At 43.9% G+C, this 68361-nt stretch overlaps 1 protein-coding gene across 1 annotated transcript; it reads left to right on the top strand.

Annotated features, from left to right (window-relative positions):
* Window positions 1-11732: 11732 nt before the first annotated feature.
* On the top strand, window positions 11733-60280 carry LOC132581050 (inactive dipeptidyl peptidase 10-like). Its single transcript, XM_060252087.1, has 24 exons — window positions 11733-11901; window positions 13711-13805; window positions 15452-15526; window positions 17562-17614; window positions 19304-19385; window positions 20766-20886; window positions 21417-21571; window positions 23085-23182; window positions 26908-27031; window positions 31207-31245; window positions 33007-33114; window positions 35006-35097; window positions 36332-36379; window positions 38318-38436; window positions 41061-41108; window positions 42054-42152; window positions 42710-42776; window positions 45735-45929; window positions 48839-48893; window positions 49948-50047; window positions 52598-52656; window positions 55734-55806; window positions 58804-58877; window positions 60117-60280. The coding sequence occupies exons 1-24, from the start codon at window positions 11733-11735 to the stop codon at window positions 60252-60254; spliced, it is 2286 nt and encodes a 761-aa protein (XP_060108070.1). The 3' UTR covers window positions 60255-60280.
* Window positions 60281-68361: the final 8081 nt, after the last annotated feature.

A 68361-nucleotide genomic window follows, 5' to 3' on the forward strand; every position in this document is an offset into this window, starting at 1 on the left:
AACTTAGGAAAATTCTATGAGTTGCTCTCCTGCTTCATTTTGTGCTTCTAGCCCAAACCTTCCAACAATATTTGATTCTGTTTTGTTTTCTATCTTTCATTCCTGAACATCTTGTTTAGGTGTGTGATCACACCTAAACTGCATGAAAACTTTCAGTTTCTTCCTAATCAGCTTCTGTAGTTGGGAACTAAACTTGTATGATGGTTATGTTCAGAGCTTTTTTCCTAGAAAAAAAGGTGCCAGAACTCTCAAGAGGGAAATAAAGGAGAAACACATGAGTGCCCCTCATGAACTTTTAAACATTTTTTTTTTAGGATTTTGTTTCCATGATAAAGTTTTGGAACTCTGTTCCACCACATTCCCCCAGAAATGCCATGTTCCCCTCTGGTTATGTTGATAGGCTTTCCATGAAGTCTGACTGATACTATTCAGACTGATATTATTCAGTCAGACTTTGCATTATAGCCCCTGCTTGCTTGTGCAACGTCTCTTTTCCCATTAGAGCAACTCCTTTTCTTCTGTGTTGTTTCCAGAGTAAAACACTTTTTTAAAATTTTCTAACAGAAAATGTCCTAGTCCAGTCCACTTCAGTTCACTAACTCTCAGGATTGCAATGTTTAATGGTTTCATTTCTCATTTTACAATTTCTTGCTGACCTTTGTTAATTCTTTTCATGTTCCATCTTCCTATTATATGCATCAAACAGCTTTAGACTTTCCTTTTGCATCCATTCATGTCGTCATCTGACCATCCTTTAGGCTTTAGTCCAGTTGCGTCATTAAGAATTGCGTCACTATTCATATTTGTCCTCTGCGATTCTCTGCAGTTATCCAGCTTGGGGGTTCCTCTTCCAATACTATATCTTTTTTTGTTTTGGTTGCTTTCTTTAAGTATTTGAAGGACTAGATGGGCCTGCATGACTCCTTCCAACTCTGTGATTCAATGATTCTATGACATGTTAGTCTGGTGTCTCTGATGTAACCATTCCTCCTTAAGTGACTATATGCTAGGAGTTTAGCCCCTTCATAGATTCTAAATTTCTTAAAGTATTTTTCTTGGCTTTACTGACATTCACAAACTCCCTCACCATGTTAAGATGCGCATCCAGGAGGAGAAACATAGAATGTCACATATTTCAGATTCTGGAGCACTTCAGCTTTCTTTCCAACTTTCATGGTTGTAAATGTGTGAGCTATTCCCAGTGGTAACCTTAAAAGCTAAAGGGACCTTGGAAGGGTTTTTAGGGGGATTGGAAGTAGCTTTGCTTGTTTCCCTTCACTTGACCCACTCCCTCATTATATCTGCAGAGACCTTCCTGTATGGCAGGGGTGGCCAACGGTAGCTCTCCAGATGTTTTTTTCCCTACAGCTCCCATAAGCCCCAGCCAACATGGCCAATGGCTGGGCTGATGGGAGTTGTAGGCAAAAAATATCTGGAGAGCTACCGTTGGCCACCCCTGACATAGGCTGATAGATAGTGTCAGATATTGTAACTGCATGCAAGAGGCTCTAGGAGGGAAAGAATTAAAAAAATGCTCTAACTCAGGAACACTTGGCAGTGGGCTCCACTCTCTCATTGGTTGGATGTTGAGCCTTTTTGGCCTTTTGCTTGCCTTCTTTTCTTCTTGCCTCTTTTCTTCTCTCTCTTTATCAGGACTTGGAGCTGTAGCAAGTTAACTTTTTTGAAGTTAATCTGTTAACAGTAAGTTAAATGTGCCTACATGAATATGTCATGTAAGACACGCTTCTATTTTTGAAAGTGAAATTTCTCTTGTTACAATGGAAGTCAGAACATCTTTGTAATTTGTATGAACACTGTTTTCCCTTTAACTGGGAAACATTGAGGATACTGTGAAAAGGCTACCATGCTTCCAAGACAAATGATATTTTTTTACATAACCCAACAGACAGAAAAGTAGACACATCTGTTTTTGAGTCAGGCACTGGATTTGAGGGCCTTTTGGTCCTTTCCAGGTCTCTAAAAGTTCCAGGGATTTCATGCTGCTGAACTTAGTGCTCTTCAATTTCCCCATTCCTGTACCCTAAACAGTTAAGTTACCTTCTGGGTTCTTGCCTGAATGTATTCTCTCTCTCTCTCTTTTTTTTTTCCTTCCATCCATTTAATTTTAATTGGCTATGCTCCCTGCCAAGCCATTGGCAGGATTTTTCTTTTTTGGCTGAGGGAGCCTGAATTGTGCCTGTCATCTTGATTGATCCCCCTTTCCTCTGCTTTGGTCAGTATATTAGACGTTGGTGAGAGGCTATTCTGCAAGGAGCGTTAGTGGCCTAGGGATGCTCAATGCAACACCTGCGATCCAGAGGAGCTGAAAATTGTCACCAAGGACGAACGCAGTGACACCCACAGTTGGTTTTTCTACAATTTGGGCTTCTCCACAAGAACCTCAGCATGATCGCTACCCATCAGAACATGACAACTGCTCTGGTGAGTCTCACCTTAGCCTGGAGCCCCTGCTAACCCCACTTTAAAGCAGATCTTTAAAGAGAAGGAAACTGGATCAGGGGGCCCCAAGACAGCTGCTTGCATAGGGTTTAACCTCATGGGTAGCAGCTGATTCCCAACCTGCTTTCCATAGGGCACTTTCAGGATGAGATCAAGATTACAGAGTATACATTTACTGCTAATGAGCAAAGACTGAGTTGAAGAAAGCACAAACCAAGGGATTCTTATGGTCTGAGGCTTGAAAGTTTCCATCTGTGAGCACATCCGATCAGGGGTTTATTTCATAGTCTTTTAAATTGTGCTACCATACCTCTCTTGAGAATAGATCCAAGTTCTTTGGGTTAATTTTTGATATAGTTGCTGCTTCAGAATTAGACCTTTCTATTTAGTGACAAACAAAAGTACCTCCTGTAAATATAGTAGCTAATATTTGGGATGAGATACAAAACTAAAATCTTTTGATTTGGGGGTGTTTCATTTATTATTAATCTTTTTTCAGTTGTGCCAGTTGCATCAGAATTAATTCAAGTTTTCATGCTACAGCCAGAGGCTAATTCAATTGAAAAATTGAATGGAGATTTGAAAACTGTATTGTTAATTTATTAGGATTGATGAGACATTCTACAAAATTTCTGTGTTTTCCCTTGCCTATCTCTGTTTCTGTTTTCTATCCCCAGTTAAATGGCTGGGACCTTTCAAACCATGGCCACACTTTCTGTCTGTCATGCTTGCTCTTTGTTGTGGGATGGTTGAGTACCTGGTTTCAAGCAGCAAGGCCAATTTTATATTTTCAGTTACCAGTCTATTCCCATCTGTAAAAACAAGGCAATAGCAAGCTACCTCACAGGGCTGGTATGAAGACTGCCAAGGGGAAGACCAGTTTACAAACTGATCATACCATGTAACTGGAAAATTATATATATTGGGTGGGTAGCACCAATCACAAAAACAAAACAATTTATAGAGTTTCTGCACATCCAGGGAACTCCTCACATATGGCATAGAAAAGGCCCTATGGTGCTGTAAATTAACACACGAAGGTAGCTTAGGGAGTGAGTATGTCAAGGAAGGATGGAAAATTGAGTGCAGCTGGGAGTCACTTGTAGACTTCCTGAAGGAATCTGAATGGCTGCTGTAATGTACTAATGTCGGAGACATTCAGATGGCAACATGTTTTATTAGCGAATACATCACAAAGACAACATGACCCGGCCGAGTCCCCTGTTATATACATTTCCCAGAACAACCTTCTTCCTGGTCAGGTCCAATCCTGGCCAGTTAAACTTCCTGCCACTGATCATCATAGGCAGGCTGCGTTCATCCTTTCCAGGCACCACCCACAGGTACGCTGTGCTGTACTTTCCAGGACGAACGCCAGACACAACACTCCTCCCCCTCTAGTTCAAGCGGGTGGCCGCTGCTCTCGGAGCAACCGCCAAGGTTCGATCTAGGGAGCTGGGGCTGCTGCCTGGGGTTCTGTAACCGCTGGTTCCTCGCTTTGGGCTGCGGTCAGCAGAGCATTGTCTTGATCCTGCAGAGGTATCTCCCCCGTCCTGTAAGGCTGCTCCACCAGCAACCCCGGCGAGCTCAGCAGCGTTGCTTCTTGTGGTGGCCCCGTGCTCTCCCCGTTCCCCACTCCCCCTGGCCCTGCCGGTTCCTCAGGCAGGGTGTGGTGGCAGAGTTGGTCTATGTGTCTGCGGAGGAGCTTCCTCCCTTCTGACGAGACTTCGTAAGAGCGGGATCTGGTGAGCTGCAGCACCCGAGCTGGTATCCACTCCGGCCCACTTGCAAAGTTCTTGGCATAGACCGGATCCCCCGGAAAGAACCCCCTAGTGGCCTCCCTGGTCTTGGGGGAGCTGCGGAGGTCCAGGGCCCAGTCGGGGTGTAACCTATCTAGCCAGGTGGTTAACCACCTGCCCATGAGTAACTCGGCAGGGCTTACGCCCATAGCTGGATTGGGGTTGATCCTGTTCCCAGACAGGAAGGCGGACAGTTGGTGGTCCCAATCCCCTTGGACTATGCGACCCAGGGCCTCCTTGGTGGTGCACACCATGCGCTCCGCTTGGCTGTTAGTGGCTGGGTGAAAGGGAACGGACTGTCTGTGGTGGATGAGGTACCTATTCAGGAATTCCCGGAACTCCTGGGAGGTAAACGCGGTGCTGTTGTCTGTCACTACGGTGTCAGGGATTCCGTGGGTGCAAAAATCCCTCCGTAAGGCTCTGACTGCGGCCGCGGTGGAGGTGGAAGCGACTGGGATGACCTCCAGCCACTACGTGTAAGCATCTACCAAGATAAAGAATATTTGCCCCTGGTATGGCCCGCAAAGTCTAAGTGTAGCCGGGACCACGGCACCCGATTGGATTCCCAGTGGTGAGTGGGGACACTGGGCAGATTCAGCCAGGGCTCTTGGCAAGGCGGGCACCTCCTAACCCACCCCTCAATCTCTTCATCCATTCCTGGCCACCGTACATAGCTCCATGCCAGAGCTTTCATACGCACTATCCTTGGGTATGTCTCGTGCAAGGCTTTGAACACTTGCTTCCGGAGTGGGGGAGGGACCACCACTCTGCTGCCCCAAAGAGTACACCCTTCGTTTAAGGAGAGTTCTTTCCAGCGGGAAACAAACAGTCTGAATGCAGCATCCAATTTGCCCATGGGCCAATCCCTCCCCACCCCAGTCCGAAACGCGTGCAAGGATGCGGTCTCTGCTCGTGGACCTGGCTACCTCCGCTGCATGGAGGGGCCACTCCGGCAGAGACTCCAAAAGCATCATGTGGTGGGCTGGGGCTGGATCTGGGTCCATCTGCGGCAGTGGAAGGCGTCTGAGGGTGTCTGCGTGGCCCATTGCCTTGCCGGGGTGGTAGACGAGCTTGTAGGTGTATGAGTTGAGGAATTCGTTCCACCGCAGGACCCGCTGCGACAGGATCTGTGGTGTCTGGCAGTCTGGGGCAAGTAGGCCGAGGAATGGCTTGTGGTCTGTGGCAATCGTGAAGCGCCTACCATACAGGTAGTTATTGAATTTGTATACACCCACCACGATTGCCAGTGCCTCCTTATGTATTTGGGCATAGTTGCACTCAGTCTAGGTCAAAGGCCACGGGGACCTCTCTCCCATCCAGGAGTTGGTGGCCCAGGACAGCGACCACTCCGTAAGGGGAAGCATCGCATGCTAAAATCACGGGGAGGGACTCGTCAAAATAGTGGAGTATCTCATTTGAAACCAAAATGTCCTTGACCGCCTGGAAGGCCGCGGCCTGCTTTTTTCCCCAGACCCATGGGGCGCCCTTATCTAGGAATCTGTGTAGGGCTGCTTTGTGAGGCAAGAATGAGTGGTAAAAGTTCAGGAGCCCCAAAAATCTTTGTAGCTCCGCCCTGCAAGTGGGGGCCGGGGCCTGTACTATTGCACTAGTCTTGTCAGCCGTTGGGTGAATTCCCGCGGCATCCACTGCAAACCCCAGGAACTGCCCCCAAGTGAGCACTTATTCTGCTTCACCTTGAGACCCGCATTCTGGAAACGGCGGAGCAGCTCTCAAAGGCAGTGGCAGAACTCGTCGGCGTCGGGTACCACTATCAAAACGTCATCGGAAAAAGGTTGTACTCCAGGAATCCCTTTAGGAAGAGAGTCCATTAAGCTTTGGAAAATTCTCAGAGCCACGCTGACCCCAAATTTTAGCCTATGCATCTTGAAAGCCCCCCGGTGCCTAATGATAGTCTGAGCCTCAGCCATTTGCTCATCCACCGGAAGTTGTTGGTATGCTTGGGCCAAATCCAACTTCTCGAAAATCTTGGAACCGGCCAGGGAGGCAAGGACATGGCTGACCACCAGGACGGGGTATGGGTGGTCCTGTAGTGCTTTATTAATTGTGTATTTGTAGTCTGCACAGATGCGCACGTCCCCGTTCGGCTTGACTGAGGTGACTATGGGGGTTTCCCAAGTGGCGTGGGAGATGGGCTGCAGCACCCCCTGGGCCATGAGGCGGTCTAGTTCAGCTTCAATTTTTGGCTTAAGTGTAAACGGAACCCACCGAGCCTTCAGCCTTAAGGGCCTAACCGTGGGTTCCAGCTGCAACGCGATAGGTGGCCCCTTGTACATTCCCAGAGCCCCATCAAATACTTCCGGGAACTCCCAGACGCTTGGTTGAAATTGTGGGCCAGTATGTGGTCCACCCCTATAATTTTGATGCCCAGGGGCTTAAACCAAGCCAATCCCAATAGGGTGGTGAGCCGGCGCTTCACCACAGGAATGTCCAGGGCCCCTTTAAAATTTTTGAACTCCACCCTAACTCTGGCCCACCCCATGATCTGCACTGGATTCTTTTGAAAGTCCTGCAATATGAACTCTGTGGGCCACAGGGCCGGCCAGTTGTGGGGGCAGTTTACTGAGGGTCTTCTGGTTCGCGGAAGGGCTGGTGTGCATCTGTTTGAAGGCAGTTGCCTGTCGGAGCGCTTTCGCGAGGTCATTGTCTTTGTCCTCGTATGCTAGCAACTTTCGGCGCATTTTCTCCTCCTGGACGCCAACCACAAATCGGTGCAGCAGGATCTCTTCCAGGTCCTCCGTGAAATCGCATCTCAGGGCTAATCCATGGAGCTCTGCAAGGTACTCGGCAGTGGACTCAGCTTGTCTCTGCTGTCTTGTGTAGAACGCGTGCCTGCATGTGAGACGGGACGGCTGTGGCTCCATGTGGTTCGTCATCACCATGACCAGCTGGTCGTAGGTTGCCCTTGCGAGGGTGATTGGCACGATGAGTCGCTTCATCAGCTGGATGGTCTCCATCCCACACGAACTCAGGAGAAGCACCTTCTTCTCTGCCGCTGCCTCCATTTTGTGCAGTTCTATGTAGTAGTTGATCTGGTCCACCCATGATTCCCATAAGGCAGGTTGGGTGACATCGAATGCCGGTAGCGTTTGTCCGGGAACAGTAGCCATGTCCTCAGCCGCAGGAGCACTAGAGCTTGGATCGCAGGGCTTGCGGGTGGCTGGAGGCAGCTCTCTACTCACCGGTATCCCACCTTCGTTGCCAATGTAATGTACTAATGTTGGAGACATTCAGATGGCAACATGTTTTGTTAGCGAGTACATCACAAAGACATGGCGGGGTCGGGTCCATTGTTATATACATTTCCCGGAACAACCTTCTTCCTGGTCAGGTCCAATCCTGGCCAGTTAAACTTCCCCTCACTGATCGTCATAGGCGGGCTGCGTCCGTCCCTTCCAGGCACCGCCCACAGGCGCGCTGTGCTGTGCTTTCCAGGATGAATGCCAGACACAACAGCTGATATTGGAAACAGGATGCTAAACAAGATGGATCACTAGTATGATCCAGCAGAACTCTTTCTGGTATTCTTGTGTTTCCTTGTCTGCAGGTATCAATCAATCAATTTATTCCGCCAACAACCAGTACAAGTCAAAAGCAAGAACTATTCAATAAAACATTTAAGAATAGAATTGGTCTAAAAATAACAGAAATATCTCTAAGATTTAACATTTAAAATCCATACGTAAGAACTTAAGATCTACACTAGTTAGATATCTCTAAAATTTAGAATCTATGCATAAAATTTCATGCCGAATTCTATAGGCTGCTAAGAAAAATTTGGCACAACTAATAGCGACCTATGGGTATGCAGCCATCAAAAGCTTCCGTAAAATATGGACATCAGAGCAACCTAGGTAATTTTTAAGCAGAGGGGAAATTACATTAGCCCAAACTTCCTGATTGAAACGACAACAAAACAGTACATGTTCTACAGATTCTACCTTTTCAGTGCCACATGGGCAGGTTCTCTCCTTCATGGGAATTTTTTAAAATCTCCCTTCTAAAACTGCATATGGAAGGGCTCGCCATCTTGCCAAGGTGAAAGAGGAAGGTCCAAGTATTGTCCCATGTATTCATTGGGGCAATATTTTTGCCAAAAATAACTGTAAAGCTGCTGGTATACACATGCCTCCTTTGTTACGAGAATGAAGAGGACAATCTTGTGAAGTACGTTAAACTGAGAGTGACTGGCATGGGTCCCCCAGATCCTAGTTCAAAACTAATGCTTCATCATGCTGGCTTTCCAATAATTGGATGTGGGAATATTTTGCATATGCTCAGACCCTTCATTGTTCTTCTTTCTCCCTAGCTGTTGTGGTGTGTGTTTGAGGGGCAGGGTTGTCATAATGATGTTACATTCCTGCTCCCTCGTACATAACGTGAAATTCACCCTGCGTAGCTATCTGATTCTCTAAAGGAGGAGGAGGACACTGGATTTATACCCTGCCCTTCCCTTCCCTAAGGAGTCTCAGAGAAGCTTACATTCTCATTTCCTTTCCCCTCTCTGCATCAGACACCCTGTGAGGTAGGTGGGGCTGAGAGGTCTGACAGAAACTGCTCTTTCCAGAACAGTCTCTGACAGAGTTATGACTGACCCAAGGTCACTCCAGCAGTTGCATGTGAAGGGGTAGGGAATCAAACTCAGATAAGAATCCGTGCTCCTCACCACTACACCAAACTGGCTCTGGTTATGATACCACCTGACACTCCTCCCCCCCACGCTGGAATTGCTATTCTAGGGTTATTATTTGTAGAGAAAACCCATTATTTGGTTGTCCCTAAAGGAATTTCCCTTTCCGTCTAAAGATGAAGATCAGACTTTTTCTGGGGGTTGAGTGTAGGAAGTTTTATGGAGGTAAGCTGCTATAAAGTCTCAATGCTCACACCAATTATTGTTCGAACCAATCACAGCTCTGAGAGAGTGAAGCTGCTGCTGTGTGAGGAGTCAAATGGTGAATTTTGAGTCCAAAGCTTTCAAAAGCAAAGATGTGTCTAGTGGCCAACCATGAACCCATCCTGGGCTCTCATCCAAGCTGCTCTGGAGGCTCTCTGGAGTGATCTCTTAATTAAGACTGAAAATACCAGTGAGGCAGAAAGACAGATCGGATGCCAGGCAATTAGTTTAAAAGCTCTGTGGGTATTATAGATCAATGAAGAAACTACCGGTTTTACTGAGGGTTTTTTTAAAATTAGTAACTCCTGGCTTTTCCCAAAGAAGGGACTTTCGGGAATGAACAAAAAAGAATTAGCATCATATAGAGTCCTATCCCAACCTAAGGTTGTCTTCATTTGACAGAGGAGTGAATTGTGGGGAAAGTTGGCTGTCTGGGGGAGCATTTGTTTATCTCCCATAGTAATTTGGTAGTGAGGACAGGAATTCAATCTAGTCTAGATTGCTTTTAAAAATTCAGACTAGAATGCCCCAAACCTTTCTGCAACATGGAATTTAAATAGATGACACATCCAGGCAAACCAAACAGGTCTCATGAGTAACACATGTATTTTCCTTGTTGCTGTTCATGATCAGCAGAAGCTCTTGCTTCTCTCAGAAGTAATCCTGAGATCTCTAAGGCAAGAAAAAGGGCAACAGAGATAAAATGATAGCTGGGGAAGAGGGAGTTTCCTGGACAATTGTTCATAAATCATGGTTGACTTGAAAATGCTTCAAGATCTATAATGTACAAGTGAGAATGCAAAGAACTGGAGGACAGTGGAAATCCCATTTCCTTCCCTTCTTGCTCCTCCTGCTCTCCTTCATCTCCCTCCTCATCCTGTTTGTCCTGAGGCTCCAAGATTAATGGCAAAATGGATGCCACCATGGACATCAGCAACACATGAATTTTAACTTTTTTTTTTTACTTAAAAGAATTGTACATGTGCAAACATTGCTAGAGAACTGAGACAGGCTTCCCCACCACCACCCAAAACTGGTGTTTTTAAACCAAATTTAGGGTGAATCTGCTTTTATTTTACTATCCATATTTGTATCAGGACAAATTAGAAAAACAGCCCAATTAACACTATTGACATCTTCTTCACAGAGAAGCCATGTTGGATCAGGCCAGTGGCCCATCCAGTCCCACACTCTGTGTCACACAGTGGCCGATATATGTTTGTGTATGTATATATATATACACACACATACACACATATATACTGTGGCTAATAGCCACTGATGGACCTCTGCTCCATATTTTTATCTAACCCCCTCTTAAAGCTGGCTATGCTTGTAGCTGCCACCACCTCCTGTGGCAGTGAATTCCACATGTTCATCACCCTTTGGGTGAAGAAGTACTTCCTTTTATCCTCAGCAATTTCATTGAATGGCCATGAGTTCTTGTATTGTGAAAAAGGGAGAAAAGTACTTCTTTCTCTACTTTCTCCATCCCATGCATAATCTTGTAAACCTCTATCATGTCACCCCACAGTCAACGTTTCTCCAAGCTAAAGAGCCCCAAGCATTTTAACCTTTCTTCATGGGGAAAGTGTTCCAAACCTTTAATCATTCTAGTTGCCCTTTTCTGCACTTTTCCCAATGCTATAATATCCTTTTTGAGGTGTGGTGACCAGAATTGTACACAGTATTCCAAATGAGACTGCACCATCGATTTATACAGGGGCATTATGATACTGGCTGATTTGTTTTCAATTCCCTTCCTAATAATTCCCAGCATGCCTGGAATTATTGGATATGCCTGGAGCTAAGTAGACTCATTTGTACTAACTGAGAATTCTCTTTCTTTACTCCTGCTCAGAGCTTGGGGGCCTCCAGCTCTCCACCTCGCAACTGGAAAGGAATTGGGATAGCTATGCTGGTAGTCGCCATGCTCGCATCTGTGATCATTGTGGCTATCTTGATGGTCACTCCAGGTGAGAGCAGACGTCAGCAAGGGAAAGTAGTGCTTTCCTTGTTGGTAGATTTAAAGAGCCTTTGTTCTCTGGTGATTAAAAGCAATAGATTTTTTTTTAAGTTTAGATATCTTCTTCACAAAATTCTTCCACCACTCTCTCTGATGTAGCAATGTAAGCAGACAGTTATTTTGCATTCAGTATTAAGTGATGAAGATCAGAGATCTCAGTCTGCAAAGGGTAAATTGTGTGGGTGTGCATGCAGACAAACAAATAGCTGTAGTTTGGATTGTGGACAAACAGGAAAGAGAAATAAATTTAACCCTTCAGCCCACCCCCACTCATTTTACCAATTAAAACTGGACTCTCTATATTGTTATTGATGAAAAAATGTTTAATTTTTAATTTTGTTATTAAAGGAAGAAAAGACAAGTATTAGAAGCACATGTCTTTTTATCTCTTTGGAACTGCTAATGAGTGCAGGGAGCATGGTTTTGATTACCAGAACTGAGTGGAACTTGAAAGATTAAATCCTTTCCTGATTCCAGTTGTTGTTGTTGTGAGCACCTGCTTTTCGCAGACTGGCAGAGATCTGTGATCTCAATCATGCCTGTTTTAGCTCATGGTATTAGAGACGACACAGCTAGTCAAATGCTAACTCCTCTCCTTCTCCATCTAGACGACACCCCACTAGGCTTCCACACCCCACTGACTCTTGCTGACCTGGACAGTGATGAATTCCAAACTCATCATCCCCAGCTACACTGGGTGACAGGTGAGTAGCTTTGTTTCTCCTGGTGATATGCCTCAATTCACAATGCAGTCCTGCAAGAAAGGACAAGGTAGTTGAACCCTTCAACCCCCACCCAGTTTTGTCAATCAAAGCCAAGCTTCCCACTTTGCTGTCAAGCATTATAAGGGGTGGGGAATGTGTTATGAAAGGATATGTGTTTTTATTTCTTTAAAATACTAATAACAAAGAGGGGCTGATGAGCAAAACTAAGCAGAGATTAAAAAGTTAAACCTCTTTTTCTTTCTTTCATGAGCCTGATGTAAACTGAGACAGCATGACCCTGTAGCTTGCAATGCAATTTGGATGGAGATATATAGTCTTCTGGGTTTTTGCAGTATTCTTCATTATGGTGACAGCAAGCTGACTTGAAGCACAACTGATTTCAAAGTGCTGATTTTCAAACTATCTTCAGAGAATCTCTGTCTTGTGTGAGCTGAAAGTGTGGCCAAGAAAATGCCCAGATACTCTTCTGTATATGCATTTGCAGAAGAAAATCAAGATCATTGTGAAGGGCAAGTCGGGAAGAGTTGTGGTCAGCAATTGTCTTTTAGTCATGCCTAACTGCCATTACAGATCTTTTCAATGAGGGTCATATGATAAGATTCCCAAGAAACCCAGAGAGTCCTTTTCAACATATTTGAGTTCTGTGCATGACCACCTGTACTGGACAGAAAAAAAAATAGATTGCGTGAGGATGGGTAGATTGGCTATCTGGATACACTCTGAACCCTAGTTCAACACAGACAGATCTAGGTAATACTTATCTCAGATTGTAATCAATTTAACTAACTGAAAAATCCAGGGGAAAAACTTACTTTTGGGGGATTTAATTTCATAAAAAGAAATAACTGTCAGTTTCTGCTTGCACTCTCATAAAATATATCAGACATCCATTATTTACATTACATGAGAGGGTCTTTTATTGTTGTTTGATTGACATTTAAAGTCCTAATGTCAACAGCAAGCTTTGTTAAAGGACTGGCGTCAAGAAACTGGTCTCTAAGCAGTTTCATGTCCAAATTTCAAAAAAATGGTTCAGGTCGAGGCTTAGTAAAAGATGGAAGTTTCTTTCTTTGAAACACAGCAACCTGCTTGTAGCTTCAAAGACACAGACAGGGGAGATGGAAGGTAACCCAGTTGCCAGTCACACTATCAGGCCTAGTACGTAAGTAATCTAGGAGGATGAATTCCATCTTGTTAGCCCCTGAGTTTATGGATGTGGGAAGTCTTTCTTGATCCATCCCCTTCCAAGAGAATCCTGGGTTGGGGTCTCATGACAACTGTTACCTAGTAGGTAAATCAAAGATGAATGGTAGAAGCGATTAGGAAATTGAAAATAAGTTTTATGTAGAACTCAATTAGACCTGAGAGGAAATTCTTAGGTTCTTAGCGCACCTAGTTCTGAAACTGACTACATGGCAGGAGCCATTACATTTAATCTTTCCCAAACAGTTGGTAGTAGAAGCCAAATTTAGGGAGGGGTGTATAACATTTGATTTAACAAATCTCTCTCTCTAATCTTTCTGTTTAATACATTTTTATCCTTTCTCCAAGGATTTCAGGGCGGCATGCATGGTTCTCCCTTCCCCTTTTTATCCTCACAACAACCCTGCAAGGTAGGTAATATTGAGAGAGTGACTGGCCCAAAATCACACAGTGAGATTCATGGCAGAATGGGAATTTGAACCCAAGTCTTCCAGTTCTGGTCCAATGTGCCAACTACAGCATTACATCTGATAAAAGGATTCATTTGGGGTGCTTGGCTTAGCTTATTTTCTTTTATTTGTGCAGATGATGAGCTAGTAGTGCTAAGTAAAGCAGGGACCATAAAGAAGTGGCACATGCCCCAGAAGAACTACACCTTGTTAGCAGAGGACAGAGATTTGGTAAGAGCACTTGCTTTCACTCCGCTTGTGTTTCATTGATATTAACAAGCTCTTGGGAGGAACATCTGTTTGGAGTTAAAAGTGTGCATCCCAACATCCAGAGCTAGATTTCTTTCTACCAATTTTTCACCTGGAGTGTGAAACCAATGGTTCTCATCCTTCCTCAGTGGGAAAGGAACAAGAAAGAAGTACAGAACTGAGATCAGGATCTATGAGAAAAAAGCTCTCAGGAGTATTCTAGTTGCTGGAAGTACTCCAGTTGCTTCCTAAAATGGAAATGCATTGGGCAACTGCTGTTGAAAAGGAGAAGTTTGGCAACCATCACACAATCCCAGAAGCTATGGGGGTAAGGGGCAAAAGGCCCAAAGAACCCTGGGCTGGGCCTGTATGTGTAAGCAGCATTACGGACTTGCAGGAAGACCTAGGTAAAGGAGGGTGAACCATGAACCACATCAGTGGTAGAAGAGAATAAGATGTATACCCTGCCCTTCAGTTTCCAAAGGAGTCTCAGAACAGCTTACAAACTCCTTTGCCTTCTCCTCCCAACAACAGACACCCTGAGAAGTAGGTGGGGCTGAGAGAGTTCTGACAGAAACTGCTCTTGAGAGAACAGCTCTGACAGAGTTATGACCGACCTAAGGTCACTCCAGCAGTTGCATGTGGAGGAGTGGGGAATCAAACCCCGTTCTCCCAGATAAGACTCCACACACTTAACCGCAACACCAAACTGGCTTTCTAGTAGTAATAATACTACTAGTCTAGTAGTAGTAATACTACTGATTATATTACCATGGACTTATACAGTGCTTTCAGTATTCAAAGCACTCCACATATTTTATAAGGTTATAACTCTCACAACAGCTCTGTAAGGTAGGCCAATATTGTCATCGTGCCTATATTTCAGGTGTGGCTGACAAAGAAACTGGCATACTAAAGCCACTTGGTGAGTTAGACTGAATTGTGAGAATTGTTCAGCTCTCCCCTTTGCTAGCCATTGCACTAGACCAGATTCTCAGACAGCATCTGGCTAGTAGAGCTGTGGGAACAAGAGAGCAAAGCAAATTGTGTTATAGGCAAACTATCATCCACAGCAGGGGGAAACTCACAAACCCAGGATCCTCAAAATCAGGGATTTTTTTTAGCAGGAACACACAGGAGCATGGTTTCGGCTGGCTTGGTGTCAGGGGTGTGTGACCTAATATGCAAATGAGTTCCTGCTGGGCTTTTTCTACAAAGAAAAGGCCTGCTCAAAATCAAATTCAGACAGGCATCTGGAAGGGTATATATGTGGCCTGGCAGAGCAGCCCCTGGCACCTTGCCCCTAGTGCCACTAGGCAGTTTCAACTGAGATATGTAAAAAAGGCTAGAAGTCCTTGGCACAGGGAGTCACGCGACACCCATAAGCCAATCCAGTATGGTACAAAACTCTCATACCTGCTGCTATCCTTCAGACTGAGCGTCCTTACTGAGAAAGGCCATTATGGAAGACCAACAGATAGTGGATGGATGGGTGGACTTATCTGTCCTTGGGTTTGAGTACCTGTTTGTCTGGATCATCCAAATATTTAAGGTTAGCCTCACTAAAGGGTCCAGTTGCCTCATCCTGTGTGTAACAAATCTCTCACTCTTTCCTTGTCCTTCCATAGCATTTCTTGAAAGCCAAGAGGTTCCAAGTGTCCCCTGATCTCCAGTTCCTGCTTTTGGCTTCTGATGTACAGCCGGTAAGCTATAAAGAGATTAGGTTCAGTTACAAGCTGTCTCATTTTCCCATCCAGTAGGTAAAATGGGACCATTAGAATTAACTGAGGTTAATTAGAATTCGCTGAGGCCATGAGATTTTTTTTTTTCAGGAGAGGGTCAAGATTTATCACCAATAAAAGCTTGAAGAAGGTGGTTGGGACTGAAATTGGCTGCCTTTCTTTGTTCCTGTCTCAGAGATTTATAAAACATTTCAACATGCAGAAATGCTGAGTCACCGCTCTATGGTACTTCTTCATGCCAGCTTCAGAGGATCGATTTTGTTTTTCTTGCTTCTCCCAACTATTCTTGCAAATGTCTGGGTTTCCTGCATCTTCCTTCAAACACCATCACCACCTCCTCATGTCAATGGAATTTCAGACACTGGTTGATTCCACATGGAGGTTTTTCTCCACTTTGGCTTCCAAACTGTAGTGCTTTATTTTTGGAGGATTCACACAACTTTTTGCTCAGGCTGTGCTCCAGTTGTCCTTTCCATATCCTCCATGCAGTCTTTCCCAAACTGACTTTCCCCCCTGTTCTTTTTGGTAAAAACACAGTCCAAGAGTGTTATCATCTGGAGAGAAAGAGGCATATTTATAAAGTTCCTCCCTACATCAATGTCTTCTTTCTTCTGTCAGCCCTTCGCAGCTGCCATTTTCACCACTGTGCCTGCCATCAGAGGGCTTTTTGATTTTTTAACCTCAATAATTGCTAAAATCCTATGCTATTACAGTGCTGTAGCAATTACATTTTTTTTTAAAAAAAAAGGCTGCTGGTGGCATAGTATGGGGGGAAATGCAGGTCAAAGGGCAGCTGATGGAGGAAAGTGCACTGAAAACTCCCATGTGGAAGCTCCATTGGCAAAGAAGATGCCTCTACAAAGACAGCAGCAATAAATCCAATACAGAGAATCTTTCCCATGCGGATATTTGTGGGCTAGAGATTCATAGTAGGCTTTAGTTTATCTTAAAATAAAAACTTGTTAAAATTTTAACATATTATTATTATTATTATTTGTTTATTTATATTCTGCCCATTCCCCCTTAGGGGCTCAGATCAGAGAACATCATAAATAATAAAATCACAACATCAGAATAAAAACCAATTACAATATTCAGTACAACAGGTACAGTACAGCAAATCAGTGCAGTAGGATAGTACAGTAGGAGAGGCCAACCAATCTAATGGATAGATCCCCATTGCCTCACCCAAAAACCTGGCGGAACAGCTCCGTTTTACAGGCCCTGTGGAAGGCTAACAAGCCAGGTAGGACCTGAATTTCCATAGGGAGCTGATTCCACCAGGTTGGGGCCAGGCCCAAAAAGGACCTGGCCCTGGTAGAGGCAAGACGGGCATCTCTTGGGCTGGGGATGGTCAACCTATCTTGGGAGGCTGAATGAAGTGACCTCCAGGGTATATACAGGAAGAGAAGGTCCCGCAGGTATGTTGGTCCCAGGCCACATAAGGCTTTAAAAGTCAAAACTAACGGATCAGAAATGGATCAGATACTCTACAGGCAGCCAGTGCAGGCTGCGGAGCACCGGCCGTATGCTCATCCATATAGGTGATGCTGTCAGCAGGCAACTACCACATTCTGCACCCGCTGCAGTTTCTGGATCAGTTTCAAGGGCAAGCCAGCATAGAGCAAGTTACAGTAATCTAGCCTGGAAGTGATCATTGCATGGGTCACTGTGGCCAGGTCTTGGGGGGATAGATATGGTGCTAGCTATCTGATCTGCTATTGGTGGTAAAAGGCAGACCCGACAGCCGCTGTAACCTGGGCCTCCATAGAGAGTGAGGCATCCAGGATCACTCCCAAACTCTTCACCTATTGGGTCGGCACTAAAACTGCACCAACTATTCTGAAGGGAAATCCAATGGGGAAGGGGGGGTAGAGACCATGCAACCACTTCCCAGTTGCGTCATTAGTAAGGCAGCCTCAGAAAAAGGGAGGGGGGAATGGGTGCCCCCAAATCCATCATACTAATATCAATTTTTTCTCCCTGCTCTTTGAAGGTTTTTCGCTACTCTTTCACTGCTCAGTACTTGATCTATAACTTTGGTACCAGGTGAGAGCTACATGACTATCATCATCCTTAGATGTATTCTTCAAGGGAAAACTAACATGTCCAAATACTTGCAAAGTGGTTGTCCAATAGTTTTTACTTCAGTTCTAAAGAGTTTCTATATTCAAGAGCATATACATCCATAGTAATTAAGAGACCAAATGGAATAGGGTATGTATTTTGTTCTAAATCACCTTTGTCATCAAGCCTTTTCCCATTACCATTCCAGCCCACAGTGGCCATGGATCCTAGACTGCTGCATCCCATCATGTCAAGCTGGATGTATTCAGGCACTTGGCTGCCAGGTGCTGAAAAGATAACTAAACTTTCTCTGTGCTACAAGGACATAACTTTCTTATCCTGTGGCTTTAGAATCCCCCTCCAACATACATCCATATAGAAAATCTTTTTTTTCTTAATAGCCTTTCAAAATTTATAACATTTTCCATATCTAATGTCCTCATATGATGTTTTACCAGTGTTATGCCTGGAGAAGAAAATGGGAATTTTAAAAATATATATTTTTTTGGTAATCTTTAAGTTTTCTTCCTAATTTTCACTAGGTTAGTGGCTGATTTGCACTTTACAAAATTTCTCACTCAAAGGCACTGTTCCACAAAATCCATTCATAGTCTGTAGAATTCACACTGAAGGGTTTTTCATCCAGTAAAAAATGCTGTTTCAGACAGTGGTCAATCAGTTGTCCTGGAGGACCAACAAAGGGTCACAGCCTTTCCCTGATGCTACTTCCTGGTGTTGCAGTAGTGTGCAGTGGTTTGTTACCTATGTATATAGACCTATCCCCTTTTGAAACCATTACTGTGTACACAGTCCATTAATTCCACTATTTAATTACTGAGTAAATATTTCCTATTTTTACTCAACAAATAATTAAATTGTGCAATTGACTACAAGAGGACATAGCGAAGGCTTTAAAAGGGGGTGCAAAGTAGGTTTGTGGAAGATATGAAATCATCACATGACAATCTGTGCTGAGTTTTCACATTAATTTTGTCAGCACTTTAGGCTTACATTTTATAACACAGATGTTATAAAATAGATACATGACCTGGTTTCTTGACGCCTTCCTTCAGATCTTTGGATAAATGTCATTTTGCCAAATATGGATTTGGTACCTATGCTGCAGTTCCAGTTCATTCCATTCTGCCCCAAATTCTGACATATGCTTAACAGAAACTCTTCTAGTATGGATTAATATTCATAGACTTAAGTGATCTGATCATCTTGTTGTATTAGTGACGTATAGTCAAAGCAATGGGTCCTCTAGGCCCCAATTCAAATTCTTCCCAACAAAACTCAAATTCTGTATTCAAGTATAATCCATGCAGAACACATAGATCTATTTATTGTTGCGCTTAACTAATTGTTTTATACAAATAATTGATCAAAATTCAGCATAAAAAGTTGGCGTTGCATCTGGTATAAGTTATGCAAATTAAGTAAGCTGCAATATCTTTGCTTAATTTGAAAAATTCTTGTTACCATGAATAGGAACAAAAACATAACCAAGGCACTGGAGCATCATTCCTTGTTTAGCTTCTCATATATCTGAACTGGAAGACTGACAGCCCCTATTTTAGAGAACATAAAAATACAAATTATGCTCCATGAACCTGCGCTCTCCCAGGTTACCTTATTGCAAGGGGAAAGACATAATATTTTCCTTTCTAGAGAAACCAGCCATCTAGATGTACCCAGGGCAGACACTACATATGTGCAATACGCAGCTTGGGGAGCTCAAAATAGTCAGCTGGTAAGTCTCACTCTATTTTAATACAAACAAGGGGGTTCTTAGCTTTGATGATGTGCTGCTGGTGTGCTTTCAGTATGCAGCTGACAAACTACAAGCATTAATTGCTTGAATCAACTGACTAATCATCTGAAACGTTAAGGACATTCTTTTATTAGATATTTGAGGCTAATTTGATTTTGGTATACTGCTCTAAAAAGAAAATATTAAAGATGTTCTTAAAGAGCCAGTTTGGTGTAGTGGTTAAGTGTGCGGACTCTTATCTAGGAGAACCGAGTTTTATTCCCCACCCTTCCACTTACAGCTGCTGGAATGGCCTTGGGTTAGCCATAGCTATCACAGGAATTGTCCTTGAAAGGGCATCTGCTGTGAGAGCCCTCTCAGCCCCACTCACCTCACAGGGTGTCTGTTGTGGGGGGAGAAGATATAGGAGATTGTAAGCCGCTCTGAGTCTCTAATTCAGAGAGAAGGGTGGGGTATAAATCTGCAGTCTTATTCTTCTTTCCTTCTGTCAATGAAAGTTAGCTTTCATTCATTGAATTTCAAGCCTGCAAACCTATGCATGCTTACTTGCAGATAAGCCCTACTGAATACTGAGCACAATATTAATAGAGTGGCATACTTACAGTACAATCCTAAGGAGCATTAAAAAGGTAAAGGGTAGTCCCCTGTGCAAGAACCAGTCGTTTCCAACTCTGGGGTGACGTTGCTTTCACAACGTTTTCACAGCAGACCTTTTACGGGGTGGTTTGCCATTGCCTTCCCCAGTTATCTAAACTTTCCCCCCAGCAAGCTGGGTACTCATTTTACCGACCTTGGAAGGGTGGAAGGCTGAGTCAACCTGAGCCGGCTACCTGAACCCAGGTTCCACCGGAATCGAACTCAGGTCGTGAGCAGAGAGTTCAGACTGCAGTACTGCAGCTTTACCACTCTGCGCCACGGGGCTCATTATACCCTTCTAAATCAATTGGGATATCTTTTACCAGATGATGTTATTTACCCCCATGCCACAGAAGGCTTCAGTTATCCATTTCTACACATTAAGCCTCATTTATTTATTTAAAATATTTTAATGCAACTTTTCCACATCATTCAGTGTCTTCAAGCTGGCAAACATTAAAACATTTCAAATATTAAAATAGCATTAAAATACAAACACACACATACAAATAATTTAAACAAGTAAAACACATACTCTAAGAATGCTCTTGTTCCTGAGTACAAGATCCTGAAGGGGGTAATGGCCAGTAATTGCAGCTAGAAAAAGCTGGTTATTTTGTCTATCACGTTGCTCTTTAGATCACTTCCCAGTTCCCAGCCTCTGGTTTTTGAAACAAAGAGATGGGCTGATCCATTCAGTTTACTGATTTCTTCCCTTCACAGGTGTTTATCTTAGAGAATGACATTTACTATCAAGCTGATGTCTCCAGCCAGGCCAAGCGTATCACCTCATCTGGACACCAAGGAGATATTTTCAATGGGATCTCTGACTGGCTGTATGAAGGTGAAAAAAACTGGAGAGAGCAGAGCAGTAGTAAAGTTGCTGGAGGCCCTGAGGCAACTACAATTTCACTGGAGTTCTTACATGGAATGGGAATGGCATCCCATTTCATTTTACAGGCACTTATAGTGGAAGGCTTTCGCACTGAGCATTGGAACTTTATCTTGGTTCTTATAGTTTTCCCCTTCACACTGTAGTACCTGTGTATGAGTCCATTCCTTTACCAACCATTTATATCTTCTCTGGAGCTTAAGAACTCATCAATATATCATTCAAGGTTTTCTTCCATTTCAGAGGTAGGAGCAGAAGAAATGGTTGATGGTTGATAAACAATATGGAGAGGCTAGATATTTTTCTTGATGCACTCTATAATTAACCTAGTTCTGGGTGAGAGTCTGAGAGATGCACAGCTTTTCTGAGAAATGGCGGTGTCCTCTATGTGAGTTCTGAGAAACTAGCTCAGATTTGTGGGGGGACTTGACCAGCCAGGGCTTTATGTTTGGTACTCAAGTCTGGTGTCTCTTGCTCCCAAGAGGAGATTCTGCAGACAAGCAGTGCACACTGGTGTTCACCTGATGGTTTGCAGCTAGCCTATCTTACCATCAACAATTCCCTGGTGCCCAGAATGGAACTTCCACAGTATCTAGGAGGAAACTACCCACCCAGCCGGCTGTATCCCTACCCAAAGGTGAGTCCCACTTCCATTCTCCCATGCAAAGAGAAGGAAAGAGTAATCATAAGGACATTCATGTGCAGTTCTTAGAGCATCCAAAGTACCTGGCCTAATATTTTCTATGTCTCAGTCTTACATCTTTGACCAGAGACAGGGTTTTTTCCGTGGTGGCATCTAATCTTTCAAAGGCCCTCCTCTCTTATGAAGCTCATACGTTCTGGCTTAAACATTCCTTTTCCCCGGGCTATTAACACAGGGTTTTATCTCATGGAGATTATTTCACCTACAGTTTTAGACTCCTCAGTGTGTGTTTTATGCAGGTTAGGGCCTGGATGTTTTAATGACAATGGCTTTGTTTTTTGTAATGGTTTTATTTTTTGTCTTAATTTTAATCCTTTTTGAGAGCCAAGTTGCTGGAGAGGTGGTATATTTTTTTTCTAGAAAATTAAATAAACAATATTTGTAGAGCCAGCTATTAGATAGAATGTTCAGGGGTGTCGAACTAATTTGCTGAGGGATGGATCTTGACCTTGTCATAACCATGTGTGTCATAAAATGTAATGCTAGGTCAGAGAGATATAAAGAACACAGACAAATATACACACTCAGCCTAATCCACCTCACTGGCTTGCTGAGCCTCAGCCAACAGAAGGAAGAGAGGCTTGGCTCAGTAGCTCTGCTGCGCAATTGAGAGAGCCTGGCAAAGCTAGCTGTCCTTCCCCCACTTCCTCCCAAAGGGAGGAGCTTTGCTCTGGTGCTCCTGTACGATTGAGCATGCCTGGTAAAGCAAGTTGTGATGCAGAAGAAAGCAAGAGAGGGAGAAAGAAGCAGACAACAGTGAGTTGCTTGCAAGCCTGATAGGAACCCTCCAGGGGGCCTAATTTGGCCCCTGGGCCTCATGTTTGACACCCCTGCTTTAGAGTTTGTCCCTTCTCATTGCCTGATCTTGGAACTCTATTACCTGGTCATACCAGTCCAAAGCAGAATCTATGCAGGCCTCAGTTCAAGAATTTCTGAGTATCCTTATGCTGCTTCTCCCAAACCTCTTTTTGCAGCATCCAGTGCAGCAGTACCAAAACCAGAGCCTTTCTGACTCTGGAAAGAGAACAGTCTCTTCAGTAATCCTTGTTTCTGTCTGCTGTAATAACTTATGTTTCTCCTACTCTGCAGTAGAACCCGCAAGGAATATATAGTGACGAAATTTGCAATTTAGAGACATTCTTTAATATGTTATACTGTTAAGGTATTTATGATTTGTGGACTGGCCCTAAGATCCCAACACTTTAGTTCAGAGACCCATGAAAGATGTTTTAATTGCTCTTCTTAGTAAAGTTGAGTTAAACCATTCCTCATTCTGGTCATCATATCTGGGAACTCAGAAACATTACACAGTGTGGATTGCCCACAACATCCCAACACCTTTCTCACAGCTTGTGTTCACACTGATATTGTGTATACAGCCTTGCTCCCTTAGCACATTCTGATGTGTCCTTAATTTCCCTTGTCTCATTTTTCTTCTTCCTCTTAGGCTGGCCAGCGCATTCCATCAGTTCAACTTTTTGTGGTGAATCTGTCTGGACCACTTGGCATGCTGGAGCTGCTTCCTCCTGAATCCTTCCAGGGCAAGTGAGTGGTGGTGGGGAGGTTTTAGTGTTGACCAGGGGTTGTTTTATAGAAAAAAAGGTGGTGGAGCTTATTAGCATAACTCATTAGCATATGCTGCTGCCCCCTACCAGCCAAAAGCAACCCAACGCAGGAAAAGAGAGCCTCAGGTGAGTGAGACCTGCTTGGACTGGCTAGAGATCCAGCCAGCCCAAGCAGGCCTCGCTCATCTGGGGCTCTCCTTAGCTGCCGCCCCCCCAGTCAAAAGGCCAGCAAGCCATCCGCCACCCATAATCACATAAGAAGTGAAGAAAGGGTGACGTGGGCTTCTCCAGGGGTTAATGAGGACTGCTGGGTGTAGCAAAGCTCCTGGTGGCTGGCAGCCTGCTCTCCTAATCCAGGGGTTGTTATGCAGCTGCACCTACCGTTCAATGGACATTGGTAGGTGGGGAGGAAGAGGGAGAACCCTCAGAAAGGTTCAGGAGCTGTGCTTCTGTGAGCTCCTGCTGAATCTGAGGCCTGGTGTTGACCAACGATTGTGAAGTGAGTTCAGCCAGCTCTGAATCAACCAAGAACACTTTATTGCAAGAAGAAACAGTCACACACAGACCAGGCACTTCACTCATTATATACACTTTGGCCATGGTTAACCACACACCCCTAGCAGGCAGCAGTTACTCCTGTTGGCTCACTCCAGAATCCTTCATTGCATCTTTTTGTTGCGGGTTGTTACATGCCTAGCATCCTGGTTGACTTACTCCAGAATCTTTTATTTGCATCTCTTTGTTACAAGTCGTTACATGCCTAGCATCCTGATTGGTCAGTTCTTCTAGGCTTCAGGATCCTGGTTTGCAAGGAGTGCCTGTCTCAAGCTCAGGCAACAAGACCCCAACACAATACATAACACCAACTGTGATGTTTTGCTGCTCTGCATCTAAGAAGCAGTACAGTGGTCCAGAGAACTCATGAAAACTTGGTGCTCTTGAAAATATGTGATTTTTAAAATGTACAGTTTAAGAAGGAATAAGGAACAGGGATTTGGCAGCACCCTCATGCATAATCTGTGCAGGATCCAGAAAGTGCCCAGTAAGATCTTGCCTTTCCCCATCTCTCCCTATATTTTAATGTATTTTGTTCTGTCTGTGTAAATGACCAAAATGAATAACAGAAACATGAAACACAACTTTAAAATGGGGGTGGGGGGTGGGTGATCACCAAACAGTAGAATATGAAGCATGCAATTAAATTTATCACAAAAATCCATTGACAGCTATCAATCTCTAAGGATTTACCTGAATAATTTTTTTAAAGTCTTGCATAATTTCATAAATGCCTGCAGGCTGATATACTGACACCAGGAGGGAGGAGGGAGTTTGAAATACTAAGACTACAACTAAGAAAACTGAGCTAGGATCTCCCAACAGCCCTTCATAATCAGAGGTGGCCCTGAGTTGCCTGAAGGCTGAATTTATATGTGCCCTTGAAAATGCTTTTCAGCACATCTCCTGTGGCTGAGGTACATATGTGGAAAGCAGAAAAGAAATTCTAAACGTGCATGTATCCCATTTCTAATTGTGAGAAACAGATTGATTTACAAACCTGGTACAAACAATTAACTGGCTGTACAAAAAGGCTAATTTAGACCATTAGCACAGTATGGGCTTTCTTCTTTTTACAGGCAAGTTGAATTCCCATCTGATGATTTTGCTTTGTGACACTCCTTTCACAATGGGGTTTTTAATTCATAGGATTGCAGGATCAAACCTGCCTTACGTATTCCCCATTTATTTCAAAAGGGGGCCATGCCACCTCCCATCATACACTTTGTCATTAATGGAGCACTTTTTAAAAAATTGTGCATGTGCAGTAACGTTACGACGTCATTACATTGTCAAAAAAGGCCATTTCGGAATGAGGGAAGGCTCTGTAGTGAGTTGCCATTTTGATTCCTGCCTCCAGGTGTGCCTTCAAGCATCCATTTATAGGTCCACTCAAACTCTGAAACAGCAGCTTGTCTCCATTTTGACTCATGAACTTGGTTTGTTTGCCCTCACCCATACAAGAGAAAAATGTTAAAACTTTAACAGCATGACAAGGGTGTTGAACAAATATGCAGCATTAAGATCTAAATATGCAGTAGTAATTGCTAAATGTTTCAATCCGCCTTGCTAAATATTTCATTAAAGAATTCCTTTGGGGGGGGGGTTAAAAAGGAAAAGTAGGTTTATGGGGCGTCCAGATTTGAACAGGGGACCACTTGATTTGCAGTCAAATTCTCTACCACTAAACTATGTCCCTTCTGCTGGGCTAAGAGCTTTCTGAAGATCCTTTTAGATTACCAATTACATCATTCCAGCCTTGGGCACCTTCACAATTGTTTTTAAACTGCAAGCAAAGGCAAACTGAGGATTTTGAAGGGTGTAGGATCTTTTGGCTGGAAGGTCTAATCAGGCATGAGATATAACTTGTTAACTAAAAAAGGAACTCTCTGCAGGGAACAGAGAGACCATTACATTATAACACAATAATGTTGTTGTTGTTGTTTTTTAATGGTGGATATCTCCGAGACAACCTGCGGGGGGTGGGGGGTGGCAGGCAGGGTGGACATGCATCACTGACAACACAAAATGGTGGTGCAGTGGGATAATAAATTTGAATATGAGAATTCCTCATTGGAAAACTGCGAGTTACAATCCGAAAGAAAAAATCACTGAAAAAATGGTTTCGGAAAAGAAGGGGTAAGGGGCTGCAACATTTGAAACAACTCCTGGAGAGGCAAAATTTCATGCAAATTCTTGTGCATAGCCCAATTATTGAAGAATGCTGATGTAGGTTTGCTCTTTTGCAGAAATAGTCCTACAATTGCATTCCAACCTTTCTACACATCATGTTACCATGTGATTTAAGTCATAGGTCATGAAAAGAAAGAGACATGCTGGGCTCAGATGATACACAGAACTTCAGCAGTCAGGACCTTAAATCTAGTTCAAGTACTGGAAACCTGGACAGCCTACGTCAGACTGGCTGCATCTTAATGTCTAACATTTTTGGTAAAAATCCTTTGCTTTCCACATGCCTTGGTGAACAAAAGAAGCTGGAAGCACTCATTGCTTAATTCAGTGACTGCTTAATGAGCTGCTTCTGTCGAGCACTGAGACCCACTGTGGGCACAAGCCCACTGATAAAGAAAGAAGTTGCAGGTCTAAATCAACTCTTACATTGGTTCTTCCTGAAATATGCTGGTGCAGTTTGGAAGGGAGGGGTCAGCATCTCACAAGGCAAGCTGCCTAGGGGCTAAATTCCTTGCCCAGTGACATCAATATGATGGGGCCCAGAACCCAGGATGAATAACCTGGCAGTGCAAGATGAAATAATGCCATAGAAGCTTTCTTTAGAGCCCATTTATAATTTAATGCCAGGAGGGACACACTAGCCAGGTTCAAAGCTTATTTGATGTACCTCTGGCCCTCAACCCTCCTGTAGCTTGGCTGGGAAGAGTCCTGTGCAGTGACTCTTAAGGTATGTGAGGGTGTTATTTCATTTTGTTCCAGGAGAGGATTCTGCCAGATCAGAAACAGCTTGCTTCTTACTTGGCACAGAGAGGAACAATATATTACAGAGCAAGGCTTGGATTGACTGTTCGTGCTGTGTTAATGGCTTGGGCAAGGGCTAAGGTGGGCATTAAGGCTGTTTGGATTGCTTCCTGATCCTCCATGTCCAATGGTTTTTCTTCTGTTCTGCTCCCCCAGAGAGTACTACATCACCATGGTAAAATGGGTGGCACGATCCCGGCTGGCTGTGCGGTGGTTAAACAGGCCACAGAACATGTCTGTGTTGAGCTTGTGTGAGGCTACCACAGGGACCTGTGCTGAGGTATGCAGTGGGCCTTGTGACTCTGGGCTTGGTGGCACAGTAGCAAGGAGAGAGAGGTTGCTTCCCCACTAAGTGGTTAAGCCTGGAATAGTCAGTATTAGTTCACCCAGTTTTTGGGAATTCAGATGATGTTGTCAACCAGTTGTATTCTTCCAATGTCAGTGGCTGCCTCCACACAGATTTTTTTCCCTGCATAGAAAAGAAGCCACCACCCCCACCCATGAAAGAGAAACATTGATAGTAACACCATGCTCATTCCAAACATGTCTGGTGTTGTTGTTGGGGCTTTGTCCTTTAACTGTGTTAAATGGTGGATGTCTCCAGGAAAACCGGGGGAATGGGAGGAAAGCAGGCATGGTGAACATGCATGCTTCACTGACAACACAAAATGGTGGCACTGTGGGAAACTAAATTTGAATACAGGAATTCCTCACTTCTCACTCTTTTTTTCAGAGTGAGGGTCCCTTCCCTGCAGCAGCCCTTCTTGTTTACCTTCCTAGGGAAAAAGGAACAGTTTTTCTCCTCACAGATCTCTTAAGCAATTGCCTCACAGCCTACTTGGATTGGCTAAAAATGGCGCTGACCCCTCGCAGGGCATTCTGGGGCTTGTTGGCTGTTTCTCCTACTGCTACACTGGCCTCACAGGCTCTCTGGGCCCACTAGGCCTCTGTGCACAGCACAAATCATGATATCCATTTTCAAAATGGCATGCAGCAGCTTATTACCTAGGGTTCCAAATCTGGGTTAGTAAATTCCTAGATATTTTGGAGTGGAGCCTGGGGAAGGCAAAATTTGGGGAGGGGAAAGAGCTCAGCAGGCATGTGGTACTGTCACAAGCAGGGGACCAAGGAGGGCCTCTACTGGCTGCCACCACTCTGGTACAGGTCAGCACCCACCCAAATCCTACATCTTCTTTCTTAACAAACAACTATCCATGACCAAAGAGATGTGAGGACCCAGGCAGTATAACAATAATAAGTTTATTGTAAGTGTTCAAAAACAACAAGCGAGTATTAATTATTAGTGTAACAGTGAAAGGTAGCAACAGTAAAGAAAATAACAGCCCTGATGCAACTGACTAAACATTCCTTTCCTCTAATGCCAACAGACTCACGACCCAGCTGCAAACCACCCTTTCCAGAGAGAACATTTCCCTTTCTCTCTGGAAAGGGTGGTTTGCAGCTGGGTCGTGAGTCTGTTGGCATTAGAAGAGAGGAATGTTTAGTCAGTTGCATCAGGGCTGTTATTTTCTTTACTGTTGCTACCTTTCACTGTTACACTAATAATTAATACTCGCTTGTTGTTTTTGAACACTTACAATAAACTTATTATTGTTATACTGCCTGGGTCCTCACATCTCTTTGGTCATGGATAGAAGGTGTTTGTTAAGAAAGAAGACATAGGACTTGGGTGGGTGCTGATCTGTACCAGAATGGCCTTTCATTTCCTTCTTTTCAGTTCCAACATACCTAGGATCATGATAGATGCCATAGAGTCCACCCTCCAAAGCTGCCATTTCCTCTAGGCCCCTGTGGTCTATTAGGGTTGCCAGCCCCCAGGTGGGACCTGGGGATCCCCTGGAATTACAGCCCATCTCTAGACTACAGAGGTTAGTTCCCTTAGAGAAAATGGCTGCTTTGGAGGGTGGACTCTGGCATTGTGCACCACTGAGGTCTCTGTCCTCCCCAGGCTCCATTCCCAAATCTCTATAAGTTCCCCAACCTGGATCTGGCAGTCTTACTTGTAATTCCAGTAGAACTCTAGGCCTCACCTAAAAATTGGTAATCCTATCACGGCCACATGCTATTTCTACCCTTTAGTCCTTTGAAGGCTTTCCCCCTCTTCCCTGCTGAGACATGCTTTAGTATTACAGTGTTGGCTTTATGGATAAAGGGGTTTCCAGTCTGCTGGGGGGAGGATCTGATGTGATCACAGTCATGCCTGCACTTTTGCATCCGTACAACTGAGGGAAATTGGAGGAGCAGGGATACAGTTGCAAGTGGGACAAGATTAATAATTGGAGCCTCTTTGGAGCCTGCTTTGGCCCCACTCCGAAAGTTATAACAGTTATTAAGATTGTAAGCTCTCTGGAGTCCAGGTTAAAGGTCCCATTTCAAAGTGATACCAAGACTATATATTTATCCATTCAAAGTGATACCAAGATTATATATTTATCCATTCATCTTGGACCTGATGAAGATTTGAAACGTGTCCATATATGCGTCAATATGTTTGGAATTCATTTCTGGAATTTGTGTATCCATATGTTGGGAATTAGTGTTTTGTTGTGTATGACTGGTAGGGTTGTCAAGTCATTTTCAAATCCCGATGGGGGACTTTTGCGCATGCGCATTGTGCGTGCATGACGAAATGACATTACTCAGAAGTGACGTCATCAAAATAGCTGCGGGCTGCTCTAGGCGTTTCCGGGAAAACTCTATGGTTTTCCTGGGCGCTTTATTTCATTTCATTTTATTCTATTTATATCCCACCCTCCCCACCGAGGCGGCTCAGGGCGGCTCACAACATAAAATTCTAACAATAAGATTAATGAATATTAAAATACATTAAATAGTTTACAGCAGTTAAAACAAGAAAACGATCTATCAATGTGCTATCCTACCACCTTCCTTTGGGGTTTTTCAGGTACCGGTCAGTTATATGCCAACCCGAAGAGGACTGTCTTACAGGCCCTGCGGAACTGCCCAAGGTCCCGCAGGCCCTCACCTCTTCTGGTAGCTGGTTCCACCAGCAAGGGGCTATAATCAAAAAGGCCCTGTCCCTGGTTGACTTCAGACGGGCCTCCTTCGGCCCGGGGATTGTTAGTAGATTTTGAGAACCAGATCTAAGCACTCTCTGGGGAACGTGGGGAGAGATGGTCCCTAAGGTAGGCAGGTCCTAGGCCATATAGGGCTTTAAAGGTAATAACCAGTACCTTGTACCGAACCCGGTATATTATTGGCAGCCAGTGCAGTCCCCGGAACCCCGGCTGAATGTGCTCCCACCTGGGGTCCTAATAACAGCCGGGCGGCGGCATTCTGCACTAGCTGCAACTTCTGGGTTCGGCACAGGGGCAGCCCCATGTAGAGGGCATTACAGTAGTCCAACCTTGAGGTGACCATTGCATGGATCACTGTTGCCAGATCATCGTGTTCCAGGAAAGGGGCCAGCTGCCTTGCCCGCCTAAGATGAAAGAATGGAGACTTAGCAGTGGCTGCTATTTGGGCCTCCATTGTCAGGGCAGGCTCCAATAGTACCCCCAAGCTCTTGACCCTGTGTGCCATTGTCAGTGGGAGGTTAAAACTCTGTGGTACCTATTGAACCATAGAGTTTTACCTCCTAAATGGCTAGAGTGTCTGGGAAAACCATAGCGTTTTCCTGGAAATGCCTAGAGCAGCCCCATGTGTGTGCCACCATTTTGATGACATCACTTTCGGGTAACATTATCACGCCAGCGACACAGGGGGAGGTTCCCCCTGCTGGCCTAATGTGAGCCAGCGGGTTGGGAACCTCCCGGGCGGGGGATTCCCCGCCCAGACCTGGGGCTTGGCAGCCCTAATTACTGGCTATCACTAAAATACTCTTATTGTTGTCGTGTTGTGCCTGATAGCAGTGTATTTTTATTTGGATTCTCCACACTGCAGTCCATTGTTTTGACTACTTACCCCTGGAGAAAATGGCTGCTTGGAAGGGTGGACTCTATAGCACTGCACCATGGTGAGGCCCCTCTCTTCCCCAAACCCCACCCTCTCTCAGATCCACTTGCAAAGTCTCCAGGTATTTTCCAACACAGACCCTAGTGTGGAAGCAACCAATTGAAAGAGAAAAGAGCCATGGTGGTGAAGTTGTTTCCACAGGTCTGAGCAAAGAGGCTTCCTGGAGGTAAGGCACAAAGTACTGAGAGTCAGGACCTCCAAGAATACATTCTTAAGCCCTCTTCATGCAGATCTTTTATCCCTTAAAATCCTGAACATCCAGTCTTATTCAAGATGAGTGGGTGGATGTTTTCTACTCTTTCAGAGCATGTCTAACAGTGAAGACACAGGCTATGGTTCATTTTAATGCTTTTATGTCTGTCCTCTAGGTGTGAGAAATGGGATGCAGTAGTGCAATCTCTTATGTGATGTGCAGTTTGAACCAAAGGCTCTGTTAACAACCTTGTGTGTTTCTTTTAGAAATACAAAGTGACCTCAGATGCTTGGGTGGACATGCAGGTAACAGACTTGACATCATTTTGGTTTCTTACTATTGGCAGTCCAGGTCAGCTGCATGCTCATATCTTAGAGGAATAATAAACTTTCTGGTTTTAGCGTATGTGATCACTTTAAACTTTGGCATACACTTTGAAGTGCAAAAAAGTTGCAATTGTTACATGCAGTTGTCACATACTTGCAAATGTGCATATTATATGGGTATAGTAGACAACGCCAGGATTGGATGCATGAGCTCCCTGATGAATATAAAATTCAAATTGTGTACAAACAATACAGGGAATGCACAAACATCCTGGATGTACATGTATACATACATCTGTTTATAAGAAAGAACCATCATGTGTTTGTTTAGAAATAAACTAGAGATTACTACTTGGGTAAATGTGGAATATAAATCACATGTTCAGCTGTATCTGCACTGAATGTAATGTAAGAATTGCAGAATGTACATACACAAAGAAAAAAACTCCATGTACACTGTAATGTTTGTATGCATATGTTCACTGTAATGTGTGCGCACTGTCACAGCTGAAAGAATACCTGATCCAGGTGACAAGAGATGTACTTGCCTTCTTTGTCCTGCTGAGACATGTATCTGCACTGAATTTTTCTCAGGGGGGGGGGGCGTGGGGTACTGGCAGGGTAGCATTGGTTACCTTTCTGAAAATCTGGCTGCTATGCAAAGAAGCAACCCTCACCCCCAACACAAACTTGTGTTTATTGTGCAACACAAACTTGTAGATGAAAATGCCCTAGGGTTGCCACTTGCTAGTCTCCAGATGAAAATCTCCCACTGTTACAATTGATCTCCAAACAACCAAGATCAGTTTCCCTGGAGAAAATAGCTGCTTTGGAGGGTAGGCTCTATGGCATTGTATACTGCTGAGGGCCCTCCGCACCCTAACCCCCTCCCTCCCTAGTCTTCAGACCCAAAATCTCTAGGTGTTTCCCAGTCCAGAGGTGGCAACTCTAAAGTGCCCCAATCCAGATATGGCAGTTTTCATCCAGTGTTATACTTGAATAGGGACTGCCATGAAAGGGGAAATCTTTTGCTTATTTTTTGCACAAAGGTACCATCCTGCTTTGTATAAATCCTAAAGAAGAAAAACAGTACATCAATTGGAAAGGACAACAAACAGTGAGAAGAAAGTCCTTTCCTCAAAGAGCCTAGAATAGCTAGAGCTAGATATATTTTATACTTAAGAAAAGGCTGAGTTCTGTGCCTTGGATGCAAATTGAGTATGTTTATATGCCTGCTTTTCTTCACATTTCTTTGGGTAGCTATGTAGACAGAAAAACTAGTGAAATCCCACCTACTGGAGATCAGGTTCATTGTTTGCCAGTTTGTGATTAAAATTATCTCTGTGGCCATATGGACTACAAACTTGCATTCTAACAGAAATTAAAACCTCAGGCTCTCAGGATGCTGGAGTCTATCGGATACCAAACTTGGCCAGACTTTGAGGGAGGGGGAGAGGCCTGGTCCCTTCAACGGCGTTCCAGGTTATTTCCTAGAATTCTTCACTTACTTGAAACAAAACTTCTTAGTCCTTTTACTGTCATATTCTCTACCCCATTTGTCTTCAACCCATGAAAGTGATCTGCCTGAGAGCCGGGAGAGCTGGTGGTCAGAGTACTCGGCTTGAAAAGCCAAGGGCCTGACTTATAAGACAGTTTGATAGAACCTGGGAGGCAGTATAAACTCCAGCCACATCCCATAAACTGGGATATCCTGCAGCCACAGCTTTGTTCTTACAACAGCAGGGGATGCCAGTCTTTTCTGAAGATGCCGAAACTCTCTTTCTGCCAGTTCCGGTGAAGCAAGGGCCCCAAGGAGAATTCCACCACGTCACCATGCTTTCCACACAGGTAAATCTTAGCCATCTGGCTGATCTACTAATCCACTTTTTAAAAGATAAAATTTTCATCTAGAGAGACTAAAGACAGACCTGGCAGATCAATTCCCTATGGTCCAAGCTAAGCCTCCCAGCACATGCAGTGAGCCATGAGATATTTCAAATTATATTTCCACAGTAGGGTAGCAAACTGTCCAGAAATAAGCCCAGCCTTGCTTGCTCCTCTGCCTTTGAAAAAAGTTTAATATGCAATGCAGAGAAAGGCAATGGCAAACAGGCCTGTAGCCACAGGGGGGGCCTGTGGGGACACTGCCCCCTGACTCTGAGGAGGCCTGCTGGGGTACAGCCTGCTTTTTGATTTTTCTTTTTTTTCATAGCCGAGGCAGTGAAACATCATCAGTGGCAGCTGTAGCCAGGAGAGCTGAGCAGGGCACAGCACATTGCAGCAGCAAAAACAGCAGGCAAAGAGGAGGGAGGCAGAGGAAGCCATGTGGAATGAGCCGGGGGGGGGGGGACAGATGGAACTGCTGGCTGCAAAGTGCCAGGGTGGGAGAGAGGGAGGTGGAGAGAAACCCCCCTGCTTGCATGCATTGTGCAGTCCCTTCTTGACTTCAGAGTTTTAGAGTTGGCTGCCTTGACTTGGCCACATTCAGAGCCTCCAGGTTTGGCCCCTACCTCAGGAAGCTTCTGAGAAGCAGCAAGCCCTGCAATGGATGGGAAAGGGTGTCCCCTGACTTTTTAAAAAGACCCCCCCCCCCGCCGGCTTTTAAAATCCTGGCATTGGGAAAAGCCATATTGGATATAAGAAATCCAATATCTTCTAATTGCAAGAACCAATTCTATTCACCATCCTGTTCATGTTTTGATGCATGCAAGAGGACCCTCACAATGTCTCAGAGGGTTCATTATTTTGGAGTTCTTCAGGTGGCAGCTCTGCCTCTCTGATTCCTGATCTGTTTTTGTTTTTCTTTACTGGTTCTGCTTCTGACCATTGAAGAGCAGCCTGCTGTCCAGGCATTTCTTTTAGTTACTTGTTTGACTTTATGCATAAGGAATCATCAGCTGCAGTCAGATGAGACATTAGATCCAAGTTTGTTGCTGTTGCCTTGCTGATTTAAAATGCAGATTCAGATAGCTATATCTACCTCCTATCTCCCAATCATTGGCATCCCATAATCACCCGTCTTTGAGCCAGAGTTCTTAGGCATTGGGAAAAGTCCAGTCTTAATGGATCTTCATGGACTCACCCCTCATTTCCAGATGTCTGATCACTCCGCCATGAAATGAAGCCACACACACAGTTCTGTCTGACTGCCATATTTTTTACTTCAGTTAATAATGTGTGTATAAATGCACATTCATCCCGAGCTATTCTGCCAGTATCAAGAACCCCCGGGGGAGTTGTGTATGGTCAACAACTCCCACCAAAGAATCCATCTCTTCTGTTTTTGGGTGGGGTGGAAATCATCCCTGTTAAGGCACCCATGTCGGCAGCCTTAACTTCCTGGTTTGCTTCTGTGTGTGCATGATTTTCTGGAAAAAAGTTTTTAAATGTTGTGGGCTGCCCATTCTGCAAATGCCACACAGCAAGCATTTGGTTGGTCACCAACCAGGGTGAACATATGTGAAGAGAGCAGAAAGTCAGATGTCTGATTGAAAGTCCTTGGAATTAAAAAAAAAAAACTGCATCAAAAAAGAGGTGTGGTCACAACATGATATTATGCTGTGTGACTACAGCCATCATGAAACTCATCATGTAAAGTTAAGATTAAATTTTTCCTGTCATGGGGATGGGAGCCTGCTTTGGTTCTGCATGGCAGGCACATAGATTTTCAAAAAAAAGTAACAGCACTTGTGGGGAAAATATGTGAGTCTCACTACATTTCCTTTTTCTCTCTTACCAGCCCAGCCTCAAGGAAAGCAGCGTGCGCCTCCTGACCTCTGGAGACTGGGATGTGATCAGGATCCTGGCATACCAGGAGCACAGCAAGCAGCTGTGAGTTCCTGATACCATGACAGGGAGAGTTCAGGGCTTAGTGGCAGAGCCTCTGCTTTGCACGCAGGAGGTCATGGGTTCCGTCCCTGGCATCATGACTAACAAAGGTTGGGAACCTCCCTTTTCTGCCTGAGGCCCTGGAGAACTGCTGCCTGTAAGAACATAAGAGAAGCCATGTTGGATCAAGCCAGTGGCCCATCCATTCCAACACTCTGTCACACAGTGGCCAAAAAAACAGGTGCCATCAGGAGGTCCACCAATAGGGCCAGGACACTAGAAGCCATCCCACTGCTGCCCCCCAAGCACCAAGAATAGAGACCATTACATGCCCCAGACAGAGAGTTCCATTCCATCTATAACTTGTGACTAATAGCCACTGATGGACCTCTGCTCCATATGTTTATCCAATCCCCTCTTGAAGCTATGCTTGTAGCTGCCACCACCTCCTGTGGCAGTAAAGTCCATGTGTTAATATGAAGAAGTACTTCCCTTTATCTGTTCTAACCCAACTGCTCAGCAATTTCACTGAGTGCCCACAAGTTCTTGTATTTTGAGAAAGGGAAAAGTACTTCTCTCTCTACCTTCTCTATCCCATCTTGTAAACCTCTATCATGTCACCCCTCAGTCAACATTTCTCCAAGCTAAAGAGCCCCAAGTGCTTTAATCTTTCTTCATAGGGAAAGTGTTCCAACCCTTTAATCATTTTAGTTGTCCTTTTCTGCACTTTTTCCAATGCTATAATAACTTTTTTGAGGTGTGACCAGAATTGAACACAGTACTCCAAATGAGGCCTCACCATTGATTTATACAGGGGCATTATGATACTGACTGATTTGTTCTCCATTCCCTTCCTAATAATCCCCAGCATAGTGTTGGCCTTATTTATTGCAGTCACACACTGTTTCGACAATTTCAGTGAGTTAACTACTGTGACTCCAAGATCTCTCTTGGTCAGTCTCCAACAGTTTGGACCCCAGCAACATGTATATGTAGTCAGGATTTTTGGCCCCAATGTGCATTACTTTTCACTTGGCCCCGATAAACCAATTCTCCATTTGCCACGTTGATACCCACTCGCCCAGCCTCAACAGCTCCTGTCAGAGTAAACCATATTGAGCAGTGGACTGGCGGCCTGACATTAGGCAGTTTCATAGGTTCCTTGCCTGTAGCAATTCCTTAAGACAGTAACAAGTGAGGGGCAAGAGTGACTAATTGAATCTTTTCTGGTTCTTAGGTACTTCCTTAGTGCTGAAGGTGGTCCGTCCACTAGACACTTGTACAGGTGAGTATTCTGACCTACATCATATGTACATTCTTGAAATAGTGAGCCAGTTAATAATAATAATAAAATACTTTTCCTTTAATATGGCATATTTCAGATATTAAATCAGTTCATATATGTGTTCTACCCATTTTTATCTCACCCTTTGCTTGAAGAGGCTAAGGTCTAGGGTTACCAATTGTGGACTGGGGAAATCCTGGATGTTTGGGGACAGTGGAGCTTGGGTAAGGGAGAGATCTTAGCAGGGATGTGATGCCATAGCGTTCACCCTCTGATACTGCCATTTCCTACAGAGAACCCAAGGCCTCCCCAGTCCGGTACTTCCAACAGAGCAATCCCTACAAGAATTCTATAGGTTAGATCGGTGTTATTTTCATTTTCATATGGAAGGCTGAGGCCAAAGGCTTTCTAGTGAATTCATGGCTGAGGTGAGATTTGATCACCATCTTTAATGTCTTATTTACATGGGAATGAACCACATAATTATTAATCCAAAATAGCTATTTTTTAAAAAACCACATTTCTGTCCCACTTTATTTTCTCAGATTAAAGGTGGTATACAACTGTTAACCAAAAGCTAAAAAGAAATATCCAGCATATCCTCTCCTGCCCATCACATGAAAATCTGAACTGGGCCCTAAGCTTCACATGTTAAACCTCAGGCCCTCTGGCCTTTTTGCAATGATAACATGCTGCCACCTAGTACTATTTATAAAGAATGACACCTGAGCAAATCAAGGATTTCTGAATGAAATATGGAAACACTCATATGAGGAAATTTTTAGATTAAGGTGGTCAGGAAAAAAACAATTGCAAGGAAGATGGGGACACAGTTTATGGGAAAGAGTTCATCCTCATACCACTTGCACAAACCTCTATTGACAGTCCAAAGGTAGGTTTGTAGTATTATCACTAGGTAAAATGGCCAGCTTCTCAACTGACTACTGTAGCTTTTCTTTTAGCGGCAATGTGGTATGCAGAGACTAGTAGGTGATAATGATGACCTACTAGGAAACGTTTCCATTGCAACTTTCTACATACTGAGCTGTTACTGAGAAAGAGAAAGCTAGTCCATTTTTTTCTTGTCTGTTGGCAGTCCTCATATTCAGTTGCTCACAAGCTATTTAACCAGATGAAGCCATCAATGTACTTTGAGGAGGGTGCATTTGGGAAGGAGGCTGCAGCTAAGATGCTAGATTTCTAAGCCCCGTCTTCACATGTGCATCTGGTTTCATCTTTGAGGCCTCACCCTCTGGGGTTTTAGAAGAAACATAATTTGAATGTTTACCAAAGCCCGTTGTGAGAATATTTACTCATCACATTTTTAGCCCTAATTCATATTTTTATGAGGGGGGAGGATGCATTGCTTTTTTCTTTGTAGCTTTTGGTAACAGTTGTATAACCTGCGTTTTAACCTTGCAACCATCATGTGAGGTAGGCTCAGCTGGGAGAGAGTGGCTTGCCCAAGATGAAGACAACTGCAGGTTTATACCCCGCCCTTCTTTCTGAATCAGAGACTCAGAGTGGCTTACGATCTCTATATCTTCTCCCCCCACAACAGACACCCTGTGAGGTAGGTGGGTCTGAGAGGGCTCTCACAGCAGCTGCCCTTTCAAGGACAGCTCCTGTGATAGCTATGGCTAAACCAAGGCCATTCCAGCTGCTGCAGGTGGAGGAGTGGGGAATCAAACTCGGTTCTCCCAGGTAAGAGTCTGCACACTTAACCACTACACCACACTGTCTCTCTGACATGATTCCTACTGCAAAACGCTATACTGTAATCTCTGGACAACTCTGACTTTTTAACCATCGGCAGTAAAGAGGCTAGGGTTGAGAAGGCCAGGAAGCTGCCTCCATCTTTTTAGGGGGCAGGGGGCACAAAGGGTCTTGGAGCAAGAGGGAGACTCAGTACTTCCCTCTCTTCTTTTTTCTGAATAGCATGGACCTCATCGGCCCCTTCAGCCGCACCTGTGTGACCTGTGGCTTGCGGCCAGGCTGCTCCTTTGTGGACATCTCTTTCAGCCCTGGACTGGGACATTTTGTACTGTTCTGCAAAGGTGGGTGTCTTCAAGAATACCCACTTATGTTTGCAAACCAATAGGCACATATGTTATTTCTGTAGCATGGGACTCACTCACAAGGTATGAAGGTACTGCTGCAGCAGATAGAAAGCTGGAATTTGGTACATCCTTAGTACCTCATTAGGCACATTGAAGAATGGGATATTTTTAGTTTAGTCTTGTGACATCTGGAATATCAAAGCTGCTTCCTAACAGCAAACTGCATTTTGACACAGAAAAAGTCAAAGCTCAAATGGAATGCAAAAATGGTGGTTCATTTTGCTTTGTGGTTCATTGGGAAGGCATAGAATGGCCCCCTAATGGGCTAAAGATGCCAAACTTGTGAAAAATTCTTATGTGGGCTCTCCTCTACTTGCTTTCCAAGTTTGGTACAAATTGGATTTCATGGGACTGAGCTACAGCCCCCCAAAGCAGGTGCCCCCAGTAAACTGCTCTCCTAGGAGCTGGGGAAAGAAAGGGAAGCTGCCCTTCAGCTTCCAGTTGGTTTCACCCCCAGGAAGCTTGGAAACTGACTTGATGCTGCAGCACCATTCTCTTGGCCCCTGCACTTCTATTCAGTTTCCTGTGAAGCTGACTAGATGCTGCAGGGGGCTGGGGAAAGTGGAGCTGTGGTGTCTAGTCAGTTTCACAGGAAACTGAATAGAAGCACAGGGGTCCGAAGAGCAGAAGTACAACATCTAGTCAATTTCATTGGAAACTGATCAGAAGTGCACATGCTGGCCCCAGGCTGCTGAAAAAATGAACCAAACATGAACCAAACAACACATCAAGAAAAAAAAGCCTGTTCATTTTGTGTTCAGGTGCAGCAGGATAAAATGAGCCATTTCAGAATGAACCACGAATTGGCCATTTTTAGCACGAATCATGATTCATGGTTCAGTTCATGCCCATCCCTAATCAGGAATTTAAATTTGAAAATGTAACAAGCCACATGTGCATGGGACTTCTCTTTTCACTTGCTCATGCAAACCTTAAGACTGATTCATACATTACAAAGATCATGTGAGACTGTGCACCCAGGCTCTGAGAGTTAATTCTCAGGTGTGTGTGGAACCAAGTCAGGTCAAGGCTATGGAATACAAGGAAAAGAGGTTTAAGCCTCCTGCACTCTGCAACCTTGCCCTGACCTGAAATGATGCTGTGGAACTGCTGTTTGCCTCTTTGAGGAACTACTGCACCCAAGTTTCCCCAGAAGGGAAAAGTGGCCCTAGGACTCTTTTAGGTTGGGGAGATTACGCACAAGCCCATCTCCTTGTGTACTGAGATCCTGACTTAAATCAGGTCCCCATGTGCCTGTAGGGTTCCCATCATGGAACTTCGAGTGCATACCTCACCAAAATGCCTTTTGGCAGCCTTGTGTCTACCACATAGACTTTGCAACATCGGTCCACATGTCAGATTAGAAAAGAAAGGAATCTGCAGGGGAACATAGGAATTTGGCCTTCTTTGCTTCTCATATGAGGATGTGATGGGCAATGGTGAGAACAACATTCACCTTGGGAAGAATGGGGCCTGAGGGCATTGACATCCTTGGAATTCTCTATACCTTTCTCAGTCCCTTGTCAGATACAGCATATCCACTCACTGGAGGGACTGTGAGTTTAATTACCTTAGGGCCAAGTGTGAATCTTTTTGCTTCCAACTGAGGCATTTTGCTCCAGATTGGCCAGGAACGCCACATTGACCATTGCTCCCCCCCCCCCCTCAACTCCACATTGTCCTGTGCCCAGGACCGTTATTTGTCCAGTATGGGGAGCAAGATTAGGTTTCGGGAATTGTTGTAAAGGCTGTTATAACTGGAACTCCTAAAACTCTGAGCTGGAGAGAAGCTGATGGGGACACCAGATCAGGCTAAAGGGCTCCTTACTGTAAGAACAGTCTGGCAGAAGGCATGTTCCAAATGGCATGGAGCAGACTGCCCCAGCTCCCAGAGGACTCCAGGTGCACTGAATATGGCTACTGGCTGGGGCTTGCTCCGTACCAGTCCCATCTTTCACCATACACAGTGCTGAGTCAGTGAGAACCACAATGTGGAAAATGGTATTTGGGTTCTCTCGGCCAGACAGCTTGCCCTGGCAAGCTGACAGAGGTAGCCTCTAGCTCTTTCCCACCAGGAATCTGGATGTGCCAAGATAAATTACGCTGAAGTTATTTCTGTAAAGGTGTGACCCTGTTCAGTCAAGCTCATATGTTGCATGGTCCTTCCTAGATCCAGGGTATGTATCAATGCAAGCTGTGTTGTCTAGACTGGGAGTTTATGTTTGCATGTGTATTGTGATGGATATGCACTCAAGAACATATATGCAAATACACACACACATGTACTACTGCTATTTGCACTTTCGTGTTTGAAAAGAGGCCAATCCCAATCCTCCTAAATTTCACGTTCCTTTCCCAGTAAATGATGGAGAAACACTGGGGGTCTTAAAGCAAGAAAACTGTAAACTGCACTCATCTTATTTTCATTTCATTCATTTTCATTTTATTCGATTTATATCCCGCCCTCCCCACCAAGGCAGCTCAGGGCCTTGCAGTTGTGCATAATGGCTTATGCTGTTCCATCTAACATAAGCTAAATCTGCATTTCCTTCGCTCTACAGGGCCTGGAATCCCTCAGGTCTCTCTTCATTCTACAGCTAACCCACATGGTAAGTATGAGACCTAAGGGGATGCATGCTTAATTTTTATTTGGGATGAGCAGATTTTCACAGAGTCATTTCATTTTGGTTTTATGCTTCTTTCCTGTAATCTATTATGTATATTTTATAAATATACCCACTGCCTTAAGCTCTGTAAGGAAGAAAGGTGGTTTGAAAATATTTTAATTAAATCCATAAAATTTAGGGTTCAACCCTTCTCTACTTTTGGGGATCTTGTCTAAAGATCTGTTAAAGGTTGTGAACCTCCATGTGGCAGAATCCTAGGATGTCAGAGACATCTACCCTTTGCCTTTTCCCATCCCTCCCTCCCCCCAGTTTCTGATAACCAGGGCTTTTTTTGAGCGGGAATGCAGATCCAGCTGGCTTGGTGTCAAGGGGTGTGGCTTAATATGCAAATGAATCACTGCTGGGCTTTTTTCACCAAAAAAACCTGTGTAAAACAATGGTGATGTCAGAGAGTGTGGCCTAATATGTAAATGAGTTCCTGCTGGGCCTTTTCTACATAAAAAGTCCTGCTGATAACTTGTTTTGTATGTCCAAGCTGAGGTTCTTCTGCTTTTGCACTTGTTAGTGACTGTTTGCACAATTTAATGGACAAGAACTTCTGTTACAGTCTTAAAGCTGTAACATAAACTCTTCATATTACATTAATAGTTCAGTACAGTACTGAACTGTAAATGTAATACAGTAACCACTCTCAGAAATAATTGTTTTATCCCTTCTGTTAAAAAAATCTTTATTTAACATATTTGACAAACTTGTTTTTTCATTGGCAGAATTAAATTTTGCAGCAATAAAAACTTAAAGAGAAGATATTTTAGAAAGGAAAGAAAGACTGGTGTCCACAGATAACTTTAGAGGGTGAGTGGGAGGCTTTTCCAACAATTGCCTATCTAATTAATGTCTATTTCATTTCCACATCCCCACCCCAAGACTTTCTTCTCCTAGAAGAGAACCAGCTCTTGCAAGATAGCCTCATGCATAAGGAGACACCCCTAGTAGAACTCCAGACCCTCCGCTTGGCAAGCTATGGTAAGTGTGCAACAGTGCTCCCCGCCCCCTGCCCTCAGCCTGCTGACCCAAACTCCATACTTAAAACAGGGCAGTGACTTTTAATAAGCTGCATTGTGTAGAGTGAGTGTCTTGAGGTTAAGAGGACCTGATGCATGAAGCGCAAGAGAGGGAGCTGGGAGTGGTACTGAGAGGCTGGAGAAAGAGGCTATGTGTCTGGTGGCAGGGAAATAATTTGGAATAAACAAGGATAGTAGTTGCGGTCACAGTAAGGCTGCTGTACCCATGTGCATGATCACCTTCTTGGTTCCAGGATTCTGAGGCAAAGCTGGGATTACAAAGCATTAGTGCCAAGAAACAGGGTGCTATTACAGCTTCTCATTGTGAGTGTTAGGGTCCATTAGGAACTATGAACCAATGATTCTGAGGCAGAGTTAGTAAGGGTCAAAGGTCATTTTTCTTTGTGGAATTCTCTATGCTTTGGTGATTTGTCATGAGGAAGGATGTTTGTGTAGGGCACGTCATGGGGTTACGTTTCCATACTCCCAATACTTTTTGTTCTTTCCCTCACAACCCAGACTTGTCAGTGCGTATGACCTTGCCACCTCCAAACCAGTGTGATATCTGTCCATTGATACTGATGCTGTAAGTAATACCCCTTACCTGACTCTCTTAGCCACACCTCTGTGTCCTATCTCCACATTTGTGCAGCTATTATCCTATCAGCAGAGATGGCAGCTGGCTATATAACCTCTGGGAATGGTGCATCAATACTGCTAGAGTGGAGATGGAACAAAGGAACTTTAACATTCAGTTGAGGGGGATTCCTCATTTGGGATTGGCACAGGCAAATGGACCCATCTTTGCCTGAGCTACCCTGCACAATCCAAAAATAAGAACTCAAGTTTTAGCTGTGACACGTGGAGCATAACTCTTTTTTCCCCCTTAACTGATTTGATAGAGATGAAAGCTTGAGTAGACATAGGAGTTTAAAGAATATATTCAAGAAGCATGGCTCAGTGAGTAAGGGTGGCTGCTTGTGTGATCATGGGGCTGAGGTTTTGAATCCCCTGCCATCCTTGCCTCTGCTAGTGGTTTGTCTGGCTTGTCGTTTCAGGGGCATGCATTAACTGGCACTTCCAAAGTCTTGGGTAGCAAATGTGTGAAAGAGTTGCTGCTAGTCCAGAAAGGTGGGATGTCAAACTCAAACCCCTGGGCCACCACCATTTCTTTTTAAAACAAAAACAGCTTTCCTACCATAATGCAGTATCTAAGTATTGCTCTCACCCCAGATCCATGCTAACCTCATGCAGTCCTTCACCTCTGAGGAACATCAACAAGCACCTGCTCATCTGGGATTAGGAAGTAATGCTTCCAAGTCAAGGCAAATGGGGATGGCTCTAAAGCAGGTTTGAACCCAAGAACCTGGCAGGAGTGGGGAGGTAACCACTGGTCATAACACTACCCCTCTTGGCCATCAAATCCTCCAGCTAGCTTAAATATCCCTCACTGGTCTCATCTTGCATAGCAACTCATCTGAATGATCATGGTGCCTTTATGTATCTCATGTATTTCAGCATGCAGATTGATCTTCAATAACATTTCACTGTTGTCCAAACTCTTTGTATTCGGCATATACATCCAGGCCTTGTTGGACAGTTAGACTTTGTAAGGTTTGGACCCAGAGAAGGGGAAATTAGCTTTTAAGTGGACCCAAAGGGGTAATTAACTTTTAAAAAAGGCTTCCAGAAAGGAATAACACAAGACCTTGTAGTCTCTGAAACCAGGGTGGAAATAAAATTATGAAGGGAGGGAGTGTGACTGTAAACACACAAAAAAAACTTTATTGCATACAAAATAAAATAAAAAGGAATACAAATATAAAGAGCCTGCAATAGGCACCTGAGAACTAATTTCCTAAGTAAGTACTCATGCACCCATGCACCAGCAAGAGGACACTCTTATAAAAGGTGAAAGGAAGGAAAGGAGTCGTTTCCAACTCTGAGGTGACATTGCTTTCACAACATTTTCATGGCAGACTTTTTACGGGGTAGTTTGCCATTGCCTTCCTCAGTCATCTACACTCTCCTCCCAGCAAGCTGGGTACTCATTTTACCGACCTCAGAAGGATGGAAGGCTGAGTCAACCTCAGCTGGTTACCTGAAAACCCAGCTTCCACCGGGGATCGAACTCAGATTGTGAGCAGAGCTTAGGACTGCAGTACTGCAGCTTTAACACTCTGCGCCACGGGGCTCTTCCTTATAAAAGGTAGGAGGGAGGAAACTGGGAAGCTTTAGGGAAGGGACATATAACCTTACATCGTCGGAGTAGGGTGTAGAGAGTCCAGGGACAGATGTAGCTGTGGTCCAAGGAACAGAGTGAGGAGGCAGCTAAGTAGGGAAGAAAAGGCCCACACAGTGCAGCAGGGGTTCTCAGCATGGAACCAGAGTTCTGATCAGCAGAGATCTGGACCAGGGATCTGAGGAACCATTTGCTATGGCATGGGGTCCATCTTTTATGGACAGGGTAGGTGGGATTTGGACCATCCTGGCTTTGGATTGGGTCAAGATTTTTTTAAAAATTGAGTTTCACTGGCTAGTTTAAAGTTAACTGCTGTCAAACTTTGGCAGGAAAAAGTGGGGAATATACCTTGATTAGGCTATTATGAGACAAATCTGCATGGGCACGAAGAGCCTGGGTGAGGCAACATGAGCATACTTTAATTAGATGCAGGTGGGCAGCTGTGTTGGTCTGAAGCAGCAGAACAAAGTCTGGGTCCAGTGGCACCTTTAAGACCAACAGAGTTTTGTTCTGAGTATACGTTTTGTGTCTCAGCTGGAGGAGGGTGCAGGCTGGGTCCTCACATAGACATAGATTACTGTCAGTAGGAATTGTTTGTAGTTAGCAGTTTAAATACAGTTTTATTCTGTTGAACGTAGCCAGTTTGGAAAGCCATGCCATAAGGGAGACAGAACAGGGACTCTGTCCTTACATCTTTATAGAGCCAGCTCTATTGGCATGGCATTCGTTACCACCCAAATGCCTTCATCCACTTGGAAACGAGGAAATGCTTACCAAACCACCCTGAGATTAGTTCTCAATTCTTAGCATGAGCCCTGTTGTGCTTAATTACCTCTTCTTCACATTCTCAAGCAATCTTACTTGTTTCATTGTTTCATTTGCTCTCCTTTCTCTTTATAAGCCTCCCGCCCCCCCCCCTTCCAATTGTTGTCAACTGAGGCTACATTTCATACATTTTTCATGCATCCCATCCTTCCCTCAACCCTACAATTTATAACTTCTCCTACAAATGCTATAATTGTGCTCATAATCTTGAGTAATTGAAATGCAGTCAAACTGAAAAACTGGCTGGCATGGCTTTACAAGCATGTGACATTCAAAACTGTAATGGTTCAGGGCCTATTCAGAAACTGCTGTTTTAAACAGGGAATTCCAGAGGGGTTTTCTTTTCCTGCCTTCAATCTCTATCTCTGTGGGGAGAAAGGTTTCAAGTATGAGCTGTTGGGGATCATTTTGATATTTTTGTTTCGTTCCCAAAAAGTATTCCTATACAACTTTTATCCTTGACTACTATTCTTGTAGCCCGGAAACTCCAGGCAGCCAGCAGGCCACAGAGGAATTCCATCTTGACTGGGACACTGCTCTCTCCAGCTCTTTGGGGGCTGTGGTGGTTCAGTTTGATGGCCGAGGCTCTGGAAACCAAGGCCTAAAGCTCCTGCATGAAGTCAACCACCAGCTGGGCTACTTGGACATCAAGGACCATATCATGTTGCTGCAGTAAGTCTGTGCAAGCCTTTCTGCTTAGACAATGTTTACATGTTGTTTATAGAACAAAGTTGGAGTCCAGTAGCACCTTTAAGACCAACAAAGTTTTATTCACAATGTAAGCTTTCGTGTGCTAAAAGCACACTTTATCAACAACAGTATGGGAATGAAGTGTGCTTTTAGCACACAAAAGCTTACACTGTGGATAAAACTTTGTTGGTCTTAAAGGTGCTACTGGACTCCAACTTTGTTCTATTGCTTTAGACCAACACGGCCGCCCACCTGGACAAACTTCTGAGAAAGTAATGCCCTCTTTTTGACCCAGGCTTATATAATAGAGTGATTGATGGACATTCTCATATTTTGACATATTACTGTTTTATTGCTTTCGCATGCTCATGCTACCCAGATCAAAGGTTTGCTCAATTTGTTAATTTTACTATTCTGTCATTGGATCTTAAATTTGTACCATTTTGCATTCTAAACCACTGCCTTCCAGCTATATATAGCAGGGCTCTGCTATATATAGCTGATTCCTCGCCTGATGCTTGGAGCACACAAAAGCTTACGTTCTGAATAAAACTTTGTTGGTCTTAAAGGTGCACCTGACTCCTACTTTGTTCACCTGGACCTTTGTTGCTTTTACTTTATTCAGCCACAGGATGGCAGTGCTCATCCTCCCATAAGAGTTCCCGCACTTTCATCAGAGAAGGACAGGGAGAGGGAGGTCAGTACACACAAACAGTCTGGCAGTGTTCTTTTACTCTGTCTGTGCTGGACCCTGGAGAATACAATTTTGGAATGTACAATTTTGTGCTTCTCTTTGCAAAGCATCTCAGAGTAGGTTTGCAGAGTCTAGCTTGGGAAATTCATGAAGATTTGGGGACAGCGCCTAATACAGCCAGCGGCTAATACAGCCAGGAGAGCAGAGTTTGGGTAGGAAAGGAAGTTCTGTGGGGTTCTAATACCATAGTGTCTGCCGACCAAAATTGCCATTTTCTCCAGGAGAACTGATCTATGTAGTTTGAAGACCACATGTAAACCTGGGAGAAGTCCAGAACTGAATGTTGGGGCTTGAAACCCAAGGTCTAGAGTGAGATGTTCACATGGCAAACAATTGCAGCTTCAGCTTGTAAGTGTCAAAGATAGAGGAATACATGAGCCACTGTGCACAGGTAATCCCAAACCTCATCTGTTGCAAAACTGGGAGGGAAAAATGATATATGCAAGAGTTTTTCTTAGCATTTAAATTATTGCTGGTGCAGGTGTTGTTCTTGGTTTTTGAAGGTACTGTTCTTGGTTTTTATGGATTGTGTTACAGTATTTTCACCTGGGTTTTGTGGTGTTATTTTGAACACACGGAAAAACACATGACTGAGATGTGTCAGCTCTCTCAAACTAAACTAAATTCCACTAGTATGCCTTTCAGAATGCCCAGATCACTGTGATTCAAGAGACAGCCCTGCAAAGCACTTTTTAGTACGTTAAAAGCACTTCTGATTTGTAGTGCAATTCTAAGGATATTTCCCTGGGAGTAAGTCTTGCTGAATAGGGCTTGAGTATGATTCTGTGTAAACCTGCTTATGGTTTCTCACTCAGTGCAGTCTTAAACAGAACTATATTTCTAAGTCAGCTGACTTCAGTGAGCTTAGAGGAATGCAAATGTTTAAGGCAGGGATGGCCAAACTGCTACTCAGGAGCCATATGAGGATCTTTTACATATATTGTGTGGCTCTCCAAGCCTCCACCACCCCATCAGACAGCTTGAAGAAGGCATTTGTCTCTTTAAATTACTTGTCCAAGCCAGCCAGCAGCTTGGAGAATGCATTTAAAGTTGCTTTCTTTCCACCTCTCTCTCCCCATCTATTTGTCTTCCTTCCTTCCTTCCTTCCTTCCTTCCTTCCTTCCTTCCTTCCTTCCTTCCTTCCTTCCTTCCTTCCTTCCTTCCTTCCTTCCTTCCTTCCTTCCTTCCTTCCTTCCTTCCTTCCTTCCTCTCTCAAACACCTGACATTCACATCCTGCAGCATTCAAACATCTAACATTTATTCTATGTGGCTCTTATGTTAAGCGAGTTTGGCCACCCCTGGTTTAAGGATTGTGCTGTCACTCCCCTAAAGGGGCTGGCTGTATCAGGTTTTATCCTTCCCTGATGAAAAGAAATGATAACCAGAGTCCCTGTCTCGCTCTCCATTAGGATGCCATGTGAAACTACCTTTTGCTGATCCAGACTCCTGGTTTATCAGGGTCAGGACTCTACTTTGACTGGCAGGAGCTCTCCCAAGTCTCAGGCAGAAGTGATCCAAGTAGGCAGCTGTGTTGGTCTGAAGTAGTAGAACAAAATAGGAGTCGATTGCATCTTTAAGACCAACTTAGTTTTATTCAGAAGTGTTTCATGTCACTGCCTACCTGACCCTTTTGAATTGGAGATGTTGTGGACTAAACCTGGGACTTTGGAGAAGGACCATGGCTCAGAGGTAGAGCACCTGGCATGCAGAGGTTCTCAGGTTCCAGTTAAAAGTGGTCAAGTAGGCTGTGATGACAAAGATCTCTGCTTGAGACCCTGGAAAGACACTGTCAGAGTACAGTACTGGCCTGGATGAACCAATGATCTGATTCAGTATAAGGTGGCTCTATGTGTTCATTTGTGTCTCTTACTTCCTGCAAGCAAAGCAGCAGTACTACCACTGAACCATGGCTTCTCCCCAGGAACAGTGCACATGCTCTGATTGTTGCATGCTCCAAGCAAAGAGGAGGTGAAGGAAAATGAAAGAAATGGTAAAGGTCTTCAAGAGTTACAGGTCTTAAGTAGAAGAGAGCTGCTTGGAACCTTTGCAGAGAATGCATGGGTGGAAAGGAAGGCAGTGATAGGTTGTAGAAGGTGGCAGGGAGTTGCACTAATAAAACTTTTCCTTGTATTGCAGGCTGCTACTGCAGCTTCCTTATGTGGATCACAGGCGCACAGCAGTCTATGGAAAGGTAAGCATTGCCCCTTGGCACCCAGGTGATCTGCTGCTACTTTTAGTCTGCACCCTGGGTCTTTATAGCTCATGCAGCCTATGGTAAAATGCTGCAGTCCATTGGTCACATGGCCTTTCCACTGCCAACCAAACTTCTAGCCCAAGGGGCATTTGTAGTTCTTTCTGAGCAGGACAGCATGCCCCAAAGAGTGCTCCCCAATGACAACTCCTGCATCTGTACTGCCCGTGCAGGGCTTTGAACAGGAAGTATCTTGGGGACAGAGCTAAGATAAAAAACACACACACACACACACATGAATACCTGAGTTTCTAGTACCAAACCACAAAGTTGTATTTGGAGAGGTAGTGCCCAATGACACAGAGAGCATGGGGAGGGGTTGCTTTTGTTTCTCTGTGGGGCAAATCATTCTTTGCTTGGCATTGGCCACCATCCAAACCAGCTACATTGTTTGATACCAGCAATGCTGATGATAGTGCATTGCAGTAGAGACTGCTTACATTCAAAGAAGAGGTACTTCCTAGAATGGTGCTATTATGGCCAGTTTGGTGCTATGTTCTTTGCAGTGGCCTTGCCACTTTACTCAGTGTTATCAGCAGTCAGCACTGGAATTGATATGCTTACCCTTGCATGGCTTGTGGGCATTACAGGTCCACCCATCATTTGCAAAAGCACCATGATTGGTGGGAAGAAACAGATTGTTGGAAGCATCTTTAGAATTCCTACCTGATCCATGTTCATCCTGCTCGTGTAGGAATTTGAATTGCTTGTGTCCATAAATCTATTGAAAGAGCAGCATTGGGTAGAACAAATGTGCTGCTCTCTCTCATTTTCTACCATAGTAAAGAGCGACAGCAAATAACAGAGATTAAATGGTGTTCATACCAATCGTGAAATCAGCCATTCTTGCTGTTGGGAAGAAGCAGAAAGTCAAACATGTAGACACAAGTAGAGTTGTAAAATTGAATGATCCTCATCTCACCTACAAGTCAACTTAACCTGCACTACAGGCATGAGTGTTTAACTCTCTGTTGTTTCTCTTCTTTTTTTAAAGGCCTATGGGGGCTTTTTAGCACTTAAGCTCCTGGCAGTAGCAGAAGACCTTTTAAAGTGTGGAGCAGCTGTTGCACCCATCACTAGCTTCCGCTTCCATGGTGAGTAGCAGCAAGGTTTGTCGATTGCCTGGGCTTGTCAAGGAAAAATGAAAAGGAATCCAAATGAATTGGTTATGTAAATATAGCTATCTGTTAGCCTTTAAGTTTACATTTGTATTTTCATAATTTCTAAGATCTCCCACCCATTATTACTGCTACTCCGGTCCTTCCTTCTGGCTGAGTAAAGAAACATCCATAAAAACAGAATTCTGTATGAAGATAAAATGAATTTTGCAAGAAAGTAAAGTTAAATTCTGCAGTCTGTATAAAACTCATTGCTAAGCCATCCCGCAAGAGCAGTGAAACAGTGAAGGGTTTGGGGTCTAGGGACAGGAGAATTAGGCTCTTATCCACATGTATAATTACTTACCACATGTATGTTTATCTACCCACTGGGTGGAAACCATGGCTGTGCACTCAATGCATGGAGTTCTTGGCTCGCAGGGAGCAGGCTCATTCCCTTGAGGCTAAGATTGCCAACCTGGAGAAGCTGAGAGGTTTGGAGATAAGACTTTCAGAGACTTACCAGAACAGTCCCACTCTTGTGCTGACAGCTCTTCTGCTATTGTGTAGAGAAGTCTTGAGGTTGGAGGGCATCAGTCTGAGGAGGAGGAATGTGACCCTTTAGAAGAGACTGCTTCCTTGGACGGTAGACCAATATCCTCGTACATAGGATACCCCTCTGGGGTTGGGGGAAGGTGGGTTTTTGGTAGTAGGTGATTTGATTATTAATAATATAGAGAATGAGGTCTGCGACAGACATTTTGACTGCGTGATGACTTGCCTGCCTGGTGTGAGGGCTGCGGACATCATGTGCTATCTAGATAGGTTGACAGATAGTGCTGGAGAGGAGTTGGCAGTCATGGTGCACCTTGACACCAGTGACATTGGGAAATGTAGTTGTGTGGTCCTGGAGGGAAAATGTAGGTCACTTGGCAGAAAGTTGAAGGTTGGGACCTCAAAGGTGGCATTCTCAAAAGTGCTGCCAGTTCCACACACAGGGCCAACTAAGGCACAGATCAGGGGTCTCAATGCATGGGAGGGAGGGTTTAGATTTGTTAGGTACTGGGGAACTTCCTGAGAAAAGCCAAACCTATACAAAAGAGAGAAGCTTCACTTGAATCAAAAGGGAACCAGGCTGCAGGCAATTAATCTCAAAAAGGTAGCAGGGCATCTTCTAAACGAATCCTGAGGGGAAAGCCAACAGGAGCTGGGGACCCTCTGGTTTGGGACAAGTCAGTACAAAGGGATGATTGCATAAAGATGCAGGGTAATATTGGTATTTGGGAGTGAGGGTAGGATGGCAAAGGAGGGCCATGTGTGGAGACAAAGGGGCCAAGGGAGACAAGGGTTGCTGAAGACAGAAACACGTTATAGGTATATATATGCTAATAATAGAAATCTCTAAGCTAAGATGGGGAAGTTAGAGTGCTTGGTGATCAATTTAGATATGGTAGATATCCCTAGAGGATGCTTGGAAGCCGTTTAAAACAACACTAATTGAAGCCCAGATCGAATGTATTCCACTGGTTAGGAAAGGCACCATGCTATAAAAAGTAAAGAGGCTTCTTTTAAAGAGTATAAGGTCTGCCTCAACAGAAAGGACCACAGGCTGAGGGAAAATCAGCATGGCTTCTGCAAAGGCAAGCCCTGCCTCACCAGCCTTTTGTTCCTTGAGAAAGTGAACAAGCAACAGTGACCTGGTAAATATTTATACTTGGACTTTCAAAAAGCCTTTAACAAGGTGCTTCACCAAAGACTTCTGAGTAAACTTAGCAGTTATGGGATAAGAGGAGGGGTTCTCTCATGGAATAAAAATTAAAAGAACTGTGTTTCTCAAAACCTTATGCTACAATTAAAATTTGTTAATCTTTAAGGTGCTACTGAACTCTTTACTATTTTGCAGCAACAGACTAACACGGCTAACTCCTCTGAAGGTGGCAAGTGAAGTTCAGTGTAGCAAAGAGTGAAGTGATGCACATTAGGACCCGAAATCTCATGTCCTGAATAAAACTTTGTTGATCTTAAAGGTGCCACTGGAATTTAACTTTGTTCTGTTGTTCAGACCAAGATGGCCGTCCACCTGGATCTAACTTCTTTACACAGCGAGTGATTAAAATAGGGAATTTGCTGCCAGAGGAAATAGTGATGGCCACAGGCATAGGCAGCTTTATAAAGGATTATGCAGATTCATGGAGGAGAGGCCTATCAGTGGGGAACCTCTACATTCAGAGGCAGTCAACCTCCAAATCCCAGAACCAGGAGGCAACATCAGTGGAAGGCCTCAGCCTCTATTGCCTGTTGTTGGCCCACCAAAGGAACTGGTTGGCTACTGTGTCCAACAGGATGCTGGACTAGATGGCCCACTGGGCTTATCCAGCAGGGCTTTCTTACGTTCTTACCCAACTGCTGAGGCTTGTCAAAGCACAAATGCCCCTTCTCTCTTACTTTGGGACACTATCATTGAGACTGTCCCATAGGGGAGATGTTTTTTGGAAGAGGTCATTCCTATAGCATCCTAAACATTCTTTCCTTTATCTCTTTCCACAGCTGCCACTTTCTCTGAACGCTACTTAGGGATGCCAGCCCGTGAGGATGCAGCCTACATGGTATGGGCACCCAAGAGGTTCTCCCCATCTCTGTCTCATCCTTCCCCTATTTGCTGTGCTGTCTCCCAGATATCATTTTGAGTGCTATTTGTGCAAGAGATGCCTTCCACAATCTACAAACAGCAATGACTTGCAGAGGTGTGACCTTATTTCTCTTTGAAGAGAAGGACCAGACACTGTCTTTCAGCCTAGCCTCCAAAGGAGGGGGCTTACAAGACAGTCAGACAGATAGACAGTCAAACTATGGGTTTCCTTCCTGTTTACCCTTCCGTCTCTTTTGATGTGTAGACTGATGCCTCTCAGGGAAATTGCCCTCCTTCCTTCCGTTCACTTCTCTTACAAAGAAGGAGGCATGTTGTTCTCCATCCTTGCACCATGGATAAAACCTCCATCTGCATCCATCCAGGTAGTTAGAAGAGCTAGATCCTGTCTCTCATCTTTACATCTAGAATGGAGTTCTCTAAATTAATAATTCATTAGTTTGAATCGGACGAATGGCTCTGTGTAACTCTGTAACTGTGTAGTGCACTCAGAACAAGGAGAAGCTCTGCTGCACTTAAATGCATTCTGCTACAGCAGAATACAAATTACTGGCTAGCCATACCAGTGGATATATCTATCAATTTCTTCCCAAGATGGGACAGGTTTTACTTTCCTAGCACCTCCAAGGGAAGACTGATCCTGTCAATTTGTTTTGTATGTATTTTATTCCATATTTTAAAATTAGCATCCTGCTGTGCTAACTAATTTAAAGGGTTCTTGCATTCATTTACTGTAAGAAGATAACAGAGATCCAAACTAAAGGATAAAGCTCAATAAATCCAACCCAAATCCTGCAGGCAAGACTTAAACAGAAAGCTCTTTGTGGATTTCCTAAGGATTATATCCAAAGGACAGCAATTATAGATGACAAAAGCCAAATTCATCCTGAAAGCATTTAGGTAACACACATCAAGCTCCTAAAGAAGAATTAGTGCATAGATGTGCACACATGTGCCCGTGTGCTACTGCTTCCATTGCTAACAAATCATTTAGAAAACTTCACTGCAGCTACTGTCCATCATTTCAAAGGGCAGGGTAGCTTTTGGTGTTTACCAAGCTTCTCTCCTCAGCTTTTTAAAACATGGGATGAGTGCTTCTGCTGTAGTAGTATAGCAAGGAGTGCTCAGGTTCAGTTTAAAAACTAACTTATAAAAGAAATTTCAAAATGACACAAGTAGGGAGGAAGGGTATGCCATTCAATGTGAACAGTACCATAGACACCAGCCAATAGGCACCTGTGGCACTTGTTCAACAAACAACAAAAAATTTTCTGACTTGAAGAAACCATTGTATATGCTCAACAGCTAGATGTTGAATGTTTGGATCATGCAATTCCACCAAAAAATTTTCTGACTTGAAGAAACCATTGTATATGCTCAACAGCTAGATGTTGAATGTTTGGATCATGCAATTCCACCATACTGGAAGTGCTTGCTGGGAGAATGTTGCCTGGAATTTAGGTGGCTGGTAGCCATGTTTTTTACATCAGACATTGTAAAGACATGATAGCCCACAATGACAAGATGATAAATACAGCCATTGTAGTGTATTGTTAGAGTACTGCATTGTGATCTGGGAGACTTGACTATGAATCTCTATTCATCTGTGGAGACTTGCTGGATGACCCTCAACTGGTCACACATACTCAGCCTCACCTATCTCACAGGTTGGTTTTGTGAGGATAAAATGGAGGAGGGAAGAGTAATGTTGTAAGTCACTTTGGATTCCTGTAGGGGCAGAAAAATGGGGTATAAGTTAAATATAAACTATATATATATATCAAAGATTTCAGGTTTTCACGGCTGGTAACATCATTGGGGTTTGTAGAATCTTTCGGGCTCAAGTACCGTGTTCTACTGGAGAAAGTTTTTCTTCCAGAAGTTTCGTTCTCGGCTGTGGAGAACATCCTCAGTGGCGTTGCAGCCGGAGCAGGCGCTCTGACCTTCTTGGCTGCTGTGCATTGAGTGAGGCAAGGGCTGCTGGAGAGCTGCTATTTCTAGGCTGGAGGGGGTGTGGTGTAAGGGCAGTAGGTTTGTGGATGTGCCCATTGTTTGGTGGGGCTTCCTGGAAGGGTAGTGATAAGGAAACTGGCTGTTGAATGTGACCATTGTTCTGTGTTAATTGCTGGGAGTGTTGGCCACTGTGTGACACATAGTGTTGGACTGGATGGGCCATTTGCCTGATCCAACATGGCTTCTCTTATGTTCTTATGTTCAAGCTGATTTGTATCACTGGTGCTACGATTGGGCACCATATCCATCAAGGCCCTTCAGCCTTCTAAATAACCCTTGCTAGTCAATCCCTCTTCCTTCTTCCCACTCCGTCAAGATCCAGTAAAGTACAAAACCACATCAGCCAGTTCAAGAACCATTTCCCATTTACTTATCCCTTCCCCAGGCCTAACCCACCTCCTCAGAACTCCTCATTCTCTTTATTTAAGATATTTCTGCCCCCCACCTTCAGTCAAACTAGATCTCAAGATGGTTCCCAATTCTGTGTGGCTGAAACAATAAAATGTATAATAATCAACAAGCAGTTTAAAAACACCAGCACTGGAAAAACACAGTAGTCCACCCATGGACTGACGGCAGGCAATCCAGCCACCTTGCTAAACCTAAGCAGAGTCTGGTCACTGTCTGGATGAGAAACAGCCCAGGCCGGCATGGTACAATGGTTAGTCTTAGCCTAGGACTAACCCAGATTCAGATCCTCACTGTGTGCCATGGGTAACCTTTGGCCAGTCACATACTCTTAGCCTAACCTACATCACAGGGTTGTTGTGAAGATAAAATGGAGGAGGGGAGGATGTTGTTAGGGAAGAATGTATAAATGATACAAATAAACAAGCTAACACAAAACAAAAACACACACAAACAAAAAGCAGAATACAAAAAAATAACTACAGTATAAAATAGCATAGAAGTGCAAAAGAAACAAGCAACCGTTATAAAAATTGAATCAGACTCAGGAGGAAGAATGCAAAGGCTAGGTTTTAGCTCATCTTTCTGTGCCACCTGCTCCATTTCCTCCTCTAGGTGGCCTCTGTCCTGGAGGAAGCCATCCGCCTGAAGGACAGGAACTTCTTGCTTGTACATGGAACTGGAGACGGTAAGGGAGAACATGGACCCACTCTGATGATAATGTTCAAGGATGGTAGGAACTGTTGTGCTTCTAGTGGAACATCTCAGACCATGTTACTATGAATGGTTGTATGTCCTCAGCTCCTCCACTTGCAGCTGCTGGAATGGCCTTGGGTTGGCTATAGCTCTTGCAAGAGTTGTCCTTGAAAGGGCAGCTTCTGTGAAAGCTCTCTCAGCCCCACCCACCTCACAGGGTGTCTGTTGTGGGGGAAGAAGATAAAGGAGATTGTAAGCCACTCTGAGACTCTGATTCAGAGAGAAGGGCAGGGTATAAATCTACTACTTCTTCTGTCCTTAGGGAACACCAAGAACAGCTAAAGTGAGAAAGGAACAAAAATATAGACTCATTCTGTTTTGTTCCAGGTGTACACTTAAGAACTGTACACCTGAAAATGTAAAATGTGAACAATCCTGAACAAATCTGTGTTTGCAGACACATGCATCATATATATGTAGGTATTCATGAGGAAGTTTGAGGTGATTCTCTGTCATGTGTAGTCTTAGGCTTGCCATTGTGTAATATGTGAAAGTGTGCTCGTGTACCATTTGTTCACATAAACATTAGTGGGGTTGAGCTTGCATGTTCCTTTCCTTGGAAATTTTTGTGAAACCTTTAGCAAAAGCTTTTAGTTCATTGTCATTGTTCTGTACAGTCTCACGTGGGTTCTGCACATGTACGCAGGCCAGCCACCCAGGACCAGATCTACATCTTTTTGAGGGGGGGCAAAATTAAAAAATGACGCCCCCTTATAGGCCACTCTATCTTATGGTCCCATCGAATACAATGGACTCCATACCCAATGGACGCCATACCAAAGCTTCCAGCATCCTCACCAAGAACCCCTTCCATCGGCGCCCAGGGCAGGCACCCCCTTCTGCCCCCTCCAAGATCCGGCCATGAAGCCTCCGGAAAGTTTCTAGTTAGCTTAGTAACAGAACAGGAGGAGCCACTTTCCCGCTCAACAATCATGTGCTCCAGGGAGGGGCTCCACCCACTCCCTCAGTTCTCTCTTTGGTGCTGCCTTAAAAAGAACCTTCATAATTAGCCCAGTTTTTCAAACTGAGATGTCTTTGTTCAAAAAATGTTCCACCAACTCGACAAAAATGAACTGGACTGAAGAGCACTCTGTCTGCCGTCTCTGCTTAGGGAAAACCATAATGTAGTGGCATGTAAGACTGGCCGGCAATTCACCCCGAAGGCCTGTGTAGATCATGCCTCCCAGCTCAAAGCAGCCTTAAAGGGAAAAGTTCCATCTGCTTCATCTAACCCAGCAGCCAGAACGTCTGCCCCAGTTGAAAAAAATCCAGCTTTTCAGCCCCCAAATTGTGTTTCTCAGCCACCATCAGTTATCTCCATACAATTGGTTCTACAGTTGGCTCAGAACCACAGACATTCTGGGAGGCCAGAACCAATCCCAGTCAGGTTCTCCTCAGAACCAACCCCCAACCCCCAATCTAAGTCAAAACACAAAAACTATCCAAGCAACAACTGAATGTAGGCAGACATGTGGCCAGTACTTCAGTATGTGCTATGACCTCTTCAATAATTCTATGGAGACATGCATGGCTTTGATCAACTGTTCTCCCCCCTGAAATACATGCTCAGGTAGAAGACCTACCTTTCTTCCCTGTTTTCCTCCAAGATGGATGAATTCCTTCAGCAAATAAAGAAAAATTACCAGATGACCCAGTCATTTGGCATAACCCACACCCAAGTATCAATCATGATTCCAACCAACTTACCAAAGCTTCCAGCATCCTCACCAAGAACAAGCTTTACAATATCCTCACCAAAAATCCTCTTCCCAACCGCCACCACAGGCTAGGTATAGATCTAGATCGAGACTCAGACCCAGTCCCACTCTGCATCCTCCTAAGGAACTGATACAGGCTCCTGAACCCTTGTTCTGCCAGTGGTCGGCATCGCAGCCAGCCACTCTTTCCAGGGTGGGTTGTCAAGATTTCTGCCAGAATGGCATAGAATTAATTTTTGTTCCTGGGTTTTAAGTATTGTTGGCAAAAGCCTCCTGCCTTGAATTTGCCCAGTTACTACCTTTGTTACAGGTTGACCAAGCCATTGGTAATGTTTTCCCTGAACTGTCTGCAGAGTTGAATACCCTTTTAGAAGAGGGTGCAGTTCAAAGTTTACCTTAGAATGATCTTGTGTGTGGTTTTTAATCCAAGGTTTTTCTTAAGTAATAAAAAGGATGGTGGTTTACACGCTGTTCTTTGATCCAAGTTGTCTCAGTTTTTTCCTCAAAGTTCATAAATTCAGAATGGTCTCCTTAAATTCAGGGATACAATTACCTAGCCCAAGAGATTGGTTCACTGTCCTGGATCTCCAAGATGCATATTTTCACATTTCCATCCACCCTGGACACAGGAAATAATTACATTTCAAATTTCAGGGCATCCCGTACAATTACACAGTCCTTCCCTTTGGCCTTGAGTTTTTACTAAATGTATGGCAACATTTGTCACTTATTTAAGGAGTCAAGGATGCTCCATTTTTCCTTATCTGGCTGAATGATTATTTACTGCTCCTTCTAGCTCTGAACTACAGATACATTTGTCACTAGCCCTAGAAATGTTCCAAAAACACAACTCCAGTACATGTGATTTCCCTTTTTAAAAACTAGGGTTCCATTTGCACATATGAAAACTGAAAAAATATGTGAATTGCCCTGTCCACACAAAATATTATTTTGTGTGCATATTAGGAGAATTATATGTAGCACAAACTTTCATTCTGTGTGGCTGGGACACCAAAACTAATTGTCTGAAAGGAAGTATATGAAAACTACAAATGTGCTAACTCTTGGGTAGGATGGAGCCACTTCATTTAAATACAGAAGCAGCCCTTGATAACACCTGGTGTTCTTAGTTCAACTTGAAGCCTTGTGAAATGGCAAGAGGGAGCTTCCTGGCATTACCCAGTACACTTTTCCTCTCTTTCTTCTGACAGCCACGGTGCATTTCCAACATACCGCTGAGCTTCTTATCCAGCTGTTGGCAGTGGAGTCTAACTACTCTACTCAGGTAGGATATATTGCTAAGAAAGGACCAGCTCTCTCTCACTGGGAAACCTAGTTTATCTCCTCAATACCAGTGAATGAAACAGTTGTGATTTCCTTTTCACCTCTTGTTGATTCTGGGAGATGTTTTGAGTGATCTTTTGAACCTGTTTGATTCTCATGCTGAGAAGTCGCAACTAACTAACATGCTGAGAAGTTGCAACTAACCTATGATGACCCCAGGAAGGGGCTTTCAAGGTAAGATGCAGAGGCACTTTGTCATAGCAAACTTAGTTCAAATCAGTTTGTAAAATCAGCTCACATATAGTTTTAGCCCACTTAGCATTTGCCTGCCTAACTCTTGAGATCCTCTGGAAGTTGTCTAGAAGGAGATATTCTGCCTGGTGTGTTTTTTCCTACCCATCACTGATATATGAAAGGGAAAGCCACACCTGGTATAACTCCCTCTTTTGTGCCACTGCTTGAGGCACTGGGGCCCCCTCATGGTCTGAATGGACAGAAAACCTTAAGAGGAGTAGATGAAGCCAAGCTTTCTCAGACAGGTTTGGACTAGCAGCTTCTGCAAAAGGTGGGAGGAGGAGCATGCTCTGGGCTGGTCTGCTCCAGATTGGTCCTCTCAGTGGAGCACAAGATGGTGGAATGGTGGGCATAGCTTTTGTAGTAGGATTATGCTTAATTTCACCCTCCACCCGCTTTAACAGTGGCAGACACAGCTTTGCCTTTGAGAAAGTCCAGCTGCTACCACAATGAAGTTAGTAGATGAAGTAGGCACCCCCATCATTCCCTTCCTTATTCAAAGAGAGTGCCCACAGGAGACCAAAATGGCCACCTTAGGTCTTTTGTAGGATTTCAAGATCTATGTTGGAAAATACCTGGAGATTTCCGGGGGGGGGGGTGGATCAGGGAGGCGGGGGTTGGGGAGGCGAGAGGCCTCCGTATGGTGCAATGCCATATCATCCACCCTTCAAAGCAGCCATTTTCTCCAGGGGAGCTGATCTCATGCCAGCTGGAGATTAGTTGTAAAAAAAAGCAAGAGATCTCCAGGCCCCACCTGGAGGCTGGCAGCCCTACTTTCTCATTTTATTTCTGTTTTATTTCTTATTAATCTGGCATCCTTTTCACTGAGCTGTTCCCTAATGTTGGTCACTTCCTAGGAGTTCTTACCAGCATGAAATAACAGTTTTTCTTTTTCTCAAAAGACAGCAACAAAAACATTACTAAGCACAATGTGTCTTTTTACCAGATCTACCCAGATGAAGGCTACACCTTTTTGGATACCAGCCAGCGCCACCTCCGCCAGACCCTTTTTTCCTACTTTCAGGACTGCTTCAAGGACTCAAGGCAGGATCACCTGATAGCTGAGGAAGATGATGACTCATAGTTCTTTTCCAGTGAGAGATGTCAAACCTAACAATGCTTTGCTGTGACAGCCCTTGGCAACAGTCGAATACATCCCAAAGATCAGGGCTGTGTATTCTTCTATCTTACTATGCAAGCACAGAACTGGTATTGATTGCAGAACTGAACATCTTGAAAATCTCAGTATAATCTTTGGGGGAAAACAAGTTACTAACCTTTACGGAGCTCTGAAAATGTATATTAAATCCTTTGGGAAATCTCAGCAGTCCATAACGCTGAGGATTAGAATTGCCAGTAATCGGGACAGGGGATCAGTGCCCCAGCAGTTTCCTTTAACCATCTAACTAGCGATCAGAAGCAGTGTAGACATCAAAGTGCACATGACCTTGGAATTCTGTGACTGAACACCAAATGCGTTATTTGGTTCTAAAAAGCAATTATAAGCAAGGCTAAAGTGGATTATGGACAGGGTGCTGGGGAAAAGGGAGTTAATACCCTCCTCGTGTTGTTAAGCCAATCACAAAATACCCCAAGGCCACTTGAATCCCCAATAGCAAAAAAGACAGGCACAATATGGGCGCACACCTTTTTCCCCTTTGGAATTTAAAGTGGCAGAGGGAGCGTTTTTGATCCAGACTATGCTACATGGAGAGGAGAGTAATCCTTCCCCATCTGCCCTGATAGATCTTTTTCTGCCTCACCCTGCTGGTTTTCTTTTCTTTTTTTAAAGGGCCAAATCACAGAACTGGCAGCTCACTCCTGGAACTCCATCATACCAGGTGGTTTAGCCCTAAATTATGTAGCCAAAGCTGATGTAAGCAACTTTGCTGTGTTGTATAATATATAAAACTTGCAGAATTTTTTCTTGTCCTCTGAGAACTCAGGTCTCAGGCGCGCAGGGTCCAATGTGAATCTGGACTTCTATGTATGAGAAGAGGCTTCAGCTTTTCCCCTGTGCCACTTTGCCAACCTGGATTGCTGAGCTTTGCCCTGATGGGGGCTCCACATGGACTGATGGGTGCATGAAGGTTTTCCCCAAAGGGGCAAATTGTTCTCCCTTGACATTTCAGGTCAAGAAAATGGCATGAGGAGGGGAGGTAAAACATAAGCACCTGGGAATTGAGTTCACAGCAGGGAACTTTTAAGTGCATGATGGACAGTCTTTGTAGTAGACCTGAGCCCAGTCCAAGGACTGTGTCATTCAGCCCTGTGTCATTCCTTGTGAACTAGGAAGTCCCCTGACTGAAACCTGGACTCTGCTGTGAACTCACTAGATGGCTTTATGAGAGTCCCCCTCCCTGAACCACAGCCTCATTCTAAAAGAATGAGGGTGATCATACTGTCCCACCTCACAGAAGCATTGTACTGAATTAACACATAAAAAGCATTTTGAGCACTCTGAAGAGCAATATGAACTCTAAAAGTTGTATTTGTATTTATTTTACTTTTCTTACGCCCCACTGTTCTCCCCAATGGAAAGCTAATGTGGCTTACAACATTCTCCCTGGCTCCATTTTGTCCTCAAAACAACCCCCTGCATGGTTGGTTAAGCTGAGAATATGTGACTGACCAAAGATCACCCTGCAAGCTTCCATGGCAGAGGGGACATTCAAACCTGGGTTTCCCAGATCCTACTCCAGTGCTCTAACCACTACACCATGCTGGCTATCTTAAATATTAGTAATGTTCTTTATAAAAGCACATGGAGCTGTATAGTACAGTATCTTCAAGTTAACTGGATTTCGTGTGGCAAGTGTTGCAAGCTAGTTTACATTTGTGAAACAGACATATATCCTTCATGCTTTAGGAACTCTAGACTGGACATGGTGACCAGGTGGGTTCCTGTTCTTCTAAGAATAGTGTAGAAGAGGATGTTGCAGCCAGTATAGTTGTCATAATTTCCTCTTGGAATAGAAAACTGGAGATTGGGGGCCTTGATGATCAAGGGTTCTGATTCCTTTCATGCCATGGAAGTTCTTGTCATTTAGTACATAGTTCTTGTCATTTAGTTCTTGTCATTTAGTACATAGAAATGAAGCAGCTGAAGCTTTTCCCTGCACCAGGCACCTGGAAAAGCATCAACTGCTGCACAAAAGAAATGTGGTGACACTGGAATTCTGGGCTTCAATCACTCATTCCTAGGAAGCTTTTTGACTCTGAAGCTCCTCCCTGGTCCACAAGCTCTCTGCCTCCTACATGCCACTCCTAGGTCCATCGAGCAGGACTTGGTAGAGGGCCCTAGCAACCCTTGACCCTTCCTGGTATTCAGCCAGATCTTGCAGCACCAGAAGCAGCAACACCTGGAATTGCCACATACCTGAGAAGCTGAGGGGAAACAAATCAAGGTAACGTTCCTTAAATGTTTTGCAGAGGGGTGTTTTAAAAAAAAACAAATAGCACAAAGCTGACGTGTTGGGAATGGGTTTCGTTCTGAGAGGCACCATGCAGTTTTCCCTAAATTTGCTCCAGGTTCCCTCATTGCCTTTGGACCCCTCCAGATGCTTCTTTGCAAAATTATTTAGCACTGTCACCTTTTAATAACTTTGTTCCTGCTTGGGGGGGGGGGGACAAAAACAGTACAGATTTTGTTGCACTACAGACCTCACAGAAGAGGCAGAGTCCCATAGGCAAAATGTCTCCATTCAGTTCTTCAGAACAATCAATCCTATGGTCCCATAGGACAACCCCCCTCCCCAAAAAACAACAACAACAGAAAGCAGTCTCATCCATAAATGTGCATGTTCCCTTTCAGAGGCTGAGATGAGAAATTTTTGGCAGCTAAGAGTTCTCATGCCAAACCCAAGTATATTTTAGATTTTTAAAGTATACTGTATTTTCCAATTTCAGTGATTACTGGATTTATATTTTATATCTTTGGTTATTTCTAATTCACCACTGCAAGTTCCAGTCTTTTTAAATTAAAGTACTCTGTATGCAACTGTATCATCATTATTGTATCATCTTTTGCACAATCTTAATAAATACTTTAATTTAAAAAAAAATAGTTTACATGCCAGAGTTTGCATAAGTAGGAAAAGTATGAATTCACCAATTTGGGAAGGCAACGTTAAAGATTTATGTGGCAGAAGGGAGGGTAATAGTCCTGTGTTTGGACTTGTACAGCATCAGGTTCAGTTTTGTAGTATAGCCTCTCCAGGTATAATCAGCACTTCATTTCCTATATACTTGGCTCTGATTGACATGCATGTTAATAACATCAAGTGATAATATGGGTGAACTGGCCATCACCAGTATAATGTTATTGAGAAATTTGCATACCGTACTGTTCAATAGAGCCTGTTCACACATTCCATTCTAAGTCATCAAGAGTACGATAATGAAGTACAGAGAAATATCAGGATGTAACTGCATGTGTCAACCAGGCTTCAGGACTAAATGCACATGATGGCCTCTATAGGAGACTGAAGCAGGGGGGAATTTCAACTGGAGAAGCAGTAGCTAAAATGGAAGTTAGTCTAGTTAGTCTAGCAGTAGCTAAAATGGAAGTTAGAATCAGCTAGTTTTCATATAGCTCTCCCCCCCCCCCCTTCCCATGTAGGTAACTCTTGATCTGTGGAGCCCTATTCAAAGAAAAAAACAACTGAGGGTTGAAGTCTTTAAAAGGCAATAGGCAGGTTGGACTCAAAATGTTATTCCAGATTGCTTTCCAAACATTTTCCTATAGTGAGGACTAACAGATCTTTCAACCATTTTTCTTGAAGGGGTCGATCACTTTAGAGAGCCTGTGTGGCACAGTGGATGGAGTGGCAGAGTAGGATCCTGTGTAGACCTGAGTTTGAATCCCAATTTCTACCATGGAAGTTTGCTGGGTGGCCTTGAGCCCATCACAGAGAAAATGGAGGAAGGGAGAAAGATGTTCTGAGCCACTTTCAGTTGCAAGTAGGGAGAAAAGCAGGGCATAAAGAAATAATAATTTAAAAGGTGATAAGCAAATACTAGATTCTTATGTTCTTTCAGTACTATTGCTAACTGACCAATTTTCAAATACTGGTAATTCTCCTTTAGGCTAATTAATAACATCTTACGTAGAGGTATTGGCATAGTAAAGGTTGAAATTGTCTGATTTACCTTTCTATCTTGATATGACAAAAATGTATTGCTTTTCACAAACTCTCATAGCCTCACCATATTCCTACTTTGCCCACCATTGTTGTGTCTAATGTATCCTCTGTATACTATTGCATTTTGGAAGAACAGTGGTAACAGTTCTATGCATAAGTTATTTCTAAAGTTTATATCAAGATAATAGATTTAATGCATGGTTTGCAAATAAGTTTTGCTACATCCTCTTTTTATAAAATAACTATGAGATGATGATGTATTTAATGAAATTAACCTGTCTCGGGCTAGACAATTTTAGTACCATTTTTATTTGCTCCCCTGGTTGTATAGTAGCTTTTGACAGGCAACGATATAGGAGAAAATCGGTTTGCCTTTTGATGTTCCCCAACATGAGGCTGATACCTCCAAGAAGGAAAGCTTATCTTTCCAAAGTCTTTAAAATTAGTATAGTCTTTATAGGGGTTCCAATTCAGTACATACCAGGAGTCCTGTGCCTTTAATAGCTATGCAGTAAGAAGAATTTCAGCCAGTACAGTTTCTCTTAGAATGGAGCTGAATGAGCATGACCAGAGTTGCATGTCTGCCAGCAAAAGCAGCAGCCTTCAAGTCTCTTGTCCTTTCTTTCCCCATTAATATCAGTTAATCCACAGGTACCTCCCAATCCACAGGTAGTCTGTGTAAAATTCATGGGGGGTATATAATCTGTTGGTACTCTAATAGTAGTTTGATGCTTCCAGGTCACATAAAAGATATGAATTTGCAGTGCAATCTTAAACAGACTTGCACCTTTCTAAGACTGTCAGCTACAATTGATTTAGAAGGGAGCAACTCTGCTTAGGACAGAGCAGTTAGTTTCTCAATGTGGCTTCTACCTGCTGTGACAGAAAATGCTTTGATGTATTAATGGCTGGCTAGAAGGAGAATAGTCAAAGAGTGTAGTCAAAGTGATGGTATTCCCAGTAGTAATGCATGGCTGTGAGAGCTGAACCATAAGGAAGGCCAAGCGCAGAAGAATAGATGCTTTTGAGACGTGGTGCTGGAGAAGACTCTTGAGAGTCCCTTGGACTGCAAGAAGATCAAATCAGTCAGTCCTAAGGGAAATCAACCCAGACTGTTCACTGGAAGGTCAGATCCTGAAGCTGAAGCTCAAATACTTTGGCCACCAAATGAGCAGGGAGCACTCCCTGGAGAAGATCCTGATGCTAGGAAAGACAGAAGGCAAAAGAAGAAGGGGACTGCAAAAGATGAGATGGCTGGACAGTGTTACTGAATTTGAGCAGACTTCGGAGGATGGTGGAAGACAGGAGGGCCTGGTGTGACTTTGTCCATGGGGTCACAAAGATTCGGACTTGACTGTGTGACTGAACAACAAGAAGGAGAAAGAAAACCCCTTTTTGAGGTAAAGTAAAGTTTCACATAACCAGTGGTAGCTAGAAGATTCTAGAAACAAAGTACTGCAAATTTCCCAGCAGGTGGAATCATGGCATCTGGTATGAATTTTAAAAAGTAGAATTGTTTTGCTTATGGCAGGATGGAGAAGAAGAAGAAAATGCCATGGAGCTGCCAGAAAGAATAGAAAGGCTATAAAACATTCTGTTTATACTCATGCAATAACTGGGAACTAAATTCTGCTAGCTTTATTTATGCCTGCTTATTTATTTGCATCGGTGGGGGAGGGGGGACTAGTGAAAAAAAAATTTCTTCTTATTTTTCCCTAACTTAAGAATGCTGTAAATAGATTTTAGTTCAATATTTTGTTTTCTTTTATAATCAACTGTGTTATATGCTTAGTAAAATATATTTTTAAGATAAAATTATTCTGTTTGTTTGGTTTTGCAGTCTGCTATACATCGACATATGCCTGACTTCATCCACAATAACAAGAGGGAAGGTTAAGGAATCCTTTACCTGGATATTTATTGGGGTGGGCTTGACACCCAAGAATTAGCCCAGTATTCACAATAAATTGGGGGAGATGGCCATGGAAATTCCTGTAAAAATTATTTGAACAAATCTTTTTAAAGATTCCCAGAGAGATGGCTTAATTTCCAGTATTGTTAGATTGGATTTTTTTCCCTACCAGCTAAATTCTGCTGCTGGTGTCATTGATTAAATGTGTGTAGGGAAGCAGAGTTAGGTTTCATTACTGAGGTATGATAGATTGTAATCTTGGAGCCTCAAAGTATTCCCTCACAGTAAACAGTAAAGACTGTTTTATCACATCTACTAATACAAAATGTGTGATCTCTTGTGATATTCCATGTTATCCTCACCCTTCCTCCTTTTAACTGGTATGTTTGTAGGGGTACAGAAAATTAGAGCACAGGGGCACACATCATGCATTTGGTATAACTAGATGTTACTGGAAAAGGAAAGGACAAAGAAGATGTGAGGCTGCTGTTCCTTCTGAGACAGCAATGTGGTTTTTTGGCATGCAGCTCTGGCCTGGTACATAGGGTTGCCAGGTCTGACTCAGGAAATATCTAGGGACTTTGGGGGTGGAGCCAGAAGCAAGGTTGCGACAAGCACGATTGAACTCTGAAGGGAGTGCTGACCATCACATTAGCTCCTTTTAAATGCCTTTCCTCCATTGGAAATAATGGAGGATTGAGGCACCACCTTTTAGGACTTGTAGAATTGGCCCCAGTCCAATCTTTTTTTTAAACTTGGCAGGGTTTTTTTAGGAGAGGCACTAGATGCTATGCTGAAAATTTGGTGCCTCTACCTCAAGAAATAACGCCCCAAGATACACAGAGATCAATTCTCCATTATACCCTATGGAGTGCCCCGTGGACATTCAGCACCCCCCCCCACCTTCTGATAATCCTGAAGTGGGGGAAGGGTCTCCAAAGCAAGGGACCCCTTGCTCCCAACTGGGGGTTAAATAAAGAATACCACTGTGTAATTACACATTGCAAACACATGCTAAACAAATTTGTTTTGTATTCTGTTACATATACATATTTTTCTTTCAAACCAAAGTTCTTCACAAATCAAAATACAATCATTTATCACGTATATTATTATAAAGCAGTACTATAGTCCACTGTTACAAAACTTCTTGATTTGAGAGACGTAGACAGTCCCGCAGTGAAAATTATTTCTCCTTTTGGGTAGCAGACCCAAAGTCTGACAGGTGCTGCGGCTACACAGGTCCTAGGTTCAGTCTGTGTTTCGTTCGCCTTCCACTGGCCACTATCTTTACATTCCGGAACCCGTGCGTAGGCAATCGCTCATACGATACAACTTCACTCCTCAGCACATGAAAGGTTCTCAGCACGAGACATGTGCGGGGTGATGTTCAAAGTGTTTCCCCCCCCCCCAAATTTACACAATTGCCCTATCACAGCTGTGCAAAAGTGTCCAGCAAACACCTTCCATTTAAATCCTCATGGTTCAGGTTTTGCGCATGCATTTTAGTTCATTGAAAGAAAGGGAACAGAAATTAAAACAGGCAAAAGGGAAAACCCCACTGGTGAAACTGACCAGACTTTTTCTGAAACTGACAAGCATCTGCTAAGCCCTGTTTTCCATATTGCCAAGCACTAAAGGATTTTCTGCTGTGTTATCAGCCACTATAAAAAATGGAAAAGAGTAACACAATTTCATAATATGGGGAAACATGTTGAGTATACAGAATACATGGTAGAACCCACTTTCACTGGCATTGCAAGCTGTGATCATTGGCAATGTGTATGTGTGCATGCACACCTTGCTAAGTCAGCTGCAACTCCACCATACTTTCCACAGAGGTACTATTTCCGTTTCCCTGAGGAAGGTAGTCTTCAAGAACACAGTGTTGGCTATACCCACTACTGGTCGGGTAAGTCACAGGCTGAGAGCCGCCTTTCTGGCGTTGGCTTCATGGTCAGGAATTCCATTGCCTCTAAACTCGAAAACCTGCCAACGGGTCACTCAGATCGCATCATGTCTATGCGCCTCCCACTTCAAAACAAGCAGCATGCAACACTCTTCAGTGTGTATGCCCCAACCCTTCAAGCAGATTCTGCAGAAAAGAACAAGTTCTATGCTGATCTATGCTACCT

Source organism: Heteronotia binoei, chromosome 13 (assembly GCF_032191835.1).
Source record: "Heteronotia binoei isolate CCM8104 ecotype False Entrance Well chromosome 13, APGP_CSIRO_Hbin_v1, whole genome shotgun sequence".
Lineage (NCBI taxonomy): Eukaryota > Metazoa > Chordata > Lepidosauria > Squamata > Gekkonidae > Heteronotia > Heteronotia binoei.

Coding starts and splice junctions, on each gene's coding strand:
- LOC132581050 (XM_060252087.1), top strand. CDS start 11,733: ATGCCTGTTTTAGCTCATGGTATTAGAGACGACACAGCTAGTCAAATG. Junction 48,894..49,947: donor GCACAGCAGTCTATGGAAAG/GTAAGCATTGCC, acceptor CTTTTTTTAAAG/GCCTATGGGGGCTTTTTAGC. Junction 52,657..55,733: donor GTGAGGATGCAGCCTACATG/GTATGGGCACCC, acceptor TTCCTCCTCTAG/GTGGCCTCTGTCCTGGAGGA.